A 69430-nucleotide genomic window follows, 5' to 3' on the forward strand; every position below is an offset into this window, starting at 1 on the left:
CGACTTGGGAAAAATTAATTTAATTTATTACCAATCAAATCAGAGTAGGATAATGCGAAATAAACCCAAATCTTAAAAACACCTTCCCCCCACCCCTCCCTTCTTCCCAGGCTCAACTTCACTCCCGATTTTTCTCTACCTCCTCCCCCTGAGCGGCACAGGGGGACAGGGAAAGGGGGTTGTGGTCAGTTCATCACTCCTTGTCTCTGCCGCTCCTTCCTCCTCAGGGCAGGACTCCTCACACTCTGCTCCAGCGTGGCTCCTTCCCACAGGCTGCAGCTCTTCACAAACTGCTCCAGCGTGGGTCCCTTCCACGGGGTGCAGCCCTTCAGGAGCAGCCTGCTCCAGCGTGGGTCCCCCACGGGGTCACAAGCCCTGCCACCAAACCTGCTCCAGCCTGGGCTCCTCTCTCCACGGTGCCACAACTCCTGCCAGGAGCCTGCTCCAGCGTGGGCTTCCCGCGGGGTCACAGCCTCCTTTGGGCACATCCCCCTGCTCCGGCGTGGGGTCCTCCCCAGGGGGATCTCTGCTCCCCCGTGGGCCTCCATGGGTGCAGGGCACAGCTGCCTCAGCAGGGGCTGCACCAGGGGCTGCAGGGGAATCTCTGCTCCATGCCTGGACCACCTCCTGCCCTCCTGCACTGACCTTGGGGTCTGCAGAGTCTTTCCTCTCACATATTCTCACTCCTCTCTCTGGCGGCAATTGCCCAGGTGTTTTTTTCCCCCCTTCTTAAATATATTATTCCAGAGGTGTTACCACCACCACTGATGGGCTCAGCCTTGGCCAGCAGCAGGTCCGTCTTCGAGCCGGCTGCACTGGCTCTGTCGGACACAGGGGAAGCTTCTAGCAGCTTCTCACAGAAGCCACCCCTGTAGCCCTCCCGCTACCAAAACCTTGCCATGCAAACCCAATACACTTCCCTGGGAGAGCAGGACTGGAATTTAAGCATGACCAAGGCAGAGGTGGGAAGTGCTCAAGGGCACCGTGATTTGGGGAGAGCCAAGAGCTTTATCTCAGCTATAGCAGAATCGCAACAGCAAGGTCAGCCACGCGCACCCCGGGGGAACTGGCGGCCGCACCCAATCTCCCTTTGCAGCACAGAAAACACAACAGCAGTATGCTCATTGAGTAATGGTAAAGCACGTAGCACTTTCAAACCTTTATTTTTTGAGGGGATTTTACTGGATGGGATGCATTTCATTTTATTTGTTTTAAATTTTGTGAGCTTTCCTATTCATTTGTTTGATTAGCCCTTTTTTTTGTGCCCAATGATTGTTAAATTCAAGCCCTGGGAATGAAAAAAAAAAAAAAAAAAAAGGAAAACGAATTCCTTCCACTCTATGTCTTTCTCATCCCTCTCCATTTCCCCTACCACGAGTTGGGTAAACACAATGTCACCCACAGCTGCTCTGCTCGAAAAGCCCAATCCTACATCCTCTGGCTCTGCCTTCCCTTGCTGGTGGCCTGTAACTGAGGGCGGTGAATCAGCTGAGAGGTCTTTGCATCTACGCTGACGTGTCCAAGAACGTGCTGTTAGTAAGAAGTTAAGAGAAGTCGCTCTGAGAGTGGATACCAAGACAGAGAGGATATTTAGGACAGGAACAGGGTTGGTCAATGGTAAAGACACGTCGGAGAGAGAAAGGGCTGGTAAGAGCGTGTAGAAACAGCCGAGTGAGTAATGTAGTGGTAATAGATTAGGCTATGAACTAGGACTGTTACTTCTTTTAGCACCGTTACTACGTATGTTTAGATCTATATTAGCACCTTGTTCCCAGGGAAAAACAAAACAAAACAAAAGAGGTTTAAAAACTGAAGGAAGTGGGAAGGTTAAAACAAGACAAAGTTGGCAGCAGAGAAGGAAGCTGGGGGTTTAGATCACAAGATCCTTGTCTATGTCCTCTGTGGAAGGAAAAGAGAGAGATGAGGTTAGGAGGCGGATGCTGCCCTGGACCCGGATGCTCCCAGGGTCCCACTGCTCCTGCGATGCCCCCTCCCCGCTCTCCCCTGCTTTTCCCTCCCCAGGACCGGCTGTCGTGCGTTGCTTCATCTTGAGTGGGGGCTTTGGGCGTGCTGTTCAGTGTCCCCTCCACCCCCATTCCTTCCCTACTCAGTACTTACGCTCCTTAATGCCGAAGCAGCTGGCCCACTCCTCCAGGGCGATGTACTTGTCGTTGTCCAGGTCGCAAGCCTCGAAGAAGCGGGTGGTGCAGTGCTCCATGGGGATGAGGGGGGCACGGAGCGGGGCCAGCTCAGTGTGGGACAGGTACCTGCCAAGGTGACCGCACGGTCAACGCACCGCTCGGCACCACCGGTACCCTCCCGCAGGAGGGGAAATGCTCCGCCAGGAGCGGGGGCCAGCGCAGGCAAGATGCTGGCCCCAGCTCTCCGTCTGGTTTGACTGCCGTCTCGGTGCCCTCCCGGTATCTGCCGCTGAGTGTCATGAAGGTCAAGGACTGGTGTCTGCTTTTGCAACCAGCTGTGCTGGTCACAAAATAGCCAGCAGCTGGGGGTCCTCACCGGCTGCCCCCACCCCATGTGCCTGTGTGTGTGATCTCATGCCCATCTCCAGCTCACAGCTAAGCCAGCAGCTGCTCTTTCAGCTGCTGAAGATATCCCGGGGCCTTTGGACTAAGATATTTTAGGGAACTATCATACGACAGTAAATCTGAGAAGACAGAAACTCCATGCAAGGGAGATGGGAGCAGCTGGGGCTGGGGGAGGCCCCACTTTCTGCAGAAGACCTGTTTGCAGAAAGTAAAACTGCCTCTGCCCCAGCCTGGTTTGCCCCAGCCCCTGCCAGATGTGTGTGCAGGGGTTGTCCCTCCACAGGGCTTTGCCTGTGCCTCTGCCACCAGCCACCTACTTGTGTCACGCCTTGACACCTTCTGCCACCAAATAACCCTGGTCCTTGGGCAGGAAGGGGTCCTGGTGGGATCCTCCGTCCTGTTCTGCCAACACTCACCCATCGATGGGGTGCTGGTCCAGCTGCCCGAACTGCCAGTGCACGGGGAAGATGTACATGTTGTAGTTCTTCTCAAAGTCACGGGCCAGCAGCTCCACGGTGTGGTCACCAGCCTCCAGGCGCTTCTCATTCTCATGGATCTTCTTCACCTGTCGTAGGAGAGGCCAGGGAGACCTTGTCAGCAGGGGAACGGGGTGTCCACAGGTCATTCTGGATGGGCTCCCCATGTATGCTGGCTCTGTTGGCAAGGTGTGCTCCCAGGCTCCCTCCCCAACCCCTCACCTTGAGCTTCTGCTTCTCGGTCAGCAGGTTGTTGTCCTCATCGCGCTCGTACAGGGTGATCAGCACGTTCTTGAGCCAGTCCCGCATGCGCAGGGGGAACTCAGTCAGCTCTGTGTCCAGGCAGGCGGGGATGACTGGAAGCCATACACGGTGGTCAGCACAGAGCCTGGACAGGCAGCCCCAGACCCCAGACGCACAGCCCCAGCGCCATCCCTCCTTGGCCCTGCATCTGCCTGGACCTTTGCTCTCCCTCAGCCCACGGGCAAGGAGGCTGCGCTCAGGTTAGGGGTCCCCTTGTCTAAGGGAATGGTTCCACTTACATTTGCAAGGCCCAATGTAGTCCAGGTGCAGCTTGTGTCCCTTCTTGGTTCCCTCCAAGGTGCACTTGGTGGCAAAGAAATGGCAGGAGGAGTCATAGGTCTTGTTGTCGGTGCCGCAGACCTGCACAGGATGGGGAGATGCTGTGTGAGGGACAGTGAAGCCCAGCCTTACTGGGGGGTCAGCAGGGAGAGCCTCCAAATAAGATGTTTAACTTGCTTCCTGGGGTGAACAACAGCTCCTTGGTCACTACTGCCAAGGCCAGATGGGGACCTGCCACCCTGACTCTGTCTCCCCCACCATCTCTGGCAGTGTCCCATGTGAGGTACCTCCCCACTCCGGTCCACCAAGCAGCTTCTGCCCTCACCTTCTCGAAGACTCCAGAGGTGGCTGGGCAGCTGGAGGGATCCTGGCACACACACATGGGCGAGTTGTTGTCATCCACCTCGCACACCTTGCCGTGCTTGCAGTGGTGGTTCTGGCAGGGGTCTGGGAGAGGACAGGGAGCAAAGTCAGAGCCTGGACCATCCTTACCTCCCATGAGCTGCCTGGGGCACCTCAGAGGGAAGAGAAGCATGGAGGGAAGACAGAGACTTCACCAGCAACAGCCCGGAGCATCTCTCCCTGCACTGGGAAGATGTGAGGGTTTCCAGAAGTCCATGTTAGCCCTCAGGCTAATCCTGGGCTCCTTTCTGTAGCTGCACAGTGCTTTTCTGTTGCAAAAAAGGGCTTACAGAGAATCCAGTGCTGGAAAGAGGCCATGCACCTCTTTTTCTTTTAAGTGTGCATCTAGGTTGGCATTGTCCTTGTGCCACAGCCCTTCCCAAAGAAGTCCCTCACTGTTTGGGGTGGCTAAAGCTCCCCCACCCAGGGAAGGGATGATGTCTCTGCTTGCTGGAGGGCAGGGGAAGAGTGACTTACTCTCTGCAACAATCTCTTCTACATCTTCTGTGGCTTCCTCAAACTCTCCCACCTCCACCTGGACGGGGTTAGCCCCCACGGGCTCCTGCAAAAGAGGTCAGTGTCTGGTAGGAGTGCAAAAAGAGCTGGGCCCCATTCCTGGGGGGCAGAACAGCCCCCCGTGTTGCCCCTGCTCTCCCATGCTTTGGAGATGCTCTTCCCGGGGCGGTGGGTGCTGCAAGGGATGGGTGACGAGGAGGAGCAGAGTCACCTACCTCTGTGGTGGGGTCTTCGATGACCTCTGTCTCATCGGGCAGAGCCTCCTGCTGCAGAGGAAAAGGACTGTGAGCCGGGGCCCGTGGGGAGGACGGTCCCAAGGGGGGTGACCCACCAGGGCAGGTGGTAGGGCCACCCTTGGGTTTCCTCTCCCCTGCTGCCCCCCATCCCTCAGGGGTTTATTCGTTATAAAAGAAAATCCCCATCAGATACACCAGACGGACAACCCCGACAGCAGAGAGGCTCCGTTGTCTCCTGTACTTACCGGAGCTGCCAGGGCTTTGCCTGCCAGGCAGAGAAGGAAGAAAATCCAGGGCCTCATCTTTCAGCAAACCCTGAATAAAGGAGAGGAAAAGGAGGGATGAGGAAAGAGGCTGCCATGTGCCGCTCGGCTCCTGGCTGAGCATGCGGCTGGCAGTCAGACACTTAGAAAAGGGTGTTTTCTTTGTTTCCTGCCTCATCTGTTCAATATTACAGCCCCACATGCTGGCTTTTCTAGCTGAAACCTTAAGCCAAATCATGTTTCCAAGACAAATTCTTTTGTTTTTGCAAAATGGGATGGTGGGGGTTTAGATTTCTGTTGCTTTCCTGGATGCCTTTAGAAAAATTGCAGTCAAAATGGCAGTTCCCCTTTCCTTCACAGGAATTATTTTGGACCAAATCCCCCATTTTTCATGTTAAAAGCCCCTGGTATGAGCCCCAGGTACAGGCAATGAAACTCTCTACTATTTTATTTGTCAGTCAGAGAAAAAATGGAAGTAGGGGAAGGAAAGAGAGAACAGAGAGACAATGAAATGAGGCACTCGAGAATTAAACCCTGTAGAAAACCCCTTCCCACATGGACACAGACATCTCTAGGGATATCAGGGACAAGTCCCCCATCCCCAGCACCCCCAAATGTTGGGGTCTCTGCTATAATTTTTCCCTTTCCTGCTCAGACCTGAGGGTCCCAAACTAGGTTTGAGGGATCCAGGATGCTTTGGGGTTGTGTCCTGCCGGAGATGAGCTCCAGGAGGATGAGCCCTTTGCACCATCCTGATTTGGGCTGTTGCAGGAACTCCGTGGGATGAGTGAGCCAGGCAGCCCAGCTAACACCAGCCGTGATGTGAGCCAGAAGGAGAGTGCAGCTGGCGAAATCACCCTGTCCTTGTCCTCCCCGGTTCCTGTTTGGCAGGATTGAGCCCCTCTGTGTGAGGGCAGAGAGGAGCTCAGCTGGCCGCTTAATATGCCAGTGGCATCCCACTCCTGACAGCGAGGGCTGCCCGCTCCCTTCCGCCCGCTGGGAGAGTGAAACACCCCCAGTTTTTCTCCTGCCAGCAAGGGGACTTGTCCCCCTGCCAAGGCTTCCGCTGCCTCCCTTCCGCTCCACCTGCGTGGCCGGGGCACCGCAGCCCACCGGCTCCATGAGGCTGGGCAGATGGATGGCTTTGCTGGGACAGAACGTGTTGGACAAGGTGTCGTCTTCTCTCCCAGCAAGCATGGGTGGATATCTAATTTTCCAGTGCATCCTTTCCCTTCCTCCCCATGCATGGCAGCTCTCTGGGTATAAAACCATGCCAAGGCTGTGCTGCCAGGGCACCAGCCAGGCTGGGCTGTGCTTCCTAATTTAGCAAGGTTTGGCCACACAGGGGCTGAAATCCTCCTTCCAATCTCAGCACCTCACGAGCCCTGGCGGAGCGCCCGTGCAAAATAGGTGTCAGGGCATGGAGGGCAGCTTCCCAGGGACCTCAGAGGGCTGGGAGCACGGGGTGGTGGGGATGGCTGCCATGGTGGGACAGAGGACCTGCAGGGAGAGGGGCTGCAGGTGCGGGTGGATGAGCCCATTTGCTCTGGTGAGGCTGCAGCTGAGCAGCTCCCTCCTCTCCTGCTCAGTACATGCTGTCCCTTCCCCTTGCCTTTATTTGCTCTGGAGGCTGCTGAGAGCTCTCCTGGCATTTGCCAGGAGAGATCACTGGTTCTTCACTTCTGGAGGGGTGGTTTGCTGGGGGGAGGTGGAAAAGTACTGGTGAATCTGGCCATCTCCTCCCTTGCTGCCATCCCCTGGCTTGTAAAGGCTCTTCCTGGGCTTCTCCCAAGGGGATTGTTTGCTTTGGAAGATGCTCTGAGGTTCAGTGATGCTCGTTGGGCAGAAACGCTGCAGTGCCCAGCCTGGACGAGAGGGCAGTGCATGTACACGTGGAAGATGGCAGTAAGAAGAACCCAACCCCAGACCAAGGCCCTCTCAGATCATTTCCCCAAGCCCAAAAAACTCCTGAATTTCAAAGTCTGGGCATGCAATGAGCTGGGGTCAGAGAATTACATGCTTGCTAGGAGCCAGCAGACAGTCAGAGCTGCCAGTGTTGTGTTTGGAGGAAGAAGGAGCATGAAAGAGTCTGAGCAAACAAGCTCTGCAGAGCTGTCTCGCACTGACGATGGGAAAACAAATTTATTTGAAAAAACCAACATCCTCTTGGAGGCAGAGCCTGTGCACAGAGGACATTGCAGCGTCTGTGAGTCCCTGGCTGTTTCGCAAAGGCATGGTCTTTCCTGAATGCCTGGTGGCCAAAAGTCCTGAAATAACGGCTCAGGAGCCCTGCACACAGAGCTGCTCCGGCAGAAGAGCGTGGGCCACAGTGCAAGTCACTGGTGCAAGTCTCCCTGTGGACCTACCGTGGTCCTGCTGTCCAAGCATATGCTCTTTGGAGCTGGCAGCTGGGCCATACCATGAGCTCAGCATCCATCCCCCATCCAGAGGGGCTTGGGGGATCCCCGCGAGGGGTCCTGCACTGGGAATGCCTGGGGCAGAGTAATGGGGTGCAGCAGGGGGTCATTTTGGACAGAGGAAAACAGGACTAGGAAAGAGATTTTAGCAAGCAGGGACTTAAACCCTTCTGTATCCTAAAGGAATCAACAGAAGCCAGCACTTGGCATGACACACCGGAAACCAGCACATCGTGGGCACAGAGAGGGCTGCTGAATATAAAATAAGAGAAGTCTCTGCAGTTGCCACCCCCTCCTCAGGCCTGCCCTCCTGACTGCTGATGATGGAGGAGAGCACCTGGCACCCATGGGCTGCAGGACCCATGGCCTGCATTGCCTTTCTAATGCTTGACACCACTTGCATCCTAAGTGGGGACTTCAGCTCTCAGTTGCTGTCTCAACACAGTCTTGTGGCTCCCATAAACCCCTCTGGATGGTTCGCCTTTCTAGCATGGCCTAGGCTATCCCTCAGCACTGGCTGCTCATTGCATTTTGCAGCCAAGTCCCTAACAAGAGAACCTACACCCTAATGGGGTGTAGAGGGGTCTGAGACTGACCCTCAGCACCTCCATAAATTCAAAGCAGGCTACTCTGGCAAGCTCTTTACCTCCCTCCCCCAGTCCTGTAGCACCATAAGAAGTATCTCCTGCTGGGAAAGATACCCTGCAGTGATGCACAGAGGAGAGTCTGTGCTGCTGGGCTCTGTTGGGTCCCTCCTGTCTCCTCCTGCCCAGCCTGGGGCCTTTGCGGACTGGGGGAGGACAAGAACCAGGTGGGTGCAGGCTCCGGAGGAGGTTCCGTGGGTGATGGACAGTGGCCCATGTGGTGCTGGCCCTGGCCATGGTTGCATAAGCCCTCCGGGATGCCACGTTAGCGTGGGGAGGAGTCTCTGCGTGGCCACTTCGACAGCTCCTCCCTGAAGCCACTGGGATAACCCCAGCTGCCTCCACCACTAACCCGGGCGAGAGGCCCAGCTGCCACCTCCCATTGCCAGCAGCTGAGAGCAGGAACGGGTCATCGCTGGGCAAAAACCCTCCCGTGTCTCGGCTCCCACCTGCACCCTGGCCCGGCCACGCGGGAGGCAGCCAGCCCAAGCAACAGGGTCTCCTGCACCCCCCCTCCATTTGCTCATTGCTCTGCCAAGGCTCTGCAGGGTCGGACATGCCCCAGCACCTCAGACTGAATGTAAAGGCAGGATCAGCCCAGAAGAAGCTTCTGCCTACAAACCCCACGGTGGGCCATAATTTTCAAGGTACAGATGGGTGACCAAGTGTGGCCACCACAGAGGCGCAATGCGAGGGCTGTGACCCCGCTGTCTGGCCCTGACCTCCCTATGCAAGCAAGACCCTCTGAGCTTTACTCAGCCAGCCACTCCTGGGCTAAAATTTGATATGAAGTCAGAGTTGTTTGTGTGTATGCCAAAAAACTCCCTGCTGAATAGGTCCCTGCATGTCTGGGCCATGCTGCTGGGGGTGCTGGCTTGCCCAGATGTGCTGCAGCTGCACTGGGTCCCAGGGGAGCAAGGCAGGAGCAGAGGACTGGGCAGAAGCCAGCCTGGTTCCTGCCACTTGTGCAGTCCCCTCACATGCACCATGCAGGCTCACAAAGCCAAGCTAGGTTTAGATAGAAGTGCAATTCCCTTTAGCTCATGCACACACTTACATACTCCCAGTAAAACACAGGGGGGGAAAAAAAAAAAAAAAATCTATCTACCACATCTGCCTATGCAGAGTCACTACAGACACATCTGCACCCATTCCCCTTGCAGGGAGTTGAGCAGCTCTGCTTGCACTTATAAATGCTCCAAATCTTACAGGGCTTATTGATAAAAGGGCAAGAGCTCACATGCCACTATAGTTGTGTGCTGGCTTGAAGCTGTCAGTTTGTCTAGGTTGCAAATTGCATCCAAATGGGAAACAATTAAATTACTACCAAGAAAAGTGCATGGATGAGACCTGGGCTGCAGGCAGCAGTGCATAGCTGAGCCCATTGCAGACCTCAGTCGGAAGGGCAGGTGATTACAGCATTTTGCTCTCCTGCCTTGAGCTTTTTCTTTTGTTCGGACTGGACATGGGGCAGTGCCAAAAGCAGGCCGGATACTTCTGTGCCAGGTGCAAGCAGTCCCTCTGGCTCCCAGGGGATATGGAAAGCTGATCTCGCACAGCTCCACAAAGGAGAGAGAGAAGAACTGTCTGCTAAATATTCTGCAAAAATGCAAACCATCTTCAAAGCATTCCCTGGGCTCGCTCTGCCACAGCCGCGCCAGTGATAACAGCCCCAACATCCCTCTGACCAGAGGACCTAGAAAGGGTTTCCATGGGAGCCGACATTCCTCTGGGGCTGAGTCATGGAAGAGCAGAGGATTGTGGAAGGAGGGGCTTGAAAAAAGTTTGAAAAGTTTATTTCTCCTCTTCCCCCTCCCAACACTGCCCGCATCCCTGCTCCTGCCTATGTGGCAGACAATAACTTGGCTTTAACTGCTGCGCAGAACGCAACAGCCTTTTATTTCCACTTAAAACTCGCCTGATCGACCCTAACAAACAGCTGTGATTTACTTTTGTCCTTTTGCAGCATTGCTGAGTTTTTGGGCGTTTTCAAGTTGGTGGTAACAGAGGGCTCAGGGTACTGGCGACCTTCCCAGTGCCCCCGATTTCACTCCAACTTGAAACTGTTGCCTTGCGGCTTGGGTGGGAGTTCAGCCCCCATCCTGTTAAGTTTCCTTTTCTTGGCTGGATGCAACGGAGTGGAGCTTTCTTAGAGGAGGGACACAAAGAGCAGAGTTAGACTGCCACGCACGTCACCCGGACGGAAAGGACAGCGGCTGCCTTTAAAGGAAACAGGCCCTCGGCTCTTCTGCATGGACCTAAAATTGTGCCTGACTGAGCCCAAGTTTTTAAAACTTGAAAAAAAACCCCAACAAAAAAGCTTTGTTCTTCCTCTCCTGCAACCTCCATCTCTCTAACAGTTGATCAGCTGGAGTTAAGCAAACCAGGGCAGCAGGACTTGAAATGGTTTCAAAGTCTGCTTGGAACAAAATGCTGAGTGTCTGTCTTTTTTTTTTTTTAAGGAGAAATAAGAGTGACCGCATTAAAAAGAAAAAGCTGAGATGAAGTCGACAGCTCTTTTGTTCTTCCTCTAGGTATTCTGGTGAGTAAAACGTCACCTGCCAACGCATCTCAGGCTGCATGTAATCGGGACTGGTTTGTAACTAGATCTGATTTGCTCTGCAGGTTGTTTTGATGTGCCCAGATGTTGGTCTCATGCATCTTGCTAAGGAAATACCCCACAACTGAAAACCCAGAGGGGAAAAAGGGAGGAGAGAGAAAAATTAGGGCAGGTTAAAGCTTTACAGTTGGATGTCACCAAAGTGTTAAAGCTGGTAATCTGGCAGTGAAATACAGTAAGAGACTCAGTTTAGGAGTGGGGATGCTGCAAAGAGGAGAAAGAGAAGAAGACAGGATGGGTCTCTAAAACCATCACTCGGGGTGGGGAGCATCCACCTCTGGACGCACCCCATGGGCCGGGAGAGCGGCTCCCGGGCCTGGGACCCCCACGAGTGGGGCTATCGGGACCCCCATGCTGGGAGAAATAGCACAGCAAAGGCAAACGCGAAGGTCTCGGGCCATACCTCGCAGTCCCGGCAGCAGGGCTGAGGAAACTTCGGGCTCTTGGGCAGGCTGGAGGAATCTGCAGGTTTTAGAAGGAGGCAGGAGGAAGCCAAAGGGTGGGCTGGGTTTCCCACTGCCTCTCCTCCTCCTCTCGCTATCTTTCCAAATCGGTCTCTTCCTCTCCCTCTCTCCCCAGTGGGCAGTCCCACCCGCCCAAAAGACGGGCTGAGGCACAGCCTGGGTCCAAAGGATAGACCAGAGAAATCAAGCGGGGCTGGAGATCAAGGGGGTCTCTCACAAGGACAGATCAGCCCCCAGCGCAACCGTCCCAGCAGAGTCATTGTCACAGCGGCTGCCTGCACTGCTGCAACGAGTTTGTCGGTTCTCTGGCTCTCTTGGACTAACAGCATGGGGCGGGGGGGAGAGCAGGGCGGAATACCAGCTGCTTGGTTTGTGCGCCTCCTAGCACCTTGACCTACTGCAACTAAACTGTTAAATGTTGTCATTTCACAACAGGGTAGTCCAGTCCCTGAGCTCGTATTTCCCATCCTCAGGGGGATGCAGAGGAAGGTAGGAGAGTCCTCGCTCCTCCATCCTCTCTCCTAACACTGCTGCTATCTGGGACTGCCTTGTGGGGAGGGAGAGGAAAGAATGATCCAGAGAATGTGGAGACTTATGACATGTCTGAAATATGCTTCAAGTAGGCAGAGAAATGGTGGGCTGGTAGATGTGACCCTCAGCAGATTGGTCTCTCTGCTGTGGGTATCATCCAGCAGATCTGGACGGATAGAGCAAAACCTACAGTCAAAATTGCTGGTCAGTTGAATCCGACGGTCTTTTCAGCCCTCAGTAAGTATTCTGTCCTTACAGATCGTGACTCAGCTGGAGCAACTGCCCAGCCAGAGGCAGCCAGACAGCAAAGCTTTTTGGAGTTGATTTTTCCCATCTGTTCCTCTCTATGCTCAGGGTGAAAATCCAGCTCCTCTCTCCTTGCATCTCACCACGACTGAGGATTTAAGGTTCATCTGCTCCCCTGGCAGAACCAGACAGCACACCTTTATGCACCAGTACGGCCATGGTGCTGCATTGCAAAGTAAAACCAGCAGCCAAAAAGAGAGGCTGTCGAACTGCTGGAATTTGGGCATCCCTGAAGAGTGTCTCTATGACACGCAGGGCTGTCCCAAGCACTGCAGGTAGTCCAGCTCTTTGCAGCTTGTGATCTGCCTGTCCAGGGCAATGCAAGGTTGCTGAAAAGATGGTGGCTTGTGTAGCCAGCAGGACTACAAGTCATCTGGGCACCAGCAGTCTGATTGCAGATGCTGGGTGAAGGACACCCACGACCATAACAAAATGCAACGTTGTGTTTTGTCTTGGCTGCCTCGGGTTTGGGTTCATTCCTCGTGATTACACGCTATCTTTGAGAGGGGCTGAGACACGGATCTCGGTGCTTAACTGTTCCCACTGATGGAACATTCATCCCATTTAGATGTCAACATAGGAACTGGCCTGTCACGACCTGCTGGGCTGTGCTGGCTCCTTGCTCTGTAGCATGCCTGTTACTTTGTGATTTGTGATTCTTTATCGGCTCACTTCTCGTCCAGCCTCGCAGCACTTCTGCTGCATGTAAGACTAAACATCCACATGGCCAACAAGAAACAAAAAATAAACATAACAGAAAGGGAAAGGGGAGGGTAAACATAGGGAAGGGTGCCATGAGAAACCATCATCACTTCCCAGTGAGACAGCTGATCTCTGTGATCAGGCAGCTCGTGAGGCTGGTGGTAAAGAACAAGAGAAGAAAGTCTTCACCCATTTCTTTACTTGGCTATACACCGCTCCAAAGCCATCCCTGGGTGCTGATACGTGGATATTGATATCACTCACAGAGACATCCATAACTACCCCATGTGACCCTCTCGGGTCCATGTGGAGGCCAGCTTTGTGATGGTGTCTAAGACCCCATGGGTCCTTCTAATGCAGCCAACAACCTGTGGCATCTGGAGCATCTTCTCCTCCCACCACAAGTGTCCATAGCTCTCATGTGCAGCTCAGTGCCACTTGTAGGTCCAGTTTGGCTCCAGAGGTCACACATCCCCCTAAGTCAAAGTTTCATTTGCTTGATTCACACCCCGAGGAGTTGAATGCTCTCACTGAATGCTCTCTGTGCTGGATTAGTCATGGCTTGCATTGAAATCGTACAGCTGCTGGTACTTCTCCTAAGAAAAAAAAAAAAAAAGAAGACATCTGGAAAAAATTTTAGGGAGGAAAAAAAAAAGAGAAAAGAAACCATGTCTTTTCTAACTGACAACGTGGCAATTGCTTAGTGCTCTTCACTGTAGCCTGAAGCTAAGCCCTCTTCTAAGGGCTTAGACAAATGACACTGCCAGGAAGATAATTATAACAGGGATTTCTTTACATACGTGGCGGCTTAAACCCTGTTTTTGAGTGAAAGCGAAAAGCAGCCTGCCGCATGATAGTCACATCTGGAAATGGCCCCCGAGCTCATGGCGGTGAGCCCCGGGTGAGTGGGAGTGAGGGGTCCTCACGGTCCTCCGCGCACATGGTGGGGACGGCCAGGTCCTGCATCTTGCGCGGGGCACGCTGCCAGGCCTGGGTGCGCGTTGTCGGCAGTGGGATGTAGGGGGATCGCACAGAGAGGGAAACAAGAGCCTGGAGCAACTGGCTGACTCTTTAATCTCAGCAGCTTTAAGAAGCTCTGGAAATGGCTGAGAGCTTGCAAAGAAAGTCCTGAAAAGTCCTCTCCATACTTATGAGGCTTAGTGAGTGTTGTCAAAGAGGAGATTTTGGTGTCAGGCTGTCAGGAGGAAAACTGGACCTCGCACATGCTTAGAAGGACATCTTATGTGATCTGGGGCACTGGATGGGCAGGAGATCACCCAAGGGGCCTCATCAGCCCTGGCAGCCTGGCAGTGCTGCCGGCCTCGCAGGTCCAGCTTGGGCTCTCCAACCACGTGCCAGCAGGGTGTTTCGGGCACAGCTGATGCACCCCAGGGCTCCCAGCACTCGCTCCCAGCTCAAGTGACTGCACAGACTCCGATGGAAACAGCAAACAGGACAAGACCCCTCGAGGCCTGAGCTCAGTTTATGGCAAAGCAAAGAGCTTTGCAGGGCTGAAGTTTGAACTCCAGCTAACCCCAGTTCAAAATCCAAATTTCTTCATCCAATTTTAAGCCCAGCTGGGCAGATCTGGGCTGGCCCAGTTGAGAAAACCCCGGTGCTCTCCAAGAGGGGAACAATTATGCTGCAAGAGGAGGAGAGAAACGTGAGTGAGCAGCTTAGTGGAAGCGATACAAGTGAGGATTAATAATCCTGCTGTCTCCCACACACAAATCTGTCAGTCTAAGGGGCCGTTCCATCCCTCTGCTCTGGGAGGGATTCTCTAATGAGTTTTTCTGGAGAGGATGTTTCTGCATTAATTGCTGGTGGATGCTGCTGCAAAACAATGAACCCAAAGTGCATATAAATAAACAGGATGCCCTGCAGCCACTGCGGGAATGTCATTTACTAAGCCTTCCTTGCTGGGTGTGTGGCTGGAGGCTGAGCTCCTCTCAGGAACAGGGCAACGTGGGGAAAGGCAACGGCTGCTGGGGTGGGAGCCCAGCACCCAGCTCAGGAAAAGGCGAGTCAGATGAGTAAGTGCAGAGCGGACAGGAATCTGCTTATCCCAGGAATGTCCCAGCTCTCCTGCTATCTGGGAGTGTGTCAGCAGGTCCTGCAGGAGGGTTTCTGTTTTTTTCCATTTCAGAAGCAGATCAGAGGCAGAAAGGCTGTGCTCTCTAGACTCGCGCTAAGCAGATGCATGGCCACTGGAAGCACCATCTGCACAGGGCAGGATGAACCCAGACTGTCCTGGGAACTTGCCCAAGGGTTGCTGTCTTTGTCCTACGTGGGGAAGGACTTCTTCATGGTGGGATGGGACTCTCCCCCTGGGCTCAGCAGTAGGACTGATGTCTGCTCCAGATGGAGCAGATTGACACCAAGCCGAGGTCTCTTCCAATGCCTGCACCGGGAGACCGTGAGCCTCAGTGCTCTGCAGATGGACTGAGGGTGAGCTGGCTCAGTGGGGTGATGCAGGCAAAAACAGGGTGCTGGCTCTGCCAGAAGCAGACAGAGAAGGAGCAGTGGATGTCATTGCAGATTTTCAGCTGCAAATCAGAGGCCTGTGGGGGAGGAGGTAGATACCCAGCTGTGCATGGATCTGCAGTGAGTCACGACCTGGGAGCAGGCTGCGGAGCCAGGAGGCAGGACATGCTTGCTGTGGGATGGCTTAATCTTTCCATGGTGTGTGTGGGCTATCACAGCTCTCCCCTGGGGTCTCTGGTGGAAGGCACCATGGGAAGGATCTCTCTTTCAAACTACCCCTGCAATGATCATCTCACTCGCTTGGAAACCTGTGGGGCTGCAGGCTTGGGAGAAGCCTATCTGTCCTCCCTGAAACCAAAATGAGGCCAAAGAAGTAGGGGAAAAAAAAAAAAAGTCCATCACCCTCCGCAGCTGTGGTGCAGGCAGGGAGCTCTGTGTGCCGCAGCTACCCCTACACTGCCCTGGATGCCTCTCGCGGGCGTCGGGTCTGCACATCACAGCTGTGCCTGCCCCCAGCTACACCCAGAGCGGGTGGTAGATGTAACCCCTCTGGCCATACCCCCCACCGCGTCCCTGCAGCAGGGTCCCCACAGCGCTGCCTGGAGCCGTCACACCAGGCACCAGCAGACAGAGGTCTTTAGACACTTTGAAGCTCCCATGCGTGGTCTGGGTGCATCCAGCCTGGCTGAGCTTGGTCCCAGTCCGATACCTCCAATATCCAAAGGACCTCATTGCCTTTCCTAAAAGGACGTCTCCCTTGCTGCAGGTGGCTGTTCTCTGTTAATCCTGAACACAGTGATGTTGTGTGCCTGAAGTACAGTGGCATGTCAGCCCCACCTCGCTTTTGCTTGAGACCTTGCATTGGAGGTGTGCCTATGACTTGCAGAAGATGCAATAAAGCTTCCAAGGGAGAAGCTCAGCAAATGCCACTAACTCCGGGCAGTCCCACCTTGCTCCTGGTGTTTACTTAAGATGCACTTTCGAGTCCTCTCGGGTCTGACAGATGCGGCTTGGCAGCTTTTGAAGGCTATGAATAGAGCTGCTTAAGGAAATAAACAGGAATCCACCTTCAAGCCCCTGGGACATGCAGGGAGAGGGAAGCTCCTGGGTTGCAGTGGAAGCTCTTTTGCATGCAGAAACACGGCCTAAAAGTCTCTCCTAGAAGACAGCCTTGATGGGAGTACCCAGGTGAAGTTGTGCCAGCTCCAGGACATCCAAATGCCATCCGGAAAGCAGTGGCAATAACCGTGGGTGAGGAAAAGACCGAAAAGGCAAATGCCAGGGTTTGCAAGGCTCTTTGGGGCCAGATGCCTCTGCTTTTTTGGGCCATGAGCATGAGGTCCTCTTAGAAAATCTGGATTCTCAGATGAGTTGGCTACATACTCCACAATCACTGATCATCAGACCCCTTTTAATTCAGTTTAATCAGCTCCACAACCTTATATCTTGGGAGTGAAAGCAGTGGGTTTCCTGGGCTATGTCTTTGCCTGGGAGGCCTTTGCTGATTTGCTGGGAGCCCATTTAGGCGGCTCCCCCGCCGGGGACACGATGCAATGGGCAGCCTGGTGAGTGCCCAGTGCGGCTGAGCAGGGAAGGGGCAGAGCTGCCATGGATTGGGATCACCGCCGAGGCAGAGCAGGCAGCAGGGCTTGGTGTTGTCCTCAGCATAATTTGCTGGCTGCAAGAGCATGGTAGCTGAGAACGTGGGCTTTAAATGATGGCTGCCCTCGCTCCAGGCTTGCCGCACCGCTGGAGGCGAAGAGGAGCAGGGAAAGATGGTCTCAGGGAGGGCAAAGCATGCTGGTGACAGGGAGGCTGGGCTGCTTGTTAAATTAAAGTCTGGAAAGTTTAGCAGTTCCCCATGGAGGCTGGAGAACAGGACTTTATTGTCCTCCTATTAACCCTCATTGCTGGCAAAACCCTATCAAAATATTCCCCCCTCCTGGCCAGCCCTACCCTGCAGTAATTCGGTCTGTGTATAGCTTGGTGCTCCCAGCACTGTCCCCATTCCCTGCCAGCGCTACAGCCCCGGCCGTCCTGCTGTTGCATAAGCCAGGATCCCAAGAGGCCACATCCCCTCTAGCACCACTCACGGATGAGCTATTACAGCATCCCTGGATGGGAATCAGACCATGCTGGAGCTGCGGCTGCCTCCCAGCACAGCAGGCAGGGCACAGCACGGGGGTGCCCGGTGTGCTCGGACCACCCCTGGCTGAGCCTGCACGTATCTACTGAGAGAATCTGCACTTCTCAGTCGATTGCTCTGACGCTTTCTGCTTGAGCTTAACTCGCTTCAGAACAAGCCCCAGCTTGAGATGTACCAGATGAATGAGACAGGCTGCTGGATGCAGAAGGCTCCGTAAACAGGGTGTCCCTTAAAGGAGACAAGATGGGATTGATTTTGGCAACATGCATTTGGGAGGATTCTGTACAGAGGAAAAAGCCAGCCACAGGCAGCCACAGAAGCAAGCAAAGAAGATATAGGGGAGACAGTAAGAAATGCTTTTTGACAGCAAGGCTTTGGAGTGGGATGTCTTGGGAGACTGAGCCATTCCTGCCATGAAGCAGCCATGGGAAGGGCTTTGGGACAGGGGAGGTCAGGCTGGTAGGGGCAGTGCTGACAACTGCTCGAGGATTTTAGCATCTCATGATGCTGTGATTTACAAACACAGCCGCTCCAGGCCAACACCAGCAGCAAAAGCGCTGACCTCCCTGCCATGTCTGCTTGCTGGCTTCCTCCAGATCGTCTCCAAGGGCACTTCTCAGACCCTGTAAACTCCCTTGTGCAGCCTGGATTTTACCCTGGGGAGTTCAAGTCCCTTAAAAATCTTCCTACCTTGAGCAACTCAGATCTTTATGGCCACGCGTAAATATTCTGCTCCTTGCAAGGGCCAGTCAGTGGAGGAATCATTTGCTTCATCTGTCTGGAGTTTGCTGGGATTTCACTCTCAGGTAAAAGAAACCCAAAAGGACGTAACCCCCTTAGGTGGATGAAAATACAGCTGCCATATGAGGGCATATGCAGAAAATACCTTGTTGGGCTCTGCTTCAGTGTGATGAGTTCTGGGGATCTCAATTTAGCACTGAAACTTGTTTACTTCCCTTCAAAAACCACCATCCAGTTTGGCCAGGGTTTGGCAGGAGGCAGCATTGTGGGCAGGAGCGGCACTGTGGGAAGGAATAGCTGGGCTGTGGGAAGGCTCAGAGCTGCTGCTGCACCGTGTCTGTGGGCTTGGGGCAAGGTGGGACATGGTCAGCCCCAAAATAGCAAGGTCGTGTGGGGCCCTGAGTGAGCACTGTGACTTTCCATCCTGTGCCTGGCCCAGAGCTGTGTCCCTCCCTTGGGACCTTCTACTAAAATTAGCAGCGTTTCCCCGTGTCCTGCGTCTGCTATCAGCAGCTGTTTAAGGAGATGGAGGGACCAGAACTACAGTTTAAAAAAAAATCAGATTTGGAGAACTCCCTTTTAAGCATCTCTTTTATGGGAAAAACTGATGGAAAAACTTCTTCCCTGAAATGGGAGCTCTGGGGAGAGGCCCCTGGACTCTTTCTCTGTGATGCTGAGACTACTAATGAACATTAATGGTATCAGCTATCTGCAGAGTAACCAGAAAATTACAGAGGTGAGACATGAGCATTGGTGGTGCTCCCCACGCCCCCAGCCCCTTAATTCAGACTTGTCCAAAGGTGCCTGCTGCATCCTCTCTCCTGCGCTAACCTGTCTGCCCACGCCACCCCGGGGAGCTAGCTTGCCCAGGATTTGTTACCAGGATTAATGGAGTGGATTGTTAATGGCATGGATCTCCAAAAAAAAATGTTGTTCACTTTGTGGGGAAAAGGTGGGAACTGTGAAATTAGGGAAACACCAGCTTTGTCAATGAGTTAGGATGGTTTAGGGAATTATCTGGGCCTCTCTGGAGATACCCAGCTGCAAAACAGGAGGGAGACTAGGCTGTACTTTGGGATTATTGATGGTCACCTGGCTGGATCCAGGCAGTTCACACCATACCTGCCACAGGAATGTTCAGCTATTTCCTTCTCCAGTGCACACAGAGGCCAATGCAGCTGTGGACAGCAAGGGCATCCCTGCAGCGGGCGAGGGAGCTTGGCTCCCACGTGTGCCCGAGGGCTCCTTTCCTGCTCCTCTCCCCCGGGTTAACTCTGAAGAGTGAAGGTCCTCGCTGCCTGAGGTGTGCCTGGACTGACACCGATGTCATCTTGCTCAAGGTTTGGGCCCCCATGCTGTTCTCCAAGGAATCCTCCAAGGAATTAGAAATAGTGAGTGGTACTGAGAGAATCTGTGCTGCTCCTGGATGGAAAGGTGGGGGTGAAAAGGTTGGACAGGAAGGGACATCTCTTTCTCTGTCCCCTCCCCAAATCCCTCCGTGTTAAACCTTTTCCAATGGAATCAGAAAGTACATCCATCTCCCTGACTTTGCTGGAGCTCTGTGTGGAAGAAACTAAGGGAGGGACTAACACAGAGCGAGATTTCCTCTCCCAGACCCTTTTTTTTGCTCCCAGCCTGGGAGCAAGCTCTGCTCTGCAAACCTGGAAGAAGCCCATTTCAGCATGGGACAGGGACACTTTCCCTCCCCACTCCCCCATGCGCTGTGGGGGCTGAGCCGCTGCCCAGCCGGGGGCCAGAGAGACAATGCCAGGCGTGGGGAGCAATGCCTGGCTTTCATTTTTGTGCACACACACACAAACAAGTTTGCTTCTCTGGCAGCAATTGGCAGCTCTTCTGTTGGGTTTGTAAATCTGGAAATAACAGCTGGAGGTTTTCTGTGTTATCCCACTCTAGGGGTGAATTTTAAAACCCTCCTGCACTGGGTTGCGTTGGGCTGGGTCTATTGTTTTCCATGGCAAAGAGCGGTTCATGTCCAGCTCCCTTTGCCTTAAAGTGGCTCTTCCAGCATCTATCCCAAGTGCAGCTCCAGCTGTTCGCTGGAGCTCTGGGCAGCTCACGGGGAAGGTTTGCTGGCTTCTTGCTAATGCAGCCTCTCTGCTGAGCTGCCTGGCATGCAGCTGAGCACCCACCGCCCCACTGGCATGCCGAGACCTGTTTAGAGGGGTTGTGGCCAGGCTGGCTCTGCCAGGGACGAGGGAAGCAAGTGGACAGCAGGAGAGGCTTGGAGGCACTCAGCTGAGATGGTTGGTGGGGTACAGGGGCCCCACCTTTCTGGTTTTCCGCTGGACACACCAGGAATTGTAGTTCCGGCTGTTCCTGGCACGTTCATCATGGAGGTGGCCCTGGGTGGCCAGAGCTAGTGGCAAAGGATGGTGATCCTTACCTGGGGATACACATCCCTGTCTTCAGCACATGGACCCTTGGTGAGGAGCCAACAGCTCAGCACAGAGCCTTTAAAGAGTCAGAGCTGGCCTCTTGGTTTCCTATGCTCTTGCTTTGATCATACTTTGACATATTTTGACCTCAGGGCAGGGCAAGCTTGGAGGGCTGCTCCTGAAACTGGAAAGCTGAAAATCCCCCGGCAGTTGTAAAGCCAGAAGGGAGGACTCTGGAAGTGCCACATCTCTGCTTTTTTGGCTTCTTCCTTGGCAAAGGACAGGCTGAATTAAGAAAGCAAATGGAGAGGAAACCGTGGAGAAATAAGAGCAGCACTGTGAGTCGAGGACGCTCTGGACTCAGTCCCATCCCGGTTACCCTGGAAATTGGATCGTTCCCACTGAGCCGCCTGCTTTGCTGGCTGCTCCTGGGAGGGCACGAGCATTTAGCACTGATCAGAGGCAGAGGAAGTGGGGAAGGAAAAAATCAAGGGAAATATAGATGCAAATGCTGGTATCGGGGTTTTCTCCACCAAAGGGAGACCCTAAGCTCTTTGCCCCAAGCCTTTGTGGGGGTGATATGAAGAACGAACACCAGTGCAGCTGAGACACAAAGGTAAAGCAAAAGCCAAAGGACCATAGGCGCTCTTTGTAGGTCAGCGGCGCAGCACAAGCCTGCACTGTGGCTCGTTTGCTGAGCCTGGGAGAGCCAGCCCCAGGGACACCAGGGTTGCTCCCTACAACGTTGTCCCGAGCAGGCAGCACCCCAGGCACAACCCCCCCCCCCCAGCCCTGCCTGCCCTCGAGACAGCCCCGTGTCCCTTGCAGACTTCTGATGCAATCGGCGGGATGACCCTGACTCTGCACAACAGATTAAGCTGTGCACAACAGATTAAGCCAGTGGCCCCTGCTGTGATTGCTGGGCATTGTGCACGATGCTAACGCTGGCTTCTGTGGGCCAAGCTCTGCCCATGGCTGAGCAGGAGCTTCGGAAGGGGGGGAATTTGGTTTATCTAAAATGGGACAGGAGGGTAACTGGGCACAGTGGATTCCTGCTGCATTCAAGCGTCTCCTTTGATTCACAAGGGAATGAGCTGCATTTGTTTTAACATTTTCTCATCAGATGGGCTGAGAGAGATGGTCCTGTCCTGGGAATTTCATACCAGCTGGGAACTGTGGAGAACTCTAAAATGCTGCAGCATCTCTCTTGTGGCTGTGCCAGGGCACAGTGACAGCACAGCAACCCACTGGTGTGGACTGGTGAAGAGGAAACTCGAATCCAGCTATGTAGCACCCAGCAGTCTTTTGGGAAGTGCGCAGGAACAGGCATGATGAGCAGGAGGACAACAGCAGGAAGGGCCAGGCTGAAGGCTCCTGCCTATGCAGACCAGTTTCCCTTGTCCCTCCCAGGTGACCTGGGACAGGTCCATGTAGCAGAAGAGTCACAGAGCAGATCTGCTCTCCCCAGAGCAGCCAGGGACCTTGCATCGTGTCCTGTGTATCCCACAGCCCCTCTGAGGGAGCTCCTCACTCATGAGAGCTGGCTCCCTACCTGCTCCCTATTGCTGCCCCAAAATGTCACCACCTGCAGCAGCTGTGGGGCTGTGAACCTCAGCTCTCCAGAGTTCAATAAATTAAACCTTAGTCCAAAAGGGGCTTGGGCTGTCTTTTGCAAACAGACGCAGCACAAAAGCTGCCTTTCTCCCTCTCATTTGACTTTGTTTTCTCTCCCTCCCCATCTGCTTTTAGCCAAATGGTTGAATAGCTTCAGTATATACTGCAGGAGGCTAAAGCCAAAGGCTGGAGCACCAGGGAAGGATGCAGAACAGCAGCGCCCTGTGGCCGCTGCCTTCCGGAGGGGCTGGGAACTGTTTGCTACCCTCACTCTGTAACCCAGCCTTGATCACCTTGCTGAACCCTTGGATAAAGCAGCTCAAAAGAAAATATTTGTGCTCTGGCTAGCACACATGTGCACATTTCCTGCTCTTTAAGTCCTTAATTAAGCCTGTTTTTTGTTTGCTTGTTTTTTTTGTTGTTTTTTTTTTTTTTTTTTCTATTTATGCTGCCACAGTCTTGGAGGGGGGAGTCTGTCAGGTCCCCATGTGTTTTGCTGTTTTGGAAGCTGCAACGTGGAAAGCTGCCTGTGATGGTCACACAGGGAATCTGCATGTATGGACAGGGGAGTGGGAACCAGCAAGGGCCTTTGGCGTTGCTCTGTACGTCAGTGCAGCAAGCATCAGGACAGCTCAGTGCATCACCCGTTACAGAGTGGCTCAGCCTGGCTGTGGCCTCGCAACAAGGAAGATTGGGTCTCTGTAGGCCTTATTGAAAAGATGCAAGACCAGCACATTTAGTTCAGAGAGACAGCCAAGCTTTTTCCAGCCAGTTTGGGAGCTTGAGTCCCTCCAGGGGACCACGTTATCTGCCTGTTTCACCACACTTGGCTTCCATTGGCAGAGATGTACGACCACTTAGGGTGATGCTCGTGACTACAGACACCCAGCCCAGTGCAACAGGGACCTCCAGGTCCAGCTGCACGGCTCTAGCTCAAAGAGCAGCTGGTTAGGGCAATGTTGCAGATGTTGACCCCAAAAGTGTTGGGGATATGATCCTGCCTGCAAGTCAGACATCAGTCATGGTGCTCATCCAGCTCCCAGCTCCGCTACTGCCATGCCTGGGCTGGGAGCTGGCAGGCGAGTGAAGGTGGAAGCTTAAGGCGGGTTGTTTCTTACGGCAAACATTTAAAAGCAGAGTAAGACTAGAAAATCCCCATCTTTTGGTAATGAATCCCCCCCATGTAACAGTCTTAACACCCAGACATGACATGCCTGTGGAATTCCTGAGATTGTTGCAAATTGAACCCTTCTTTCCCACCCTGAAATTTCACAGCAATTTACCTCTCCAAGCCATCAGGGATCACCGCTTGCAGGCACCAAGGGGGATCTCCCATTCCTTGTCTGCTTTCTGCAGCCTGTGGTGCTATTTTGGAAATTCTCTCATTTAGTGGGTGGTTCAACTGAGTACAACGGCTCCTTTGGCTAAAATCATCCCCTGCCTGTCATCTGGTAATTAGAAAGCGATGAAAAGCCAGTGGTGCTTAAGGCGGCTCTGGGATAACCAAGGCAGCTTTTTCTTTGTGGGTAAAGGACTGGGCTTTGGAGGCTGTAGACTTTTCCACTGCAATCAGATTTTGGTTTAAAAAGCAGGGGAAGGTAACACTGGGTGAAAAATGACACCCAGAAGGACAGCAGCACTACAAGAAGGGAAACACAAGGAGGTGGGTGAGAAAAGCAAATGCCTTCTGTTGGAAACACCACGGGGAGGGGGGGAAACAAAAGGACTTTTAAAGCCTGTCCTTCCAGGTTTGCCCAGTTCTTACTGGTGCTGCAGTTAGAGGCAGTTCACAACTCTCACAGTTCAGCTGGAGCTGGGCCGAGAACCTCATGAAGAAACCAGAAGTGAACTCCGGCTGCTGCGAGGACATCTTCATGGATGGCAATGCACCAAATTGCACCTCAGCAGCCGCTCGTCCTGCAGCTGGCAGGGCTGACACGTCCCTCTTCCAGCAGGTCACTGGGATGTCCTGCAGAGCCAGGGTAACTGTGGTACAGCAAAGCTCCTTTTCCAAGTGCCACCCTTTCCTGTTTGCATTCCAAACTGAGCATTTCCTTGTCTGAAAACAGCCTCACAGCCTCAGTGTCTGGCATATTGTTTCCTGTGGAAATTATTGTGAGCATGTTATCTGTGCAGGCTTGTTGGGGTCCCTCTCTGTGATGTGCAACCTGGGGGCCAATTTCAGGCCAACCTGATGAATGAAGATTTTGAAGATCTTGAAGTTGGGCAGTGGCGGAGTGAAGAGACTCTGCTTACATACTGACTGTCTTATCCTTTTAGACTCTATGAAGGAGCTGTTTTTTCTCCCAAAGCTTTTCCATAAGCCTCTCAGACTGCCACCCTGCAGGTCTGCTGCTCTGTTGAGATTCCACCATCCTTCCTTAACTTCCCTAGCCCAGCTGTAATCAGCCCAAACGCAGCCCAGACACCAAGGCAAGGACTCTCACAGGGTGTCATTACTCAGCTCTGGCTGCGTGTTCATGGGAGAGGTGGCCTTTTGGGAGGCACCCTATTCTCCTGCAGAGCCACTGCTTCAGGAGTGCTGGTGCAGAGCCTCCTGTGCTCGCTTGTCCTGGAGCAGGACGAGCAGGTCATCTTCCCCAAACACCTTATCTTATCCGGAGGAAAGGAAAGCAGGCAGAAAGAGAGCAGTCTGCAGATTGCCAGGTCCCGTTTGAAACGCCCTGTTCCCCTGATAAGCCTACAAGGTTGATGGGGCAGCACACGTGATGCTGTCCTGCTGGGCTTTTGGTGGAAAAACCAAGCAGCAGCTTGGGTGTCATCCTCCAGCCTTGCTCTAATAGGAGTTGTCCCGGTTCTTTGGTATTTTCACTAAATGTGCCTGGAGTGCTGGAGTTAGTGACCATCATGGTGCTTTCCTCCTCTTGGCTGGAGAAGAAACCCTAGCAGCTCCCTTCCCTTCTCCACAGGCCCAGGGGAAAGGAAGAGGGATGCGACAGGAGGGTCTGAGCACTGGGGCCACTGAGGGAAGGCTGAAGCAGGGCTCAAAGGAGCCCTTGGTGCTTTCCCAACTGCTCACTCCCATCGGCATCCTCAGGGTATGGCACCACAGAGAGGTGGCCTATACAGACTTGTCACCCCTCTGTCCCCTCTGCTCTGGGACACTGAGTGAGGAGCAGGACATCAAATGCCACGAGCCATCAGGTATGAACACCCACAAACCCTGCACACACAGAGTCTCCATTGGAAAGCAAGTGGCAGGGACACCTCAGGGAAGTGGCTGTGGCCAGTCCCTGCCGTGCTGCGCACACAGGGAAATTATAGGGGCTTTAAATGACGCTAACGGCAGGGTAGAGCACAGCAGCCTAGCGTAACGATTGCCTGCTGCGAGGGACAGTTAGAGGCATTTCTTAAGGCCCAGGGCAGGAAGCAGGAGGGGAAGAGCCCCCAGCCTGGACATCACTGCTCCGGTGGATGGAGACCAGCTCCAGGCAGGTTTTCTGAAGGGTCGCTTCGCTCCGCTCCGGGCAGCATGTATTCCCACCACACTGCAGTCAGCTCAGGGTGACCACAGCTCGCCACTGCGGCCAATTTCCACCCAAAGCTGCAACATCCTTTTTGCAGCAGTCAAGAGCAGCGTCCAGCCCCTCCAGCTGCACTGAGTGGCAGGGGGAAGGCCTGGGAGACTGCAACCCTGCAGATGGGTGCTGAGACTTCAGGTATCTGCGCGAACCTCCTGGCCAGTCGTGGGTAGAAACCTTTCCTTGTCTGGCTCACAGATAAGCAGGCTTTAACCAAAACAGATGGTTCAGCAGAGCAGGGAGAGGGGAGCAGAGTAGCCGGGGGAGTATGGATAGCATAAGCTGCAGCCCAGACATCAAGGATGAGCAGCCTGTTTACAGCAAGACAGACTGGGAGTTATCCTCTGTGGGCACAACATTGCTGGTCCCACCTGCCAGTTTGGCAGAGAGCAAGCACCACAAGGACTGCTGGCTCCGAGGCCAGCTGTGCCACCACGTGCCATCCAGCTCCACACCAAATCGACAGCACAAGTCCTCTCCCCGCCCAGTGCCACCAGAGCAGAGCCACTGGGCAACCAGCTGCTGGTGGATGCACTGGCCGTGCCTGGGAGGAAGCTGAAAGCAATAAATAATAACTAACATTGGCAAACACCAGCTCAGACCAACAAGGGCAGGGGGCTGGAAAGGGGATTCACTCGCTCACCCGGGACCCCGGAGGTGTCATGCCGTGCATCTGAGTGCACTGGCACAAAGTAGAAACAGGTTGTGGTTCTGGGCCTTGGCTCTAGAAACTTCCTGCCACTGAGAGGTTTTAATGCAAGAATGTTTTTAATGCAGTGATGTTAGATTTATATCCTTTAGCTTCCCTTAAACTAAAAAGTAATAAAAAGCGTCTGCAACACATTCCTTGAAGCGTTTCCAGCCCCTGCAAGTGCACCTACAGCAATTAATTGTGCTTTAGATCAATGGCAAAGAAGGACTTGGAAGTACTAAAGCTCTCTAGGAAAGCCTAAACTGTAACTATGTCAAAAGCAATCTCAATGTGCAAGTATGAAAAAAACTGTTAAATATAGAGCAACCTTTTCCTTCAAACTTTAGCTAGTTTTCCTCTCTATAGAACAAATTGCATGTGACTGGTAGGCATGGCAGACATCCCCCAGGTGAAACAAGAGACAGCAGACTGGGACAGACACATGCAATCTTTTCACTGGGCTGAAAACCTGAATTAAATGAATGGGAGCTGGACAAATCAACAATATAGCTCATAATGCTGGTCACTGGGCATGCAAGATTTCTCATCAGCACAGGCATCTCCTGCTGTGCCTGTGGGTGCATGCAGCACCTGGGGATCCTGCCCAGCATCAGACCCCCATGATGCTATTACCCATTTGGTTGAGATTTTGGATGTGAGCAGAGGAGGGGGCAAGAGGAACACTTGACAGGGGAGGGGACTGATCCAGGTGTCTTGAGCTGGACCCAGGAACCGGAATGATTCCTCAAATTTCTAAGGTCATGCAGTGCCCTAAAAAGCACTGTACTAAACCTAGGCTGAGCCTGTGCTCCCTGCTCCTACTTGCAATTTGGTTGGCTGGTGAGCTCAATCATGTTGCTGGGGTCCAGTGACTTCTGCCTTGTGCCCCATCTAGCTCAAAAGGACACTTGGTTATCCTTGACTTACGGGGGCTGCAAGAGTCCCTTCTTCCCAGCACTTGCATCCCAAATGGAAAGTTTGTCTGTTCTGTGATGGAAAGACATCTGTCAAGACACAGATTCCCTGAATCAAAGTGACATTGAAGTTCAGTTCTCCTGAGACATATCCCTCAGGCAGAGGTTGCAGTCAACTTCTAAAGATAGGTGCAATTTCCTGGGAGACCTGTCTTGCATGTAATGGGTAGTTTCCCATCCCTAAGAGCCATCTCTTTTACAGAAAACCACTTAAAGCAGTACAAGACACACAAGACACATAGACATACACTGAAAGATAGAAGCAGCACCTCGATTTACTGTGGGACTAGAAACAGCATATAACCTCCTCCTCTAGTTTCTCCACTTTTAAAGCCCAAGACGCAGCTGTCTCCTCCTGCCAGCCCTCTGCTTTCCGACATCTGGCAGGGTAGTAAAGGTGAAATGACAGAGCAAGTTGGGAGATATGCAAACAGTTAAGCCATCTTTTTGTTGAAGTCATGTTTGAGTTCCTGCAAAATAAATAAATAATAATAAATAAAAGGAAAAAATACCAAGGCACAGAGGAGATAACGTTATACAAAGATGCCCTCTGCCGGTCACAAGCCAAAGGAAAGCCAGCCACCTGAGCTCTGTGCCAGTGATCTGCAACTTCCCTGCCTCCTTTTATAGACGAACCCCTAAAAATATTCCTTATGGAGGGAAAGGTGCTGTAAAACTTAAATTTAGTGTCTTTTCCCATGACAGCTGAAGTGATCTAGCAGCAAACTACTAGCAAGGGCAGTCCAGCCACCCCTCTCCTTTGTTTTGGATCTTACGATACTTGGGTAAATCCATAGCTTGAGTTAAAATCCAGCAGGAAAACAAAAGCATCGAGAGAAATGTTCCGCCAGGTTGGCCAGCTGACCTGACTTCCTAGCTCGATGTAATATAAGGAAAGTGGTGAGAACACAGGGCCAGAGAAAAAAGGGACACATCCACATTATCTGAGACTGGCTTTACTGTAATGGTTAACTTTTGAAGGCATTTGAGACATAGTCCACAAGTCCCTGCAAGTTGAAAACAGCTCTTGCAGTCAATACTATGAGCTGAAAACTGAGGCACTAACCAATTCAGAACATGTTTCTCTCCGTTTTAAATAGCAATGTTATCTGATTAAAGCTATGCTTTTAAACAACTTCTAAGAAGTATTGAGAGCTTGCTCAAATGATACAAACTGCAGATTTTAAATTTGTTAAGTCAGTCTATTAAAACAACGCAGATCTATTGCATGCACACATCAGCATCAGCTCAACTCTTTCTTGTATCAGTTTAATTCCTGCTGGTGTAAATTCCTGATTTAATTTACTGAATAGGAATTAAATCAGCATGAACTGGTTTCAGTGCATCTGTGCTAGGTATTTGTGATGATCAAACTAGACCGTTTTAAAACAATGTCATTGGATTAGAAAGCTCCACTGACAGAAACAAGCTCTTAAGAGATGCAATATAATAATCTTGGACTCTAAAGAACAATGCATGCAGTGAGTGGGCAGCCCTCTCCTCCCACTTCATTCTTTTCCACTGAAAATGAACCCTGTCTGCAAAAACATTTTACAGTCAGGAAAGAGTTTTGTACATGTCCTCATACTGCTGGGACTCTAGGAAAACTGACAGACTGCAACAATCAGGTTGTCTTTGGGACAGATGTCCAGTTGGCCAGGGGCTGTATGCACTGGGAGCTATTCTGAAATCCAACATTTTATGTCCATGAGGGCAGCAGGGTGCTGCTCTTTTTCCATCCTTGAGTTTAGTGGAGGATTAACAGTGGTATCAACAGAATCAGATGTTGGAGGTCCTCACGCTAGCAACCAACCCCCTGCATCACGCACCCACAGGGGTCTTTGTGTCCCATCACCCTCCCCCCAATACGCTGGGGGCCAGCACTCTCTCTGGTCAGCTGGTGAATGTCTCTGGGATTTGTTTTCATGCATGATATGCTCTGGCAAACTCTAGGTTCACCTGGGAACGGCACAGAGGCTGTGTTCTACCTCTCCACTACAGCCACGGTTGGGATCACATGGGCTTTGCGGAGTAGCGAAGGGGTCCACACAGAAATGGTGCTGACTGTGTGTGGTCCAGCTGCTTCTCTGATATGAGGGGTTTGCTGAAGCTGGACCTGCAGGTCTTTCCTACTTTGTGCTTCCTAGGAAGGAGCCTGTTTTACTGGGAGAGCTGGAAAAAGCTCAGATCTGTCTCTTCAGCATTTCATACACCTGGTATATACCTAGCCTCCTCACACCAGGCAAGGCTACTGCGCAGACTTCTCCCCAAGGTAGGAAGCGTTCTTTCCAGTCTTCTTTAGGGTTTCCAACAGGGTGTCAATGTTGTGCTCCGAGTCAATGCACACCTTCTTGTTGGGCAGGTCAATATCAAACTGGACACCTACAAGGAGAGGAAAAAAAGATTGCACAGCTAGAAGCAACCAAATGCTGCGAGCATGGGGAAAGCTCACCTTCACACATTTGTGCTCCCAAGGCCATCAGTCAAACGTACGTGTGCTTCCTGCCAGCAAACCCTGATACCACCACCAGCCAGCAAAACCAAACTGGTGTCTTACCAGCAATGGTATGAAGGAAGACAGATCTCCTATTGATCTGCATCAGGCACCATAGTTTCTCAACTGCTTTAATCTGCTCACCCCACCTGGGATCAATGCAATCACTCAGGCAATAACCAGAATGAGCTGAATTTAAACCAAGCACTATAATCTCCAACCAGCTCAGCCTGTGCTGTGGTTTAGCATGGATAGGCACTAAGGAGGGAGTTAGCATAGGGGTTAGGACAGGTTTCCTCAGTGGCGGTACCAGCTAACAGCTGTAAGTAGGAGGGACGGAAAAGACGCTTTCCCATGTGGATTTCCCAGTGGCTAATAAGAGTAAGCCACTCTCAGCCCAGTGAAAGGAACTGGACATGAAGTCTCTATCCAGCCACATACTTTCACAAAACTTGTAGGTATGTATCAGCTTTGAGAGCTCTGCCATGTCATCACATGCGGCTGATATTGGCCAGCATGTTGAAGTGATGGAGAGGCTGACAACCACAGACCGAGGAAGCGGGATCACCACAGCCTGGTAACAGGGTCTGGAAGAAGTTGCAAGGCCTTTGCCTTGGTGACTGAAAGCTGTTCTCACTCGGTGAGGACAGGGGAGCAGGATGACAGGTCCTCACAACTGGTTAGTGTGGGTCAGATCCTTCTCTCTTGGTAATCCCAGCACAAAGGAGGCACAGGTTATAATTTTCCTGGTGGTATTAAAAACAGGCTGTGCGGGCAACCACCAAATGCTCTACTCAGCAGCTCTTCTCTGTGACTGCTGATGACACATCTAGGGAAGCACCACAGATACCCCAAGCCTCCTTGGGAACAACGCCTGGCAGGACATCCACCAGGCAGGACATCCACATCAGGCAGCCTGAGCAGGGGTCTACCAGTGCCATTCCCAAAGGGTTCAGGATGAGGCCCTAGTGATTCAGAGCCACCTGCAGCCATGGCAGCTCCTTCCTCCCTTGACATTTCTCCAAGGGTCACACGAGTCCTGCGAGCAATCAGTGACTCGTTACTAAGCAGCAGGCTCAGAGCAGAGCAGGGAGTGGAGGTTTCAAATCAGGCACTTTCAGCTTTTACCCACAGCACTACCCTTGCAAGATGGAGGATCCCAGGGCACTGACATGCTGCCCTGGAGCTGGAGTTGCTCCGGCAAGCTGGCTGTCACATACCCAGCACTGACTCACCTCCCAGCCTGTTCAGGACACGGGTGACCGCATTGGAGCAGCCTTCACAGGTCATGTCCACAAAGAACTCGTGTTTCTGAAAAGAGACAGATGGGGGGTCAGGGAGGATGCAGCCGGCAGCACACCATGAGCACTTGTCCTCCACAGTTGCCTTTTTCCTTTGAGAGGTGGGTTCAAATCCTCCCCAACCAAAACGTCCACACGTGCCACTACGGCATCCTCAGCAAAACCGAGAGCTCTCGGTACTCCTCCCTACGGTGTCCTTGTGCTGTCCCTCACAGCATAACCCTAGGGGCCTTTGGAGGCTGTCTGGCCCCTACTCAGAGCAGGGCCACCTTCAGGGCCAGCGCAGGTTGCCATCTCTGTGGGCCTCTGCTGGACTCGCTCCACTTACCCTGGAGAGCCCAGGAGAAGCAAGAATCCTGCCACCAGCTACCCACTGTCCTGACTTAGTCTGCAAGGTTTTCGGTGCTTGCCCATCATGTTCTTCTTGTGTCTACAAGGCCTCTGCTCCCCAACATAATAAACTCATAAGAACATTAACAAAACTGACATTTAAGGAACATTGGTGCTGTTTTTTCATCCCTTCACTCCACCAGGGCCCCAGTGTTATCTTCACTACTTGTGAGAGATACTGGGTCAACATAAACGTGCTTGCCTGTAACACTAATCATCGCGTTCAATCTTTGGCACCAGACGGATCCTAATTTCCTTTTCTTGCACATGCTTTTTACTTTCCTTAAAAAAGAAAAGTAAAGCTGTTTATTTGTTACCCGCAACCCATATTTTTTTCTGTTCAAAATCACCCTTTGCCTCCCGCCACTGAGAGGCAAAAGCTCTCACGGGCACAATTCACCCGGGAAAGGAGTTGGGGAAGGGCCCTTCCCATTAGGATTTTCCAGAGTAATCAGCATTTTCTTGATTTTTACTTTACAAATGCCCTGCGTGCTCTGGGGGCCGGAGGGCGGGAGCGGGATGGGGCGGGAGGGGTCCCAGCGCAGGGCCCCCCCCGGGGCCGCGCAAGCCCCGGTGGCTGGGGGAGCCCCGCCGCCTCCTCCCGGGGCCCGGGGCCCGGCAGCGCCCTCCCCGCCCCGCCGGGCCCAGCCCCACCACGTCCCGCGGCCCCGCACAGGCCCCCCCCGGCCCCGCACAGGCCCCTCCCGGCCGGCCCCCATGCCCGACCCAGCCAGGCCCGGTCCCAGGCGCCGTGCGGGGCCGACCCCGGGCCGCGATGGGCCGCCCGCGCCCCCCGGGCCCGGCACCCACCGGCATGGCGGAGCGCGGCGGCGGCGGCTCCCGGCTCTCGGCGCGGCGCGGAGGAAGGGGCGGGCCGCGCCCGGCTCCTCCGGGCCGAGGCCGGGCCCCGAGCGCCGGCCCCGCACAGCGCCCCCGGGGCCGCGGGGAGGCGGGCGGCCCCCGCAGCCCCGGCCCCGGCCCCACATGGGCCCTTCCCGCACACAAAGGGCCGCGGCGGGGCAGAGGCCGCCCGGCCTCTCCGGGCAGGGAGGACCCCGGCCCCTCTCGGTACCCTCGCAGGGGCAGAAGCCTCCCCGCCGCCTCATCTCTAGCCCCGTGGCTCCGCGGAAGGCGGCGTTTCTGAAGGTTTTGCAAAGGCACCCGTGGGCCGGGACCCGGTGTCAGCCGCAGGGGAGCCCAGGGCGGGCGGCGAGGCTGGAGGCAGCTGCACAGAGAAGGTTTCAGCACAGCAGGAGTTTGGGGCTCCTGGCTGCTGTTTGCACGGACGTGAACTGGCTTAGGCCATGGGGTGCAGGCATTCGGACGCTCTTTGGCCTGTTCTTAACACGGGTCAAATGGCTTTTAGTGGGCTTTTGGGGATGGCAGTTTAATTCTTAGGAGTATTTGTGGCTGAAACACAGCCCCGCTTCTCCTGGTCATGTTTCTCTTCTCATTTTTCTGATACTAAAATGCTGCTGCTCCTCATGAGGAGATGCACCGGGGCTGTGGTTGGACCGATGCTGGCTGGGTTAGGGTGTAGCTTGAGGTTGGAGTAAGGCTGAGGCCTTCAGAAGGCATGAGATGCCAGAAAGAGTTAAGGAGAAAGCAGCAGAGAAGGCTTGTACTCGGTGTGGATCCCTAACAGCTGCCTGCACCCAGCCTGGTGCTGTGCCTGCACCCTGCCTGGTGCTGTGCCTGCACCCTGCCTGGTGCTCTGCCTGCACCCAGCCTGGTGCTGTGCCTGCACCCTGCCTGGTGCTCTGCCTGCACCCAGCCTGGTGCTCTGCCTGCACCCAGCCTGGTGCTCTGCCTGCACCCTGCCTGGTGCTCTGCCTGCACCCAGCCTGGTGCTCTGCCTGCACCCTGCCTGGTGCTCTGCCTGCCTGCTTTACAGGCTAAGGGCAGGCACAGGGACAAGGTGGCTGCAGGAGGGAGGTGGGAAAAATCATAAAGATGGGGCAGGAGGCACGGGAGTTGGCTGGGCTGCTTCAGACAACTCGTTCCTCTCTGTCTTTTGAGGTTTTGAGATTTACTGGCTTTGGAGAGCTCTGGCAGACTGGATTATTGAATGAGGGAGGTTTGGGGAGGGGTCTCTACTTCAGAGTAGGTTGAGAGAAAGGATGCTGGTTCCTGAAGATGTTTGTGCGTGTGCTTGGGGGTCGTTTGTTGTTTTTTTTTTTTCCCCCCCTGGCTGTTTGGCCCTTTGAAGGAGAATGGGCTCCTTTCTTAAAAACTCTAGTCAAGGTGGAGGAGGCTGTGGTGGGGACCGGGAGCAGCTTGGGTGCTTTGGCAGGCTGTGGGTTACCAGGAAAGGAGGCAGTGCAGTACGTCAGGGCTGAGAAGAGCTGGTAGAGCTGTGTGGGGGGTGGTATTTCCTGACAACGTGCTGGGCTTCGGCATCTTCCTGTTAAGAAGCTTAACCTGTAGCAGGAAAAAGAACTGGGGCGTTTCTGGTTATTTGCTGCCACGCCACTGGAGCTGCACCCTGGGATGTCGGCTGGCCTTGGCTAACCCTTCCCCTTGTGCTGAGTTGATGCTGAACAGGCTGAGCCCCTGCCAGGAAGACTGCGCCGAAGATGATGCGAATGCCTTTCCTAGCAAGCTTCCGTTGCACGGGGGGAGTGAGGCCGTTCGTTTTAGTGTGCACAGGACCCCGTTGTTGCATGACCTTTTTATAAAAGAGGAAATACCTGTCCCCCTATTGCTCGGGGGGGAGATGCCGTGGGTCCCCCTGGCAGAGTTTATTTTGGACGGCTGTTGCGCTGGGTCACTGGTCTCATGTTAAATTTTGCAAAAGTCTGCGCTACTGATTTATGAACTGGCAGATTGCAATGTGGCTTAAGTCTATAAATAGCCAGGTTGTGTGGGGGGAAGGATATTAATGCCGAGCGTGGCCCCATGCCAGTCCACTGACTGTATCTCTAACTGCAAGGCATAGCAGGGAGGGTTTTAGGCAGCTTTTAGGGATATGGCAGTGGGGAGGAAGTCACTTTTCTAGGGTGAAATATATCTCCGACTGCTTCATGTCATACATTTGGGATGTGACAGGAACAAATGGAAAGCTAGGGCCTTCTGGGAGCTGGCTGGCTCAGGCTGACTGTCTGCTTCCTTTCCCTCCTGCTCTCCTCTGGCTCCCTGGACCAGCATCTGCTGGTGAGGAAGGATCTGTGAACTCCGAGGCCTTTCTCCTCCTTTGCAGGACTACTTGGGCCTTGCAGGGTGGGTTAGAAAATTCCCCTGCTTGGCTTGTCTTTCCTCTGGGGCAGATAACCCATCTGTTTGCTTTGTTCAGAAGTTGTGAAGGAAAAGCAGCTGCCTGAGTCTCCCAGCTCTGCCTGGGGTCTCCCGGGGATGGGCAGGGGAAGCCAGCCCGTGTTTCTCCAGCCTGGAGATGGTGACCACCGCCTTCCGCCTTGCGTGAGCGGCTGGGCCTGTTTCTGGTGGAGGCGGCCTCGGCTGCAGCCCTGCACGGGAGCCCTTTAGCGTGAAAAGCTCTTTTTATCCACCCCCAGCGGTGGTTTCTCTCAGGTGAGTGGGGGCCCTTGTGCCAGGACCGCGGGTGCCCGGGCCTCGGGCCAGGTGAGCAGCACCTGTAGTGCAGACGAGGCTGCGGCAGCTGGAGGAGGCGCAGCCATCAAGGGGGGAGGCCACGGCCTGTTCACTGTTACGGGTCTGCCCCGTGGGGGGCCGGGAATTGGGTGCTGGGGGAGGAGGCGGCGGCGGCGGCAGCATGGCCTCGGCGCACACCTCCCTGCCCCGCCAGCCCCCGCCGCCGCCATGTTGGGCGCCGTCCTCTTCCCTCCAGCAGGGGGTGGTGCTGGGCGCGGAAGCCGCCCCTCGTGGCGGGCTGCCTGTGCCTTTAAGAACGCCGGAGGTGGCCTGTCCGTCAGGGCCCACCGCGCCCTCCCATTGGCCGCCGCGCTCGGAGCCGCACAGAGGGGGCCGCCCCGATCTATAACGGGGTTTACCAGCACCTTCTCAAGGGCGCTGCGGTGCAGCTCAACCGTACTACGGCGTCAGGCGTGCCCCGCCGTCGCGCCTGGTAGCGCGGGTAGCGTCGTCCTATTGGCTAAAGGTGAAGTCTGTCGGGTCTCGTCCCACCTGGACAGCAGGAGCGCCACCTCCCATTGGTTCTGCTAGGTGTCGGTCACTCTGACTGCCCCCGCGGAGCCAGGCCACATGGTTGGTAGGCTGAGCTGCCTCTCAGCTATCCGTCCGCCTCTTTTCCTGCTGTGGGCCAACTAGCATCCGAGTGAAGGCGACGCTGTTCTCTGATTGGCTGAGCCGCCTCCTGTTGGGGTAGGCTGCGCGCCGGATATATCTAGCCGGCGGCAGAGCACGCCGTTGCGTGAGGTGCTTCTCGTCCGCCGGGCAGGCCTGTGGTGAAGCGACGCCTCCCGCTCCTGTCCCGCTCCGCCCGCAGGTGAGGGGGAGGGCCCGCGGCCGCAGGGGGAGCAGGCGGGAGCCACCGGCGGGGTCGCGGCCTCCCGGGGACGGCCGCGGGCCGCACGCACCGGGCCTGGCCTGAGGGGCCTTATCCCCCCCTTACCCCCCCCCCCCCCCCCCCCCGCCCCGGTAGGCCGCGGTCTGTTGGGGGAGGGCGGCTGCCGGTGCCCCCGGGCCTTCCCGGCGCCGAGGCGGCTCCCCCTGTCCCGCTCCCGCGCGCGAGGCCCGCCCGATCCTGGCGGCGCTTTGTGGCGAGCGCTCCCCGTCCGAGCCCGTGGACGGGTTCTCGCAGCCCCCTATGGGGCTCTGGAGCGGGGCCCTCGGGCGGGAGGAACCTCCTGGTCCCGCGGCGCCCTCAGGGGCTCCGAGGCGGGAGCGGGTGCCGCGGTGCGCTGCTCGGCGAGCGGTTACTTGGAAGGGAGCGTTATCTGCGGGGAGGGCAGGGAGGGGGTCGGCTGCTCACGGGCCTGCATTGTGCGAGTCGAGATGTGGAGCTGCGAGCTTTGTTCTCGGCTTTACGCTGAGGTTTTTTCATCTGCTGTTTCCCTTTTTTTTTTTTCCTTTTTTTTTTTCCTTTTTTTTTTGAGGGGGGTGGGATTTAGGTGTGAGACGACCCAAAGCCTGGCACGTAGCTGAGAGAGCCCCTTTCAATAGTTACAGCTGTAGATTGACGGAGTAATACCAGGTGCTTACATAGTGAGGTTGCCCGTACCGCTGTATCAGATCGTAGGTGTCTGCCTTGCTCTAACTTTATAGATGAAGGGAGTCACAATTCGAGCAGAAGGAGAGCATGTATCTTACCCTGACTTACCGCATGACCTTGGCTGGATCCGAGATTAAGCCAAGATTTAAATGCGAAGTAGTGCTTGTATGAAGGCTTTCTGGCCTCTTGTAAGGCCCTAGATATACTTGCTGGAGGAAAACCAGAGAATGCATCTTATAGGTACATCTTAGTCTTGATCTGGGTGATCTAATGTGTTATTAATTCTTAACAGGCTTACCTGGTTAAGGGTTGCATGCATATAGTAAGTATTCTTTACAAAGAAAATGGTATTTTTTTTGTTTTACAACTGGTTGAAAGCAGCATTTGCAGCAAGCCGCCATGTTTCCCGTGTATGCTATTTTTGTCTAGCCTGTGCTCTCACAGCCAGGAGTGACAGCTTTAGGAAATGTGGACACTGCTATCAATCTCTGAAAGCTAATGCTTCCAGGTGCCATAAATCAAATGTGGGGGGTGTGTGTGTTGGATTGGTTGTAGCTAACAAGACTTTTTAGATTGCTGTTGTAAAGGGAAGGGCGTGCAGAAGTTGACAGACAAAAACTGATTTCAGACCTTTTCTGAAATCTTCCCTTTCACCAAGTTTTCACTTTTCTTATTCTCTCCCTGCAAAGAATAAGCCTAATGATTTTGCTAAAAAGATAGTTCTGTGATACTTCTGTGATACTAGTCGTAGGATGTTCACATCCTGTGAACGGAGCTCGTGTTTTCATGGGGTGTTTCAGTCAGTATACTTAGTGTTATGAAGTTGTGAGTCTAGGTTTAAAAAACAAACAAAAAAAAGTGTAGTGGATGGAACATATAGCTAAATTGAAGGCTAGCTGTGAGTATTTATATGCTTAAGGTCTTATATCCTAATAGTTACAGAGCATCTTTATGATGATGATCTCCCAAATTTTTTGATAGCATCACATGTTCTAGGGACTAGTTTGCCTGAAAGGCAGTGTTAAAACATGCTAGAAAGTGTAATTGTACAAAATCTGTTAGAAAAAGAATCAAATCAATATTGGAACCTTTGCAAATGTGTATCTTATTTTTATGTGTAAGTCATCTTTTAAAATCTTCTTTTAAAAAGAATCTTGTATGCATCAAATGCTGAATAGTGGTCTCCAGTTCTTGACTTGTATCAATTAGGCAACTACCTTTTTCTTTTTGGCTAGGTTGTGTTCTTTTAAGTGTGAACTCCTTAAGTTGAAGGCTAGAAAACATAACTAAAGTTAAGGCAGAAGACCTACTAGACAAGATTTCCATTGTACATGTGGGTCAGGTGTAAACATCAGGATCTTCTGTAGGGATTCTTTGCATTTGCAGTCTAAGAGGCAACAAAAACATACAAGACTTGTTTGTACTGGAATTATAAGACCACTGCTCTACTGTTCATTTTGCTGCTGGCACAACAGCATTGATAGGGTTCAACACAACTGATAATACTCTTAAGTTTGAACATCTTAATTTTAAACATGAAATCTTTGTGCACCTGATGAAACAGCAAGCTCTTTGTTGGTTCAGAAAGCTAGTGTTTTCTTTTTTGCATTGCATGTTGTAAGGTGAACATATACAGAGGAACACTTTAACGGAAGTAAAATAAAGCACAGATGGTACAGTACATATTGATGTTTCTGTTCATAACAGTAGTACCTGTTGAGAGAGCACTCGTAAGGTGAGCATAAATGGCTTGTTTGATGAGTTAGAAAACATTTAAATTGATTATTCTAGTTTTTAATATTAGAACCAGGGCCTTTTTGTCCAACTAAGTAACATAATGAATGAGGAATCAAAGAGGAAATCAAAGTAGAGCAGGGCTCGGGCAGGGTGGTGCTAGTTGTTATGCTGGCTGTAGTCTGCCGCACTTGAGACAAACCAAAGGTGAAAGTGAATGTTTTGTGTAGAAGACTGGGTACTTTTTTACAGGTGCCTGTGTAAAATCTCCAGAGTTGAAGTAATTATTAACTTCGTGCTGAAACTGCTAATAGACTTGATAATCTTCAGCTACCTCATTGAGTAATTAAAAAAAAAATTTAAAAGTCTGACCTTCAGCTAGTCTAAAAGAATCCCCAAGACTTCTAAAACTTTGGAGGCAGTGAATATTATACTGGTCTGAGGTCCTAGTTTTGCTATATTAAGTCTGGACCTCTTCCAGAAGGACATAACTGGTGGAGTACTGCTTTCAGAGCTAGAAGAGTGTGAGCTGTCAGTTATGTGCAAATAATCTGTTACAAACCTGATTCCTTGCTGAGGCAAATGTGAAATACTGTGTTCTAAAATGCTGGTGGCCATCTTTCATTTACTTCTGCATTGCCCTGTACTGTTTTCTTCTTTCACTTAGGACTGCTGTTAGGTTGATTTTCTGTTTTGTTTTTAACAGTGTAACAATGCCATGGTGGATCAGTCTTAAGTGCTAGGATCCTGTCTATATATGAAGGTTAAGAGTCTTCTGTGGCTAAAATGGGTAGAGGTGAAAGAGTTGACTCTCTTTACAGGTATCTGTTGCTTGACATGCAGAATATTTTGTTAAATATTTAATCCTGGTGACTTTAATCCAAGTAGGAGTGAGCTTGAATTTCGCAGTAATGTCTGTGTAGCTAGGTGTTCTAATCTACCTCTTCTGACTGCTTGTAAGTAACTTTTGCTTTTTTACTTTAAGAAGCTGCAGTGGAGCCAAATGGAAAAATTGCAGACCTAAGAGAAGATGACTGGACCTGCTGCCAACTTCATCGAGTTGTTGGAGCAGCTCTTGGATGTCAAAACAAAACCTGTTCTAATAGCAAAATCATAGGGTTTTAAGTAGCTATTTTATCGTGAAGCAGTCTGGAGAGCAGTATAGGCATAAAGCGGACTTACTTTTCATTAAAAAATGAGTAAACCATTCAGACTAGCACTGTCCTAACACTCTTTAGGATGTAATTTGCATGGTTAAAAATTTAATTTTCAGGAAAACATTACTTCTAATTGTAAGGGAAATGAGGTTGGAATAGGTCTGGTTAGAAATAAGAAGGTCCTTTATCCAGGTGTAGGAGAAGTCCTAAATCAGATTCTTTTAAATGGGCTTGTTAAAAAAAAAAAAAAGTGTAGGAATATTTGTTTATGTGAATTCTCAAGGCTTTGAGTTTTGAGTGAACTCAGATTTTCAAGGAGTTCACTTTGTACTTCTGTGAAATCAGAAGGGCCATTTTTTTTTTCTGTAATGCTAAATGCAAAATAGCTATTTTTTTTGTGATGACGTGAAGTGCCACTAGTTAGGCTCAGGGCAGATTGTCTTAGTTTAATGTAACTGCAGGTCCCTCTACAGCAGCCTTGCTTAACTTTTTTTCAGTGTCAAGATTATTTCCAGCTTTTCTCTGTCAAACTGAAGCAGTACATGAGCAGCTCCCAGAACTGTTCTAGTATAAAAAGGAGAGGGGGTGAGGCATGTTCCATTCATTTTGGAGCTGTTTACCTAACATACCTGCCTGGTTACAGCTTCTCAGGAATTGAGAAATGTAGTTCTGGAAAGGCACAAAGGAATTAGCGCACGTACAGGCTATTGTGACTGTCTTGGGGGTAGTTGTTGTTGGAGGATGATCACATTGTCTATTTGTGCTTTAAAAATAAAAAATACTGACTGCTCTGTATGGCAAGACCTGTTGCAGGTAAAGTTGTCTCATGAAAAATCCCCAAACAGTGATTGAGCTTCAGGTTGTACTTCTGAGACTGTGTGCAAGTCTGTTTTTAATGGCAGAGTCCTGCCACAGGAGGAATTTAGCAAAGTAGCTGTCAGTTCAGGGCTCTCTTCTTGCATTTTGGGCATCTAGAAGTACCAGAGATTAAGATGTCTAATTTGGTGCTTTGGTATTTTTGAGGGGTTTTGGGCAATAAAGCTTAGGCAATAGGAACTTAAATTTGTGCGTTCAGTTCTGGAGCTTTCAGCTTGACTACTCTGTATCTCCTTTGTATAATGAGTAGGAAACTTCTGGTGACCTGTTGAGAGATGCAAAGCATATTGAGACATCTGAGAACAGAAGACAAATATTTTGCTTCCCCTGTCATAAGTCTATAGTGTACATTATTGAAACAAATGTAAGTAAGAAACTGCATATGAAACTTGGTGCACTGATCTGTTTGTAACATAAGAAATAACTTAGATATGTATCTTCTAAGTTTGAGTACTTTTCTCCTGTGACGCAGTAGAGCAGAACTTTCCCAAAAAGTAATGCTAAATATCTTAGCTGCGCTCAAATGGGAACTCCAGCTATTTGGCTACTGAAAGGTGACCCTTGCTGGGTCATGGACATAGGGCAGCTGTTACAAATATTAACTTAAAATAAAACCTGTTTCTTGCTGCTAATTCTAAGCAAGGACTCAAATGCTTATGCTACTTCTGCAGAAATGCTGTCCTTCCTCTCTTTGTATTGCTAGTTTTTGTGTTGCTGAATAGAAGTGATAATTGTGTGATACAAAGTAGAAAATTGGAAGCCAGTTGAGACAACTTTAAAAAGGAAGAAAGGGGAAAAAACCCCACCAAACCACCCCCCACCCCCCAAACAAAACAACAACACCCCCCCCCCCCCCCCCCCCCCCCCAGCCATACTAAAATAGGCCTGGCACTCAGAGAAGGCAAAGTGTTTTGATGGGAGAATCCAGGAAAAGCAACTTGGTGAGAAACTCTTGTCATATCGCTTACCTTTAATACCAAATTTTTAAGATCCTTTTTTTCCTCCCCTTTTAAACAAGACCTAATTTGCTGTTTGTCTTTGGACAATAGGTGGACCTTTATGCTCCTAACTACAGGAATAATATCTAGTATCTTTAGTATCATCTTCCTTTCCCAGATGAACATTCCTTACCGTACAGGTAGAGATGCTGGTCTCAACTAGCTTAACTTACGCTTTAGGTAGTTGTCTTTCTATTTTGTTTCTCTGCTTTTAAGCTTAATGCTGTAGAAATTATATTTCTCTGAAATGGTGACTGTTCTTTTAGATTCTGAATAATAGCAGTAGAAATCTTCAGTTTGTCTCTCTTGCTTGGCAGAGCTGAACAATACAAGAAACGCTGAATTTTGTCTACAAACTGGCAGACTCCGTCATATCCATCAACTTGTGGATCACACTTAGGTTTGTTAGCAAAAACACAGGCTGACTTCTAGAATGACAGCTCTTCTGCAGCAATTGATGGTTTGTTTATTTGTATTCTTACAGTGTTTAAAGGGCTGTGCGTTGCTGCTGAGTAAGGCTTCCCATCTGCCACTGGCAAGCAGAGGGGTTTTTCAGTACTAGCATGGGCAGTGTTGAATGTAATTCTGAATTTTTTTTTTAATCTTGTAATGAAAATGTTTTTCTTGCCCTTAAATTTGGGTTGATTGCTTGCATACTTTGATTAGAAAATAGTTAAGCTTCTAAGTTGATTTTTCTTATCCATATGTTGGTGTAATGGCTGGCTTTTCTATAGTGTTCCTCATCAGTATGTCTCAAAGAGCTTCAGAAAGGGGTTCAGGTATTGCTCTGCCTTTCTGCAGCATCAGGATAATTAAGCACGGAGAAAGCTGTTTGCCCAAGGATGCAGCATTCCAGTTGCTGCGTGATTATTTTTTTAGGATCCAGCTCTTTGTAACACCTCAAGTACCCTGTGAACTTCGGCAGTGCTTGTCTTTGTAGGTTGTGTGGTTGTCATGCAGCAGACACTAGTCGCTGCATCCTAGTCACTGTAGTGAATAGAGGAACGGCTGTGTTAAAATGTGGATCTGGATCCTCAAACTTATTAGGTGTTGGTTTTAAAAATTATTAGTAAAGACTCTTCTGTCTGCATGATAAATCTAGCACTTCACACTGCTCTGATCTCAGCTGGGGAGTGCCTACTTCTGGAAGTTCCTAGTGAATACGTGTATCTTCTGGAAACATTAAGAGCGATAGTCCATAAGATACTAGTAAGAGTTGAATGCTGGTAACTTCACTACTTGTTCCAATTTGATCTTCAAATATTTCATTATTCATTGGATGTTACCCCATGACTCAGCTTTCAGGCTCTGGCTTCCAAGTGTTTTACCTCCTGTGAAATAGTGCTACCTTTAAGATAACTTCTTTCAAATAGAATACTTTCCCTCCAAATCTGTCAAAATACAGAAAAATTGAACTGGTTGCAGGCAGACAGCTGTCTGTAATGGTTTCTGTATAAAATACAGGCTGTATTGCTGTCACACTGTTCCCTGTGACCTTGTCTACTTCTGCGTCCAGTGGGAGGCAAGTAATGAGACCCATTTTTTAAGAGATTAGTGTTTTGAGACTTCAGTTGCCCACCTATTTGAGTTGCTTTTTCAGCACTTCATAATTTAGGCTTGGAGTCAACAATGGCGTTTTGGTGTTTTTTTGTGTGGTGGTGTTTTTTTTGTTCCCCTCAGATAGTTAAGGCTGTATTAAATTAAGAAGGGTATCTTGCATCTCAGTGTATCTGGTATCATGTTTTAAATATGCATTTCCTTGAAAAGGTTTACATTACTCTTTGTACTTGAGAGCAAGCTGGTGTAACAATAGAAATCCCCAGTTGAGATGGGCACTGGAATTTGCCTAGTGATGCAAGTTTAGCTTGTTTGTGTTTCATTGTTCATTCTGTAATGTTTTGTATCATAGTTCATACAGGTACCAGCTTCTCTTTTTTTGCTTAGTCAGCAGCACTAGCAGATGCTAGTCATGTAAAATGTGTGGAGAGTTGGAATTAACTGGAATTGTTTTGCTTTTGTTGTTTAACTTTTAATCTGTATGATGCCTGTTGGAGGCATATTAGGAGTTTTCTTCATGGTTTTATTTGTACTGGCTATTTTTTCTTGTCCAAAGCAGTTAGCAGTAACTGCTTCTAGTACTGGTTACTCCATATAGATAAATGGTTGTGGCTTTGAACGTGCTCACCTGTTGCTAAGCTACTTGGAAAAATCCCAAATGGCACTTCATTACGCAATCCTGTTAAGTATTGACCAGACCTTTAATGTCTAGCAAAATTGCTGTTTGCCAGCTTTGTAGTGTGATGTGCTTAGATACGGACACCTCTTTTCAATGTAAGGTTCTCTGGGTGTTTCTGAAGTTTTCAAAAAGCCTTTTTATGTTAAGGAATTAATTGATACCAAAATGAGGGAGTACAGTTGCATGAAGTTTGCCATTCTGGTTTAGAGGGGAAAAATACCTTCATCTGGGTAACACATCAATTGTATTGTCAGAGTTGCTTTTGTATAGTTACAGGTAAAAGTTGTAGAAATGAAAGATGTGAATTATATTTTGTAGAAACTGGTTAGTTTGCTGGAAACAGTGTAGCAGCTCTATGAGAATATTTTAGTCAGTTAAACATGTAATTAAAAGGATGGGGGGGCAACATGACTGTTCTGGTACTCTGTAAGCTCTGCCAATTTGTAGAGATGGGCAGGAATGTAGTATCAAATGAGTTGCCTTATAGCACATGAATAGCCAAAAGAGAAAGTGTGAACTGCTATAAGGTTGTTCCCTGTATCTGCTGTGTAATATTCCAGTCACACAGAACTATAATGTATTGTAGTAACTTTGGGTTTTTGAGACTGTTTCTTGTATTGAAATGCAAGTCAAAACCATGGAAATGAGGATGGCAGAGAACAAAGCCATAAGGATAATGTTAAAACCAAACTGTGGCCTATTTAGAATATGCTTCAATGTGTAAATTTTAACTTGTCTTTCTGTTAGTACTGACATTTTTCTTAACAGAAGATGTTTAAAATTGCCACACACTTTAGGAAGTGAAGTTTGGGATCTTCTGACTTGCATGATTTATTTCAGTGGAGTCTGGTGCTCTGGCTTGTTACATCAGGCTAAGTGGGTTCTGCAGTCATGAGTTGTCCTGAGTGCCTGAACTTGGTGTGATGCTCATTAGAGAGATTTTTGTTGTGTAGGAACTCGAGTATAAACAAGATTCTTGTCTGATTTAAAAATAAAAAAAATAGAGTTGAGACAGGAATCGTTAGTTCACTTTCACTGTGTAGCAATTTGGTGAGAAAATACTAACCAATGCTAGCTGTTAGGTGTTCTTTGAGTCTATTATTTTTCTGAATACTAATATGCTAATAGGTTTTGTGGACCTAAATCTGAATTTGCTAATACAGAATTTACATAAATGGTTCTAATTTACATAACCATACTTAACAAATTCAGTGCCTAGCATTGAATTTCTGCCAAGTAGGAGCATTGTAACAGATGGTGGAATTTTCCACCAGCCAGGTGATAACCATTGTAAAGGAGGTATTTGTCTTCCTAAGTCTCTTGGCTTAAGGAAAGGGCTCAGCTATGTTGCAGAGTTGTTTCAGTATATTTGTTATAATTTGAATTATCCAGTTTTTACATATATAGAGTAATATGAATGCGTGCTTATGAATGAATCTTAAATCATCTGATTTTCAGCTTTTCCTGTCAATTTTCCCCCTTTCTCATTATCGCAATCGACACAAAAATGTGTGGATAAGCTGCTATCGGGAGTAACATAGTGACAGTTCAACCATTTGGTACTGTTATGCTCTGTGTGGTAGAAATGTAGGATAAAATATTTGCAGTTATTCTTAGGTCAAGGAATAGTGGAGTAATGAACTGCTCTTGAGTGGTAGGGAGCAAATACTCTCTCTGGAGATGCTTGGCTTCTGTCATTCAGGTTGTGCTGGCTGGAGAACAAGAACAGATGGCCACTGGCAGTGTAGCAGCAGGTGCAGCAGGAGTAAAAACAGATTGTTGTCGTCCTCTGATTAGGTCATGTAAAGGTTTTTCCCATTTCTTCTCAGATCCCCTTAGTGAGAACTGGGCATTCTCCTATTCCTCTTTCCATGTCAAGAGTTAGTTCTGATAGATTTTTCACCCTTGGCAGTAGGGAAGTCCTTTGATTTTTAGCCTGTAAATATGACGGACATAATCAGCACAAGCCACTACTCTCATTATGCCTTCGGTACAGCATTGGGACAGCTCAGAACAGCACTGAAGATGATGTACTGGTGGGTTAATACAGGTGAGGACTCTTTCACTGAAGAAGAGAAATCTGAAAGAGCTTTTGGTGCATGAGCTGTTGAGATTTGAGTGCTACAGGTAACAGCTCATGTGAGTGTGTAAAGCTTTATACATTCATATTCTAGAAGCAATTGAAAATAATTCTTAGAAGAGCCTGATTCAGCATTTAACAGAATTGAGTAGAAAACCTGCCTATTGACATCTGTAGGGATAAGCTTGAATTCCAGGGGAAAATAGTCTTTGCAGGAGGTGCATTTAATTTCTTTATACCTTCCCCACCCTTGCCCTCAAAAAAAAAAAAAAACAAACCAACCCCAAACCCCAAAAACAAACCAGAAAAAGAAGAATGAACAAGCAACATGTGTATGCTCCTTTATATAGAGCTCTTGTCATACTCCAGACAGCGATCTTGGGGGATACAGTAGGACTGGCTTTCTAACTGTAAACTTGCAGCACAGAAGCAAGTTTTTTTTAACTGTTGTGGAGCAATTAAGTCTTGTGTTGTCAGTTAAGCTGACTGGATCTAAAAGTGCACGTCTCGTCTGTCTGCCATTTCTACTCCCACTGCTTTAGGGTTGTCCTGCCCCTTGTAATGATAGAACTCACGAGTGTGTGACAGGAAACAAAGTTAAATGAGGAAATCAGCAATAGTATCCGTGATTTAGCCTTACTTTACCTGTGGTGTTTATTCTTATTGTCTGATAATATTTTGTGGGGATCTAATTTAACATGCACTAGAAGGAAGAAAAGTTCCTATCTTTGAGGGTTTTGTTACTTCAGACTGTGCTCGGTCTTGGACATCTGTATCTGCAATACCTTACGCTTACAATTCGAAGGCTTCTTCTAAACCACAGATCCTGGGAACTTCCTAAAATGAAAGTGGTCTGTAGAATCTGAGCACTTCCTGCGGGCCAGACCCAATCATGGAATATCACTTTCTTACTGTACAGTTAGCTCTCAAAAATATCCTCAAACAAGTGAACGCTGCTGAATGTACTGAAAAGCCTTTTTCAGTTCTTAAGTCATGTTTTGTCTTATGCTTTCTGCAAGTTATCATGTAAGTAACATTTCCTTGTAGGGTGCTGATACACACACTTCCTACTGAAAGAGCAGGTGCTCATGTGTATGCATCCTCTGGAGCCTGTTGGATCTTTCTCCCCTGTATTTAAACTTATAAAAAGTGCATTTAAAAAATAAAATAAATGGAAAGTCTACCTATTCTATTTTTAAGCTGACAAAGTGAAGAAGTGTGTGTGGAGTTGTGTTTGAAGCAGAGTAAAACACATCAATGTATGCAAAACTATAGCAATTTTTGTTGTCATGTTAATAGTGTTCTAGTTGTATCTTCTGTTTTGAACCTTAAACTGCGTACTTCCCAGGGTAGGAATTTGTGTACTGTATTTCTGACTAAGCTGGATGCAGTGTGTGCTGACCATTGCTGGGAGTTTGGGTGTGATCACATCCTCAAATATGCGATCTGTATGTTCTGCCAGTATGGATAAACATTGCCTTGTATCTTTTGATTGCAGTGTGTTGGGTGTTACACCACAGTTTGAGACATAAGGAATTTGATTTGGACTTAGCTTTATCCAAAATACCAGCTTCCATGTTGTCTTTTTTTGTGTGTTCTTCTCTTTGGGGTTTGAAGATGATAGTTGTGGGTAACTATTCACCCAGGATACAGGATGCTGTTATGTATAGTGACAAGAGAAAGCTTGTTCTAACGTAACTGCCTAGGAATGAACTTTGCAGACTCCATCTGGATTAGTCTGTGCTAGGGAACTACTTAGACTTCCTTTTTTTAGCCGATGCCGCCACTTCTTGGAGCTATTTATAGTTGTGCAGTCTTAAATAAAAGCAGATAAGTAAATGATGACTCCTGAATTGCTTTTTAGAGGGCTCAAGTTAGTAGTGTATTGGTTTTGATTTGCACAACACACCTGAAGTATGCAAATTCAATATGCACATACCTTGTGTTTGGGAGAGTGTTGTGTAGGGGAAGGGATTGGGGGTCAGTAATGGGGAGAAAGTTCTTTCAGCTGCTACATGTGGTCTTTCAGTGCCCTCTTGGATAACATCTGCTTGACTCACTGCAGATAGCACTTTTGCTCTCTGCTGTCAGCACTACAGGGCCCGAATAGTTGCAGGAAAATTAGCTATCATATATAGTCAACAGCAAAACTGTCCGCTAAGCAGCCATTCTGCTACCTGTTGGTATAAATGAGTATGAAGCAGAAAATCTACTTTTGTTTCTGTATTGGGTAGCAAGAATATGCTCTGGTATCGGTGTTTTTCTCTACCACTTTGAATCTATTTTGTATGAATTTGAACAGTATGCACGAGTATTTGAAAGGAAGGAAATACAAGAATGTGCTTTGGTTTTGACTGACCTGGACTGAAGATATACATATTGTGTAATCTACCTGCAAAGACTTTCTTTTTGTAACTTACAGATCCATGGAAATTAGGTAGAAGGTATCTAGATTGATTTGTCCCTGGGCCTAGGTATGGGTGGTACTGTTCACGTAACTGGTCCTCTGGATTTAAGTGAGAGGTGACTTGCTGAGTTTGGTGGAAGCAAGGGAAGAGCAACATGCATTTGTTTGTAGCATAGTAATTTTAATATAATCCAATACAGCGCTTGTTACTCACAAGCAAGGAGTGCTGTGCTGCTGATAAAAATAGATAGGACTTGTTCTGATCTTCTAAAAATGCCCTTAATACAGTAGCACAGGCTTTGCCTTAGAACATCTGATTTTTAATTCTGATTGTGAAGTCCAGTGAGGTAAGTAGAACTTGGATCGACTGTAAATGACTTAGCCACTTAGCAAATCCTCTTGAAGAACCATGCTTGCTTGCCACCTCCTTTTTACTGAGGGTATGTAGGATGATTAAACGCTGGCATGTTATGAGGTAATGTCACTCTCCCACCGCTGATTTGGTACCCAGCGGTCCTCTCCTCAGCACCACAGACTGATGACTCTGAAAACATATCGGTTAAACTGCTTACTGTGGTAGAACAGCTAATGGGTTTTGGTGCATGCTTTGCACTGTGATTATGTGGCTTATGCTATTGGTATGTGAACAGCAATGGGAAGTGCTCATGTTTTATGGAGCTTTTGCTTTTTCTGTAGTTTTCAGTTGACCAAAGAAATGGTGATGGAGAAGCCAAGTCCCCTGCTGGTCGGGCGGGAATTTGTGAGGCAGTACTATACTCTGCTGAACCAAGCACCTGACTATTTGCACAGGTAAAGCTCCACTTCACTTCATGATCTGTTTTTCTGTGTGAATTTCTTAATTTGTATGTTAAAATTGGTGAATAAGCTTATTACCGTATCTTGTCTTGTTGAATTTGGACATGTAAAAATCTGATTTACTCAAGACAGACTCTGTGTGTAGTTTGCTTTCAGTTTTGATCAGCTGGCTTAAAACATGGATAATAAAGATCACATCTGTGTTATGGTTGTTACTGAAATGCTGCTATACATATATTCTAAGCAAAAAGGAAGAAAAAATGTAAATCAAAAGTGTGTTGCTTGCTACTTCTAGTTGTAATCAATATAAATGAAAGTTGGGTAAATGTTATCTAGTTAAGCATTTTTGTAGTTTGTCTTGATGCAATGCCCAATGCCCCCTGACTAGAGGGAAAACATTGAAAACAGTGTATGCTTGTATATTGGTATGTCTCAGTCATACCAGCAGCTCTTTCTTAAAGGAAAATCAGAGAAGATATGAATGTGCAGCAAACTACAATCTGTTACCTAAACAAATTGGTCCTGTTTGATTTGACAGGCATCCTACATTGCTAGAACTAACATAATTTTTGAAGATACGCTTTGTTTTGCTGTGCTTTCTGTAGCTAGACGAACAATTTCCGAAACCTTCCTTCTTCCAATCTCAGGAACACTTATTCAGAGCGTTTCTGCACCTAGGTGGACAGCTGACCTTGTCCATTTGCGTCAGAGGAAGGTTTACAATGTGCCATGGAATTTGGTTTTAGTCTTATTTGCTGGCAGAAGGCAGTCCCATGATGTTTATGACATTTTAGCTTGTAGTCCCTCAGTTATAAAATGGAAGGTTTACCTGCAGTACTTTCTTTACTGTAGATGAATAAAAATGTACCATTGCTCCTTGCTCAAGCTTTAAACTAGAACTCGAGGGGAAGCCTTCAGCATCCTGGGTGTTCGTGGTACTGTGATGCTTTAGGGACCTTGTACAGAAAGGGGAGAATGGGATTGGATCATTCAGCTCCTGTGAGACTTTTGGTTTTGGCTGGTATCTGAAAGCTACATCTTACCCAGGACAACTTTGCATTTTCCCCTTTGATCAAACCCCTCCTGCCCCCAATCGCTAACAGGATTATGGAATTGTATGGCTGTATGCCAATAATTCAGACAGAAAACTCACTTGAGAGTATATTGTTCATAGTACGCTCCAGTATAGAGGCTCAATGTTCTTATATAACGAAGGTTAGCGTTAAAATATTTCTTTCCAACAGGTTTTATGGAAAGAACTCTTCTTATGTCCATGGTGGCTTGGATTCCAATGGAAAACCAGCGGACGCAGTCTATGGGCAATCTGTAAGCACTTAAAAAAACCCCAAAACCTCCTTACTGTTCTTTCCTTCTTTTTTTGTCACCTTTATGGTTGAGAAGAGACACATAACCAGCTGTGATTCATCCCCCTTTGTCCAAGTGCTTTCTGTAAAAAATGGGGAAACGGTGTAACTGTAAACAGCAATAGTTAGGCAAGATATGCTTTCTTTATTCAAGTTCATAATGTAAAATTGCTTGCAAAGCAAACTTAAAGAGCATGCTGCCAAGCTTCCTAGAGTTAGGGAATATATTCTGAAACAGTGTTTTATGTTTTTGCTTTCTTTGAAAGCTAACTTAGCACAAATGGCTTCTGCAGTGTAACATGTATACTGTTCTTTCATAGGATATCCACAAGAAGGTGCTGTCATTAAACTTCAAGGATTGCCACACAAAGATTCGTCATGTGGATGCCCATGCTACTCTCAATGATGGTGTTGTAGTCCAGGTGATGGGAGAGCTCTCCAACAACATGCAGCCCGTGCGCAGATTCATGCAAACGTTTGTACTTGCACCTGAGGTATGCTGTATTGAGTGCTAGTGCTATTATAGAGCTTCTAGTATCATGTCAGGATTAATGAGGCCTGTCTGGTTCAGTGTTGGAATCTGAAGGGTTAGACTGGGAAGGTAGTTTGCCGCAAAATTCTGCAGTAATGTTCTGCAGATTCCTTAGGAAATTACACTACTTCTGTATGGTCATACGTTAATCTTGGATATCATAATTACAGTTGTAAGTATCCTAATTTTTGGCAATTAGGTATGTGCAATACATATTTTTTTATTAAGCATTTTAAAGTTATTTTACCTTTAATTTGCCCTCCTAGCAACTGGTCCTTTTATGGAAAAGAACTAGTAGAAAGAGGAAAATGCATCCTGTCATTTGAAGACATGCGTTCCGGACTTTCTTGTTGTATAAAGCTCTGACTTAGCATTTGAGGTGGCTTTCTAAATAGACACCTTTTTTGAACAAAACAGCTTGCATAATTGAAAATGACAGTGAAGAAAGGAGTATTGCAAGATCACTTTATTTTTCAGTTTGACTTGGAGCTAAGAATTGATACTTTAGACCCCCGAAAGTTCCCACTCCTACTTTTTTCCAGTGTTGTGAGCTATTGGAATTAAAAGCACTAATATGTGTGGGTTTTTTTCCCATTGTTCCATGCATGCTTGACTTGCTAGCATGATGCGTTCTCCCCCTGTCCCCTGAATAACGCACATTTTGTTGAAGGAGGCAAGTTTGGATTAATCTTATGTGGCAAGGATGATTGGCTCAGTTTGTTCTTATTTTCTCGTTATTTCAGTTTTTACATTACTGCAGTTGATGTAATTAAATTGGTTCCTCCCTTTGATTTGCTTCTAGGGTTCTGTTGCAAACAAGTTTTATGTCCACAATGATATCTTCCGCTACCAAGATGAGGTTTTTGGTGACTCTGACACTGAGCCTCCAGAGGGTAAGTAGCAGGAATTTTTGGATGGTTCTACTGATACTTGTTTCTGGGTCTGTATCAACACTCCATTCCCAGACCAGAGGAAGTCTTGCTGGAGAAGACAGATCAGCATTAAGCTTCATGTTCTTTTAGGTTTTTTCCTTGCCTGTAGTTTCCTTGCACTCCAGCAAGGAGTTGTGACATGCAGATGATTGTTACTTTTCTGGCATATTCCATTTCCATTAAAAGAACTGGAAGACTTATTTTAGCAGTTGCAGTCAGATTTGTAGGCTGTAAATCTGCTTCTCTGAAGTATTTGGAACATGTTGACCTTGGTCAAAACTGAGTTACTGAAGTGATAGCAAGAAGTATAAGGAAATGTCTGTTCCATGTCACATCTTCATAGTGCTTCCCGTGTGCTCTTCAGCAGAGGCTTCACCTGCATATTGTGGAAGATGCCTTGCGTTGGAACAGAGTACTAAAGATGTTATGTGGCGTATTTTTTCCTTTTCTACCTTCATTTAGAATCAGAGGAGGAAGGGGAGGAACCTGAAGAAAGACAGCAGACACCTGAGGCTGTTCCTGATGATACTGGTGCTTATTATGAGCAGGCTGTCAGGTAATAATATCTTACTAGATGAAGTCAGATGCTGTGTAATACAGACTGCCTGTAGAACAGGTCAAATGAATTTATTGCTACTCATAATTTTCCTTTTTGACAGTCACAAGATTTCTGTGTATTGGGCAGATGAAACCAAAGTGCTGTTAGGCTGAATGCAGAGACTGGATTTTCAATAGGTGTGATGCTTTTGCTGCTCTATAGTGTAACAATGTGAAACTTGGATCCTTGTGCAATGTAGTCTTATTTAAACAGATTAGCCTTGTTCTTCCTCTCAAATGCAATGTGCCTGACTTCTGTATTGGACAAATAGCATTCCTTACCATTCAGTAATAGAATCAAATATAATACCTCTTTTTCTTGCTTTTTGTGGTGCTGTCTAATAGCAATGACATTGAGGAACACCTGGAAGAGACTGCTGCAGAGGCAGAGCCTGAGCCAGAGCCAGAACCTGAACAGGAACCTGAACCGGAGGTGCAGGAAGAAAAATCTGAGCCGGTGTTAGAGGAGTCAGCTCCAGAAGAGACTGTGGAAAAGAGTCCATCTCCAGCTCCTGCTGATCCAGCTCCTGCAGTGCAAGAGGACTCCAGGGTAATGACAGTGGGTGACTCCTTTCTATGATGTGGTGGCTTCATCACTATGTTTGACTCTGTTTTACAGAGCATGATCCTCTCTCTGGCAAGAGGCAAAATATCTGGAATTAGAAGTGTTAAATGCTTTGTAATTTTTCCTCCCCTGCCCAAATTACTCTTCTCGTGACCAGTTGCCTCCTTCCCATTAGTTACTGTACAATAACAGGTAGTTGAAATTCTAGCTAGTAACTAGTTGGTTAAAATACCAGGACCTAAGGTAAGGCTTTGTATATTTGGTAGGTGTGGGAACTGTGGCAGCAGTGAGAGGCTCGGATTCTTTGGAAACAGAGCTTCTGTAATTCTGAACAGATTGCAGCTAACGTGCTGAATCAGGAAAATGGGTGAAATGCAGCTTTATTTCTACCTGGGGATTTTTGTCAGCTTTCAGTTCAAGGAAGGCAAAAGTGGACAAATGGGTATGTGGGAAACCCATACTTTGGTTAACCTTGATGTGATACTTGGTCTTAGGCCACTGCTGTGTCCTATTGCAACTCTACATAGAATTTAGAAACGGGGTAGAAATGTGACTCCATTGTCATTACACTAAGTCTTTTGAATTGAAATGATTTGAAGGAAGTTGTGGGGAAACTGCTAGTGGCTGGATCCAGAATTGCAAGTACAGGTTAAAATTTCTTACTATTATCCTGTGTCTGTTAGCTGTACTATTAGGAATATGTTTCAGAAGGATAAAAGCATCTGGAGTTGAGTTACAATTTTTTTTTTTTTCTTTTAAGACATTTTCCTGGGCATCGGTAACTAGTAAGAACCTCCCTCCCAGTGGAGCTGTTCCAGTATCAGGAATACCACCTCATGTTGTGAAGGTACCAGTCTCACAGGTAGGCATCCAGGACCTAGAGAAGTTTAAGTGCTAAACAAACTGACAGTAAACTGAGGTGGGGGAAAATATGGTGAAAACTACTTGCTTATGATCTGAATTCTCAGAGACTCCAAAGACTTTCAAATTCAATGTTTCATGATAGACTTCGTAAAAGTGTATTTCTTGGCTTTTGGGTTGAAAAGGAATTGTTTCTCATGGAGGAAAACCAGAGAATGTTCATGTGAGTGCTGGATGTACCTGCCATCTAAAATGATTGCACCCTCTTAACAAAAGAGGCAACTTCTCTAATTTCTTTTTTCACTGCCTATTCATGAATGAGGTTTTGTCATGAATGAGTTGATGTAATACAATCCAGCTGCATAACTGCCACTGCACTTTGGGCAAACACACTTTGTTGTATATAACTGTGAATGGGGTGACTTTGAAATTCTAACTTAGTCAAGTGAACATGTTTGCTTTTAGCATATAACTCAACTCAACATGAGCTAACATGCATTTTAGTCACAGGTGAAAAGAACTGATTTTTTTTTTCCTGTATTTTCAAGTCATTTTATCAACAGCTTGATAGTGAGCTCTTTAAAAGCTGAACCCTACTGTTATATCTGATTCTTTCCTGTTAACTCCTTTTTTGAATTTATACAGCCCCGCCCTGAGGCAAAGCCCGAATCTCAGACCCCACCTCAGAGACCTCAGAGAGATCAGCGAGTGAGGGAGCAACGAACAAACATCCCACCACAGAGGGGTCCTAGACCAAGTAAGAGAAGCTACTAAGAGTAAACTGTTGTTTTCTGCTACTTGATCATTTTGGGGAAGCAATACGATGATTAAAGCTTTTAAAATCTCATTAATTTTGTCAGTAAGTGAATGATTTCTACTTTTGTGGATATGGTTATTTTAGATTATCTTGCTCTGAATGTCAGTCAAGCTTTAGAGCTGAATTTCACTAGCATTCTATTGAAGTATCTAGGTTTCTACTCAAGTGTTAGGCTTCAGGTGATAAAAAGCAAACATTTACAAACTTACTAGTGTAGAATGCTTACCTGTTTTTATATGTGAATGGATAAATAGAGTGTGAATTCTGATTCTTCTATAAGGTGCTAATTCTGACCGTGGCTTGGTTTTTTTGTTTGTTGTGGGGACTGGCTTTTCTTAAACAAGTTTTACTTTTCTGTTCAAGTTCGTGAGGGTGAACAAGGGGATGTGGAAACTAGACGGATTGTGAGATACCCAGACAGTCATCAGCTGTTTGTTGGGAACCTTCCCCACGATGTGGATAAAACTGAACTTAAAGACTTTTTCCAAAGTAAGTTAGTTGCTTTTCTGTACTCTCAGGGTTTGGGGGTTGTAGCCATGAGCGTGGTCAACAGAGCATTCTAATGTATGACCCAAGAACTTGGCTTTTCTCTTGCAGGCTATGGCAATGTTGTTGAACTCCGCATCAACAGTGGTGGAAAGCTCCCCAATTTTGGGTTTGTGGTGTTTGATGATCCTGAACCAGTTCAGAAGATTCTTAGCAGCAGGGTAAATAAACTTCCAGTCAGTGGTTTTTGGTCTGTTAATAACAGGCAATGTTTTTCAGATTACTCTAACAAGAAAAGATTTTATTTGGTCTCTTTGCCCTTCTTAAGCATCTTAAAGTAGGTGGGATGTCTTTCCCTCCTATTATCAAGATGTGCAACAATTGTACAGGTTGTCATTGAAGTAGCTTGTAACAACTTAGGTGAACATGAATTTATTCATTACAGAGGCTTTTTTCAATGGGAAGTTACTGAGCTCTACACAGGAAGTAGGTAAAAAGCTTTTAGGAAGGCAACGTAGAGAGAGTCTGACCCTATGGACAAGCAGAATCTGTTTGTCAAAGAGGTTGAAAGGGAGACGCTGTAATAGTGGCAGGCTGAAAAGAATTTCTGCTAACAAAGGCAGGAGGTACCTGCTCAGCTTGTTAGTGATTGCTAATGCAAAATGTGCACCCCATGACTATACAGTGTGGTGGTAGGCAGTGAATCTGGATGCACCATAACAGCTGTGCAGTATGCTTGCTTACAGCCCAGCTTTTCACCAGATGGGGACATCCTTTCTTCTTCCTTACTGTGCAGCAGTATTGCCAGCGTATTTCTGTTCTTAAATTGAAAGGTAGCTTGCGTGCAGATCTTTAAGCCTTGAGATTTGGTCTGAATTGGGGATATTTCATGTGGTTAGACACCTTTAGCTGTGGGGTGCCAGCAGCATTTGTGGCAATGCTTGATGAGTTAGTGCATATGAAGCCCAGCAGCCCTAGAATCACAGGGAGCTGGTGATTCAAGATTGGAATGCTGATCGAGGGTTGCTTCCTTAAGTGCTTTCCTACTGTCATGGGCTGAGCAGTTCCAATGTGGTCTAGGGTGAAGTCTAAAACGGATGATTTGAAACAAGTGCTAAAAGTAGGTTGAGTAAATCTGGTTGACTTTGGCCTGCATTGGTGTGGGAACAAGTAGCACAGTGGCAGTGGGTCCTTAAGTCATTTCTTAGCTGCAAGCAATATGCGAACACTTATGTGACTTAAACTTGCGTGTTTGAGTTTTTGCTGAAACAAACTAGAAATGTTCACTCATCAGTTCTCCTGCAGTGGGAGAGGTAGCTAAGAGCTGAATGCCAGACTTCAAGTCCAGGGAATGCCAAAGATACACTCAGCTGAGGGATTCATGGCCTTTGTTTACTTATTCAGCTGTGCCACTCTGTGTAACTGGAGCCAGAGAAGAGAGTGGATGCTGGCTTCCATGTTAGGCTTTGAATGTGTAATAAGCTTTGAAAGTCAGTGCACTCAAAGTATCTTTTCTGCTAGCCCATGTAAATGCTTAAATTCTAATGGATGGGCATGGTTTTCTGAAGTAAAAAAAGTTTTTTTTTTTTTAAAATCTAGACTTGAGTCCTGTAAAAGCAGTTTAACACATCTACCCTGCTTTGATGAACAGCCCTAAATTCTGTTTGTAGTATCCACTGTGTGAGTTGTTTTGCAAATGGGCCCAGTGCTTTGAGCAAACATATGTCATGAAACAGCAGGACTGTTTTCAGGATGAGCCTTGCCATAAATGAGTTTAAAAGGCTTTGGTAGACTGTTAGCCAGTGAAGCTAAACCTGATGTCTGCTGCCTGATGTGAAATGTGGGACTTTACACTGGAGTTGGTAATAAGGCTATAACATGATGCTTTGATCTTTTTATCCAGCACAGCTGATAGCGAGAGGAGGGCAATGTGCTTCATCCTTAGGTCTGTTCTGCTTCTGTAGTCAGTAGAAAGTTCAGTAGAAGTGAATGGCTAGCCTTTCCATTTGATGAGAAGGCATTGTGCCTGTGCCAGTGATGGATCATATTTTTCTTTTTCTTGTTTGTTACGCAACCGCAGGAATAATTTGAAACAAGTGAGTCCTTATTCCTGTAGTTGTTGGTTTCTTGCAGACTTCAACTCTTTGTCTGCTGTGAGGTTTGCGGGATGTTGCAGTCCTGCTCCTCTCTGTTCTTGCTTCAGTGAGGTTTCCCAATCAAGTGACCACTTGTCGCTGCAATTCTAAAAAAAACAGAGCTTGACCTAAGTGAAAGACTTCACTGGCCTGTATAGCAAGGTGGCAGAGAGGATCTGACGTTCTTTGTGCCACAAGAAAAATCAAATGGGATTCTGCATGATGGCAGACTGTGAATTGCCACATACTAATGAAAGTAGGTTACTGTTAATAGTTCAATTCCTTTTCTGAAAGCTGTCAGAATGCTCAGTGTAAAGCCCGAGATGGCTTTTCATGTGTCACTCTTTCACACCTTTTTTTATTTTTAGTATCTTCTCCAGTAAAGCACAAGACTGGATGCATAGTTTGACTATTGCAATTTTCTAGTAACCAATCACAAAACACTTTAATTTGCTTTCATGGAGAGGAGGATACGAGACAAGGTTGCAGAAATCTTGTTTGATGTTGAAGAGTTACTGGTGAGTCATTAATAAAAGTACCTTTTCTGCTTTTGTTGCAGCCCATCATGTTCAGGGGAGAGGTGCGCCTGAATGTGGAAGAGAAGAAAACACGAGCTGCCAGGGAGGGTGACCGCAGAGATAACAGACCACGTGGACCTGGAGGCACCCGTGGGGGGCTGGGAGGTGGGATTCGAGGGCCTCCACGTGGAGGAATGTCCCAGAAGCCAGGATTTGGAGCTGGAAGGGGGATCGGGCAACGCCAGTGAATGCATCACGGATGTTGACATGGTGGCGCAAACCCTTTCTCCTGCAGATTTGTGAATTTCAACCTTGGGTATCTTGGAATGTGGCCCTAGCCTGTTATAGACTGCTACGTTTGATACTATTTTGGCCCTTTTTTGTTTGTGTTATGGTTTTGTGATTATTTTTTTTTCTAGTCCTTGTCTCAGATTCCAGCTTTGTGGAACAACGTTTTAGGAAAAGTGGATTTTAAAAAGAAAAGAACTGAATTTTCTTGTTCACCTCAAACTTATGGACTGGATTTTTTTGGTACCAGTGGTCTTTCCTAAAGGAATGTCTCTTTATTTTTTTCTTTTTCTTTTTTTCTCCCCCCTTTCTACTGAATTTGGGTGCATTTCAGTCAGTGGAATAATATTTCACGTGCATGCGTTCAAGAGCCTGTAGGAAAACAGTACTTGGCAAGTATTTCAAGTGCAGAAAAACAAAACTATCCATTTATCCTTTGAGGGTCATATGAACATCCTCTGGTCTGGAGATGTTGCCACTTGAAAAATTGACATTCACCTTTCTCTTTGTGGCGCTGTAAAAGTGGAATAATGGGTATCCGTAGAATCTTTTTTCTTTTGATACATGATCACGGAAAGGAATTCGAACTACTGTTTTACCACTTTAAATTTTTGGATTGTGGGATAGGTTTTAAATGTCTAGAACTTGACTCTTAAAACACTTTTCCTGACCTTGTGAAATTTTTTATTGAAATAGGGAGGTTTTTTTCATGTTTAGTTTGTATTTGTATAAAAAAAGCAAAATTGTTGTGCCTTCTATTTATCTCTCATTCCAGTCTCGGCAAATTGTTTAAAAAAACAAAAAAAATAAAAAAGGTCTAGATTTGCTTTATCAAGTCAAGAGTATGTTGGAGTTTTTCCAAGGGGAAGAGGTTCTTCAGTCACTAGGTTTACTAGGTAGAGGTGGTTATAGTTGAAGTTTTTCACACCTTCTGTTCATCAGTTTGGCTGCATTTAGATAACTGAAAACAAGTACTTTTTGGATGCAGAATTTAATAACTTTGATTTGAGGCTGGGCAGGCCCCATTACAAATGTTGCAAAAGTGGAACTGAAGCAGAAGTACTTCTGTCACATTCTTTATAGTTCAAACTACTGTATGTAATAGTTTTGCAGTTTAGGCATTAATTTCATCCCCTGCTTCTGCCAGACCTGAAGTGGATGTATGGCATTTTTGTTGGAAGTACAGAAGGTGCCTGTCTGTCCTGGTATTAAGAAAGATGTTGAACACTCTCCACTGCTTCTGAAAGAAGATGAAACTGAAAATAAAATACAAACTGGGTAATTTCAATCAAAGAGATCTTGTAAGATTGTACTACATGAAGCAGTATTACTTCTGTAATATGTGGTGTTAAACATCTGGATGAAAATGGCAGTTCTGAGTCTACGCCAGACCTTCAGAGCTCTTGGTAATATGAAAGAGCTGCTTAGTAAGTTTGCTTATATGTGTCAGGGTTCAGTATTTCTGTTTTCTTGATTTATTAACATAACTGCTATGCATATGCAGTATATATCTCTTGACATTTGCTTGCTTTAAAGCTAGAGCACAGGTGCCCTTGCTCAAAGGGCAGATAGGTATTACATGTTCCAGAACAGTAATTTTTGCCTTTTACTTGCCAAACCTAGCAGTTGAGCCTGGTTATACTAAATGTCAGTACAGTTTTGGTTTCTGTTTTGTTTTAACTTAATCTTCAGAGTTATGTTACGCTATTTGTCCCTTCCCTGCTTATGAATGTTTCTCAGATTGACTTGCTTACCATCTATTCCTGAAGACTTAAGTATCTTAGTGAATCAGAGGAGAGCCACGTGTGACAGCAATAGCTGTGGTATGCTGTCTCAGCCAGCATACTGGAAATACATACTGCTTCCTCTTGTGGTGGTAATTGGTATTTTTCTAAAAACTAAAAGAGCTTTCTGCCTCTTGTGTCAGGAATGGCCATGAGGTGAAGGTGTGCAATGGAGGTCTTTCATTGAACTCTGTCCTTGTTGTTTGTGACTTTTCTTAATTTGTTTGGTTTCTGCTTTTCTTGATGTTAAATCCAAAACTGCAGTAACAGGTTGCACTTCAGCCTTATCAAAGTGCTATTAATAGAAGTTTTTATAGCTCTTAACCAAATCTGCAAAAGCACCTGTAAGCCTGAAACACAATTTCTGTAGTGGGAGTTGGGCAGTTCTGGCTTGTTGTCTGGCTTGAGAAAGAGCTGAGGAATGTCAGTGAAGAATTTCAAAGACTATAAGGTGAAAGTGTATGTTGGTTTTCATATGAATCGCACTCTCAGTATGTTAAAAGACCCAGAAAGTGATGTTCTTGTCCAAGATGACAGGCAAAATAAAATATTTACATGAAATTTTCTTGGAATGTCTTCTAAAGAAATAATTTTCAAAAGCAAATTATGTTGACAGCATCTTGAACAAAAATGTACAGTGACTCTTAGTATTTGCATTTTGGTTGTTCTGTGACTAGCTAATAACAAAGCATACTGAAAAGACCTGCTGTAAAATGTTGTCACATTGGCTCTTCTGTTTAAACTTTCTAGTAGTCTTGAGCCCTTCTGGTTTCTCCATTGCCTGTGCTGTTAAAACCTCAATATCTCTTGTCTGAGGTCTTCAGTGCTTTGCGTGCATTAATGGTGAAGATGACTATGAAGAAGTCATGACTTGATTTGCTTCAGCTGGCTGCAGTGAGCCAGAATAGCTACAAGGCGGCTAACCTCTAATAACCAAGGTAGTCTAACTCTTTCTGGAAAGAAAATGCTACAGGGATGTCTCAAATGAATAGGACTCCGTGTGTCTTCCTGCTAGCACCTCTGCTTTAATGGAGACAATGAAGCGTTGTTTGCTGAAGTGCTCTTGATGTCCCAGTGCTCTGCAGGGGGTAGGAAGTGGAGAAAAGTTGGGCAGACCTGTCATAGGCTGCTTTTGCACCACTTGCCACTTGGACAGTGTCGGGAACAACCTTACTGGTCCTTACACCTTAATGTTCTGTCCTTCTGAGCATGGGCGTTTAATGTATGACTAGGTGTGATCTGGCCTCTTCTGACTGATCTTAGTGCAAGACAAGTAGAAGTAAGGCTGTTTTCATTTACAGTAGTACTTCATACCACCCGAATGAGAGCTGGAAGCCATTGCTGCCTTTGCATTTTCTTTGGTTAAGAGCATTGCACAATTAACTAGGCTTAGTTATACCCTTTTCTTGTGCAGGGAGAAACTCCTCCTGGAGTATTTTTAAGTACCAGCTGACTTGCATGGGGCTGCTGTGTAAAGTTGAACTGAAATTTTTGTGCGTTCAGTTCTACAGGTGTTTGTTCTGTAGTTGAGGATTCAGGCAGGGATCGCTTGCTTTTTACAGGTTCCTCTTTTTTTTTTTTTCTTTGAGGAAGAATTTGCTCAGAGCCGAAGCTCTAGTATTACTGAGTGTACGCTAGCCACACACAGGCAAGTGTGGAGGTGGTGAGTATGCTACTGGAAGTAGGGCCTTGCAGAGAGGATTTACTCCCTGAGTAGGAAACAGCCTGTGTGCTAACATGCTGTGTGGTAACAGCGAGCTCTGACTTGAATTTGAATGAGAAACATTCTTCAGCGGTGTCCCATGGGAGGATTGTCCTTTAGACCTGGGAGTCTGCTTTCCTTGGTGAAAACAGTGGCTCTGGGTGCAGGTATGAAGACTTGGAGTTGATCTCTGCAGCTGCTGATTCTGCATCTCTGAGGGACATCATCTTTTTGATAAAAATGTGTTTTTTCATTGTTTCTCTTTACACACTGCTGCCTGGGGCTAGGAGCACATGGCACACTAGCAGTTTCCCCAAGCTGTGCATGCTTTAGCGGGAAGTAATTATCTCGGTGATTATTTCATTTCCCAGCAGTACTGTTCTTACCCTCGCTGGTAACTTGAAAAACTGCTCTCCTAAGATCTTGATAATCTTGTTTGCATGTTGTGTGAAAGATGGGGCAAGGGGGTTTGTTAAGAGCTTTTCTGGGTGAGAGACAGGAAACAACTGAGTAAAATACTTTCAAACTCCACCATTCCTTAAAGACTCCAGATTTTAGAGTAATAGTGTGTTCTCAGAATAGATTTGAAGGGCAGGATGTTGCCCTTCTATTTTCTGTCACAAAATGCCACTTGCCAAGCCAAGTAGGATCTGCTGTTCCACTGATGATATTTCAAACTTGACAAAGCATCTGACCGTGGAAGGAAAAATACTTTATCGTGTTCATCTTTGAGATTTGGTGTGAGTGGCAGTCTGTTAACATTCTGAAATGTCATTTTGGATGTCTGTACCAAGGTCAGTTCATCTACCAAAGAATTTTAAGGCTATGTATAAATAATGCCATGTCCTAGCTTCAAAATGGCCCAGGAAATACTTTTTTTTTTTTTTTTAAGTGGACCCTAGGCCCAAACAGCTAAGCCCCTTGCCAGAACCTGTTTCAGCTCATATGAGAATTTAAGGCATAGTTTAGCTCTATAGAGTGTAACATTCATTTGTGTCTGATTTTTAAAATCCAGGGTATTGTAAAGACAACACAAACAGAACTTTCTGTTTGGGTACCTGTCACTGCTGTGTGAATGACCAGAGCAACTTAAAGATGCTTTATACAGACTGGAGATGTGATGCACCCCTCTTTATCACCCTTGTGGAAAACTTGCTTCTGCTGCCTGGACTTGATCGTGAATCCTGGGAAAGGAAGGCTAACTGTGTTAGCCTTGCAAGAGTCTGAAACAATAAGGAGCAGTGCAGAAGTCTGAATGCTATGGCTCTCCCCGTGCTACAAGCCTGATATTGCTGCTGTTGTAGGAATTCCTTTGTGGGGTGGAGCTCAGGAGGTCACAGGTGGGAGAGATTATTCTTCAGAACAAAAGGCTTAACAGTAAAACTGGTCTTTTGCCTTATTTTCATGAAATGTTACGTTAGCACAAATGCACCAGCAGTGTGGGCTGAAGCATGGAACCGCTGGCACTAAAAATCCATGGAGAGAATTTCAGAAAAATCTTTATTTTTTTTTAATTGGAATCAGCATGAATGTATGATTCAATAAATATATTTTATATACAGAAAACAGCAGAAACTTTACATTCCATCTTCAAACTGCTGAAATAGAGCTTCTGTTTTAAAATTTTTTACAAGCCAGAAAAATAATCTGCCACTGTTTCTGTGTGGTCATGCAAATTGTATAAGTTACAGGTTTATTTCATCATGATGTAAAAATGCTGCTTTTAAGGAAGCAGTTGCTTTGCACTCTGACCAATGTAGCAAAATATCCTTAAATGGAGTATAAGGCCATACCGATTTTGTGTATGTATATATTTATGTATATATAATGAATTCATACAGAAAAGACAGGGAGCTCCCTTTTTAAGGTGGGTAGGGAGAAGGCATGTAAGCACATGTATTTCTCTAGGCCCCCCTCTGTTCTTGAGGGGAGAGTAGCATGAAAATTAATAAGCATTGACTTTTTCCATAATTTTCTCTCAGACTTGTGGTGTTAGTGAACCAGTAGAGGTACTCCGAGAGCACTTCACTCTTCCTTCTTGCCTTATCTCCAGTGATTAATTCTTACCCTGTGACTACTTTTCCAATTATCTCCTGTGAGATGCTGATATTTTAGCACCCACCTGGCAAGGAAGAAAACGAAAACAGGTGAATATGAACTATTTCAATGCCTGTTTTAAAAAAGCTTATTTGAAGTTTAAGGGAGATGAGTTTTGTCCTCTTAACAGCAGCTGCCTCTCTTTTCCCTATGCTTAAAAGAGTTGATTAAACTGGCGGGGCAGTTTTAATGCCACTCCTTCCTTCTGATGTCTCAATAAGATTGAAGAATGAAAAGAAAATGCTCTGGCCTTGTTGCCAGTCCTCTCCTGATGAAGAGCAAGCTTGAGAAAAGTACCTGTATCCTGATTTTTTTTTTAACAGGCACACACACACACAAAAAATTGCAAAAGTAGTTCAACTCTGGATTTAATATTTACAAAAGAGCATTGATAAATGGGCTCTGGTGGATTGGGCATGTCAAGAGGGTATGATGTTCAGTGGTCTGTCTTGCCCCTTTGCAGTAGGGTCTGTCCCACAGCTGAGGTCTTGGTCTGTGTTGACAAACGTCGTGTTTTTACCCTGAGCTCTGCTAGAGAGTGGAGGGCGACTGGTATTGCCCTCTCTGGGGGGGACAGTGGCTGCTGGCGGAGGGATGGGGCAGCCAGTAACATCTTAATGCTGTGGCTGCTAAATCCAGCTCCGCTCATTTGTCAGAGCCCTTGGCTGTCCCTGATATAAACAGTATCAAGGCGCTGTTGTATTTTGGAACAAATGAGCTTTAGTAAGTCAAGCTTTGGAAACAAAGATTTTCTTCATACAAATGGCTTACAGATGGGAGAGATACAGAAAATAGGACAAAACAATGCCACTGCTTAATAGTTTTTTTTCCAAAAGTTTTTGGGAGGTGTTGTTCTTCCTAGATTCCAGTTTTCTGGGGGGTTGACCCAGTGAGTTGGGGAACTGAGACAGTGTTTATCAAGGACACAAGGAAAACAGTCTGTCTAGGTGCTGAACTGTTCCCATGTCTATTTTGTATGTTTTCAATTAGAAAGTGTTCCTGCTCTGTGTGTGTGTATCTCCCCTCCAAAGTAAGACCAGATGTGCAATGGTTGTCCTGAACAGAAATATTTTAAGTATTTTTATTCTTTTAAAGATAAATTCATTTACAAAACAATGTAAATGGGTGTGCGTTTATAGTTGGAGGGGAGAAATTTCTGGGTCCTCCCCTCCTTTTTTTTTTTTATATCACTTACTTGTAAGTTTTCCATTATTCCTCATCTCAGTTTTAATATAATAAGCATGATATGCCATACACTGTGGTGGAATGTGAGTAGACAACACAGTCCATAAAATGTCACTGTCCACAATGATGTTCTGCCTGCTTATGGCTGTTGTTTGATCTCGGGTGGGTGGTTACAAACAGCTGCTTGGGACAGGCTTGTGCATCTTCAGGATTCAAAGGCTGCTTCCAGAATGGTGTTCACCGATGCTGCAGGAATGGTAAACTGCGATGAAATGCACTGTGACCTTTGCATGTCAGGCCATTTTTGGGTGAAGTCCTTAGTGTGTCGCTTCATCTTTGCATCTCTCTATAGATCTCTTAATTCAGTGAAGTTTCGCTGTATCTCAAACGCATGTGTGAATGGCTTTTAGCACAATCGCCTTCTGTTTCAGTTCTTTTGAAAACAGTCATCTCTTGCCTGCAGCTCAGCAAGTCTGTGAAAGAAGAGGTGAGCTCTGGCCATGATTAGTGCTGTCAGTATGTTGTGGCCAGACTCGGGAACCACACAAACTTATCTTTTTGCGTATGAGTTCCATTTCACAGTAGGCTTGAGATGCTCCAGGCGGTGCATTTTTCAGGATAATTAATTCCACATGCGTGTGGTGAGTTAAGTCACTTGGCCTTTGTGCCTTGATGTCTGTCACCTTGTACGCCTCTGGAGTTGGCCTGTGTCTCCTGACCTACCGCACCAGTCGCAGGGAGCGCAGCACTGATTGTACAGTGAGATGCTCTCACGTTGCAGTGAGCAGCAAGATGGAGCTCAAAGGCAGAGTTCAAGCACAACAGATCGCTCTTCCCAGCCAGGGGAAGGTGGATTACATACCTGTTTCGCAAATTCTCACATAACATCACTGTTTGGACCTTAATGTTTATTTCCCAAAAATTCTGATTTGGATTCTCCCAAAGCTGACAGATCCCCAAATTATCGTGCTGTCTTGACCTGATTTAAGGAGGGATGTATCAATCATGGTTTCAAAATGCAATGTGCCTTTCAACTGCCCTGTCAAGTTTAGTAACCCTGTTCAGTGCTGGAGGACTGTGAAGGGGGCATCAACCTAGGGGTGGAGGTGCTGTTCTTGCAGTTCTCCACTTTGAGTAGGTTAACTTGGGGATTTGTCAGCTTGGTCCATGCTACTTCTGAGCTTATTTTCCCTGCTTGCTTCTGATCTAACCCTGGAATTGGAAGAATGCAAGTGTTTTGGACAGAAACGTAAGCAGGTTTGAGAAGAGGGGATCAAAAAGGAGATCAGAAGGGAAACAGTACAAGTTCAGTGTAGGTGAAGCCAGAGCAGTGTTTCAAAGCCCTTGTTCAGTTGTTTCCCCAGCCTAGGCAAGCATAAGGTAAAGGAACTTGTGCTCCCTTCTGCTAAGATTCTGTTGGGTCAGCCTCTAGCTGAGCATTTGTTGTAGAGCTGAGTTCTACTGCTGTGACCAATAGCACTGGCCATGGTTGCTTAAAAAAAATGGTAAGGAGAGAATATAACAATAGCCTAATTCATTAGTGGTGGGTTGTTTTGTTGTATTTTTTTTTTCCCCTGATAGAAAGTGGGATTGATGGCAAGTGGAGGCATACGTCTGATCAAGGACTTGCCAGGATCGTTCATTACATTCCTACCTGTGAAGGATGTACCGGTGTCCCTCACCTTAGTGTGCAGTTGTTCAGTGAGATGCATTTCCAGCACCGTTCTTATGTTACAGAGGCTGCCCCTTCTCCACTTCCTTTCTTTATTTACTGGTTACTCAAGCTTTGCTTTTTGGGGTGACACTGCCTGTGCTGTATCATACCTCTTCCTCCATGGGACAAGTCAAGCCTCAAGAATTCTCTTCCTAACCCCTCAAAGAAAAAGCAGCAGTATTCAAAGCCTCAACTCCCAGGAGGACCATGTGCACTGGGGTTGCAATTGTGACTGCACTTACTACAGTGAGGAGTAAGTACTACAAGCTCCTGTGCCTTACACGAGTCTTGATCTGCTCTTCCTTTCTCATCTCTGATCCCTGCCCTCACTCTGTTCTTGGGTAGGGAGCTGAACTTTCAGGACTCCTCTAACACTGCAGCCTCAGAGGAGCGGGGCTCGCCTAGAAGCTGTGGTCACAACACGGTTGTGTCCACCTGTGGCACGTCACAAGCTCCAGAGCTGGCCCCGCTCCTCAGGGGCTCGTGTTTTGGTTCTTTAGCCCATCACAAACAACTGTGATGAGGATACTTTTAAAAATGTGTAAGTGCATATCCAGGAGAGGTGGCTAAGGCACCGTCCTTGGCACAATCTGTTCAATATTGCATAGTTTTAGATCAATAAAGGTCAATGTTTGGGGATTAGGTGTTAAGCAAGAAGAAACACTGAAGCCCAAGCCCCAGTTCTGCTGTTGTTGGAAGTTATGTCCTGTTGATCTCTGCAGGGCTATGATAGGGCAATGCTCATTTAAGCAACACTACTATCAGGACTCTGCTATAATTGTGACTGAGGGTGTCTTCACTGCAAGGTTGAGCCAGGCTTGAACCTGGAGCTGTAATTTAGTGCCCAAATTCTGTGGTGTGCTCAACCCAGGCCAGCTGGTCTGCAGCCTAAAGCTTGATTCATGTTTTTGTCAGCCAAGTAACCCAGCAGTGTCCCAGTATTGCCCAGTGCCTAAATAAGGCAGACATGTCCTCCCACAGACCCACTGGGGAAGGTGATTTCAGCTTGCTACGGTGCTAACAATCCTGCAACCAGCTTCCCAAAAGCCTTAGCAGGAAAAGCTACTTGTGAGCTCCATGACCCTCAGACCTGGCAGCTCCAGGCCAGGTCTACCTGTCCCTGCTTGTGCCAAGCTTGACTCACCTGCCACAGCAATGACACACTTGCAGCTCTGAGCCAGAGCATGTAGTTAATGACAGTACCTTGTGCCCCAGCCAGGCTCAGCCGAGTTCCCTGCGTAGGTGAAGAGGGTGTCCTTGTTTGACTTAAGCTACTTAGACAATTCAAGTGACAAATTGATAAATAAAAGCTAATTTCGAGCCAGGCTGAAATTATTTATGGTGATACCATCCTATGCCCAGGAAAAGATGGATCATTTTATACTGGAAGCACCAACGTACTTGAACTTTAGGCTGGGAACAGGTAGTAGGGTTTTGAGTCCTTTGTCCTTGCTGAGAACTACCACTGTCAGGAAGCTGCTGAGGTCCCTCTACCTTGTGCTTTTTGTAGCTGGCTTCTTACTGTTGGTAGGAGTAGTGGCAGCACTAAGCACAGCCTGCAAACCCCAGCGGTGATACTTTGAGTGCTGATAGGATTAAGCCAACATGAAGCCATCTCTGCCTTCCCCTAAAGTAGCAACATACTTCTGTGCTGAGTCTGTTCCCAGTGCATGCACTCTCCCTGTGCGTGGCTGGGGTCAAACCCTGGCTAACCCATCTCCAGCACTGCTGGGAGATGGCACTGTCCCAGGATGGGCTTCAGCACTCTGTCTATAATAGACCCAGGAACAGGAATATCACAACCATAAGACTCCCTTGCAATTTCTACTCAGAAGCCTGGCAGTAAAGTGCATGACGACTGCAACTTCGGTTTGCTAGACTTGATAGTCATGGCTACGTAATACAGTCTCGTAATTCCTGCTGCTAGCTTTGACTCTTGCATCACACCTGTTAGCACTGTCTGCCTTGAATGCCCGGAGAAGATGCTCGTGTGGCAGGCAAACAAACCTCTTCTATTGCTTTTCCTTTTCCTTCCCCTCTCTTCCAGTCTATACCAGGATCCTCATTTGACAACTTAACCAGTAATTTCCTCTGCTGGGTTCTGAAATCACCCCCTCTCTTTAAAGACTGCTGTGTGGTTTGTGTCCTTTACCATGTTACAAGAACTTTGGTCCTTTGCTGGCAGCATGATGCTGGGACAACATAGCAGGGTGAGTGAGGGTAGAGATGAACCAGGAAAGCTGCAGACCCTACAAATGAAAAGGTCAGCCTTCCTGTGCATGGGACACCAGCTGCACGGGAGATCGCAGGTTGGGATTCCTCACCTGGCTCAGCCTGTGCTTCCCACTACCAAGCTAACTCCAGTATCTCCAGTCTAGGCTGTGTACTTCAATGTTCCCTCAGTGTGGGATCACCTGAGGGCATCAGCCAGCAGTTCCCAGGAGAATGACTCACCTCATGCAAGCACCAGCATCTCCAGATCCGCTGCAGGCAGAGCCTGGAGTAGCTCCAAGCAGATGCCCCGTGCAAAACATGCAACAGCTCCTTACGCATTGCCTAGTTCGCAACAGCTCCTTACGCATTGCCTAGTTCACAACAGCTAATTTCTTCTGGGCCCCTCTGCTACACACCACGGTAGAAGGAGATTGGGAATGTAAGAATCTGATTTCCAATAAACAGCTTCTATATTGCTGGATCACTGAAAAACATGGAGCTCTACAGGGATAATAGCCAAAAAGTCTGCCTTCTCTCTGACCTATGCTGCTTTGCTTTCACATGGAGCACAGTCAAAAAAGACCTTGCTGGCCACCCTCTCATTTCCCTAGGAGTCGTCTTCATGCATGCTTTGCTATGAGAGTGCTTCCCTGGTAACTCTGTTAGCCTACCTGCTTAGGAAGAGTGGTTTTATTCACCTATTTTGAC

General features: G+C 47.8%; 3 protein-coding genes across 4 annotated transcripts; 1 reads left to right on the plus strand and 2 right to left on the minus strand.

Annotated features, from left to right (window-relative positions):
- Positions 1-1870: 1870 nt before the first annotated feature.
- SPARC (secreted protein acidic and cysteine rich) lies at positions 1871-5060 on the minus strand. The gene is made up of 9 exons (XM_009489613.2): positions 5004-5060; positions 4726-4788; positions 4484-4565; positions 3930-4051; positions 3565-3685; positions 3245-3378; positions 2963-3111; positions 2119-2267; positions 1871-1899 (listed from the first exon to the last, which is right to left on the minus strand). The coding sequence occupies exons 1-9, from the start codon at positions 5058-5060 to the stop codon at positions 1871-1873; spliced, it is 906 nt and encodes a 301-aa protein (XP_009487888.1).
- Positions 5061-27550: 22490 nt separating this feature from the next.
- ATOX1 (antioxidant 1 copper chaperone) lies at positions 27551-32320 on the minus strand. The gene is made up of 4 exons (XM_075715741.1): positions 32289-32320; positions 31023-31098; positions 29518-29675; positions 27551-27763 (listed from the first exon to the last, which is right to left on the minus strand). The coding sequence occupies exons 1-3, from the start codon at positions 32292-32294 to the stop codon at positions 29542-29544; spliced, it is 216 nt and encodes a 71-aa protein (XP_075571856.1). The 5' UTR covers positions 32295-32320; the 3' UTR covers positions 27551-27763; positions 29518-29541.
- A 3501-nt stretch (positions 32321-35821) lies between these two features.
- Positions 35822-58922, plus strand: G3BP1 (G3BP stress granule assembly factor 1). Of its 2 annotated transcripts, none has more exons than XM_075715076.1 (12): positions 35822-35901; positions 48812-48925; positions 50176-50257; positions 50616-50789; positions 51630-51720; positions 52222-52315; positions 52702-52906; positions 53682-53783; positions 54428-54539; positions 54963-55088; positions 55176-55306; positions 57780-58922. In XM_075715076.1, exons 2-12 carry the CDS (start codon positions 48831-48833, stop codon positions 57984-57986), a joined length of 1419 nt encoding a protein of 472 aa, XP_075571191.1. In that variant the 5' UTR covers positions 35822-35901; positions 48812-48830; the 3' UTR covers positions 57987-58922. The 2 variants fall into 2 exon arrangements, with proteins under 2 accessions (XP_075571191.1, XP_075571192.1); XM_075715077.1 differs by having other exon boundaries at positions 55197-55306.
- Positions 58923-69430: the final 10508 nt, after the last annotated feature.

This window comes from Pelecanus crispus, chromosome 8 (assembly GCF_030463565.1).
Source record: "Pelecanus crispus isolate bPelCri1 chromosome 8, bPelCri1.pri, whole genome shotgun sequence".
Lineage (NCBI taxonomy): Eukaryota > Metazoa > Chordata > Aves > Pelecaniformes > Pelecanidae > Pelecanus > Pelecanus crispus.

What these genes read in the sequence shown, in the direction of transcription:
- ATOX1 (XM_075715741.1), bottom strand. An exon ending in TGTCCTGAACAGGCTGGGAG is followed by an intron (nt 29,676 to 31,022) that starts GTGAGTCAGTGC and finishes CTCTCCTTGTAG; the next exon opens with GTGTCCAGTTTGATATTGAC.
- SPARC (XM_009489613.2), bottom strand. Translation starts at nt 5,060, where the DNA reads ATGAGGCCCTGGATTTTCTTCCTTCTCTGCCTGGCAGGCAAAGCCCTG. An exon ending in GCAAAGCCCTGGCAGCTCCG is followed by an intron (nt 4,789 to 5,003) that starts GTAAGTACAGGA and finishes TTTCCTCTGCAG; the next exon opens with CAGGAGGCTCTGCCCGATGA. An exon ending in CCTCTGGAGTCTTCGAGAAG is followed by an intron (nt 3,686 to 3,929) that starts GTGAGGGCAGAA and finishes CATCCTGTGCAG; the next exon opens with GTCTGCGGCACCGACAACAA.
- G3BP1 (XM_075715076.1), top strand. Translation starts at nt 48,831, where the DNA reads ATGGTGATGGAGAAGCCAAGTCCCCTGCTGGTCGGGCGGGAATTTGTG. An exon ending in ACAGAGGGGTCCTAGACCAA is followed by an intron (nt 54,540 to 54,962) that starts GTAAGAGAAGCT and finishes TTTCTGTTCAAG; the next exon opens with TTCGTGAGGGTGAACAAGGG. An exon ending in AGAAGATTCTTAGCAGCAGG is followed by an intron (nt 55,307 to 57,779) that starts GTAAATAAACTT and finishes CTTTTGTTGCAG; the next exon opens with CCCATCATGTTCAGGGGAGA.